The sequence below is a fragment of the Ursus americanus genome, chromosome 12 (genome assembly GCF_024610735.1).
Source record: "Ursus americanus isolate L20-20 chromosome 12, mUrsAme1.1.p, whole genome shotgun sequence".
Lineage (NCBI taxonomy): Eukaryota > Metazoa > Chordata > Mammalia > Carnivora > Ursidae > Ursus > Ursus americanus.
This window is the reverse complement of record NC_142138.1, coordinates 5,638,973-5,709,623: the sequence shown is the minus strand read 5'-3', so window position 1 is coordinate 5,709,623 and position 70,651 is coordinate 5,638,973. Positions and strand designations below refer to the sequence as shown.

General features: G+C 53.2%; 2 protein-coding genes across 2 annotated transcripts; both read right to left on the bottom strand.

Moving 5' to 3' along the window:
* Window positions 1-45,960: 45,960 nt before the first annotated feature.
* FOXD2 (forkhead box D2) lies at window positions 45,961-47,719 on the bottom strand. The gene has a single exon (XM_045799457.2). It carries the CDS (start codon window positions 47,597-47,599, stop codon window positions 46,100-46,102), a length of 1,500 nt encoding a protein of 499 aa, XP_045655413.1. The 5' UTR covers window positions 47,600-47,719; the 3' UTR covers window positions 45,961-46,099.
* Window positions 47,720-67,094: 19,375 nt separating this feature from the next.
* On the bottom strand, window positions 67,095-68,036 carry FOXE3 (forkhead box E3). Its single transcript, XM_045799458.1, has one exon. The coding sequence runs from the start codon at window positions 68,034-68,036 to the stop codon at window positions 67,095-67,097; it is 942 nt and encodes a 313-aa protein (XP_045655414.1).
* Window positions 68,037-70,651: the final 2,615 nt, after the last annotated feature.

The following is a 70,651-nucleotide window of genomic DNA, read 5'->3' as shown; positions in this document are numbered from 1 at the left end:
TGGTGGCCTTTCCTCGATTCGCAGGGGAGCCAGGCCTGAGTCAGCTCCTCCAGGCCCTGAACCTGTCTGAGCCTTCAGACCCATGGCTTAGGCTGCTAAGCCCCAGCTCGTGCTGACAAATCCCTTCTAATGGGGAGATCAACCTTTCAATACGACTGCTGCTGCTCAAGGGACACGTCCCCGGGCAGCGGGAGAGTGGGCATCCCAGCGCCAGCCACCTCTCACAGCCTCTGGGCTTGTCACCACCCACTCCAGTAGCTGCGGGGGGCTCCAGTGCCCTGGCTTATCAGAGCCACAGGCTGGGAGCCCTGTGGGGAGAGAGCAGATGAGCCAAGGATCTTGTCCCTGCAGGACTGAGAAGAACAGACTCACATCAAAAGGAGCTCTAGAGCCCTTGAGCAAGGGGGCCCTCACCCCAGGGCCTTCGTGCTTCCCTCTGCCAGGACTGTTCTTCCTCCAGATACCTGCAAGCCTTGCTCCATCACCTCCTTCCAGCCTTCATTCAAAAGTGACGATCTCAGGGCCCCTGGGTGGCTCAGTCGGTTAAGCGTCTGCCTTTGGGTCAGGTCATGATCCCGGGGTCCTGGGATGGAGCCCCACATTGGGCTCCCTGCTTAACAGGCAGTCTGTTTCTCCCTCTGCCTCTGACCCTCCCACTGCTCGTGTGTGCTTTATCTCTCAAATAAATAAGATCTTTTAAGAAAAAACTGTGATATACTCAGGAAAGCGGTCCCTAACTACTCCAACTTAAAATTGCAAACACCACCCCCCAGCGCTCCCTAACCCCCTTCCCGGCTTCATTTTTACCCATAGGATCATCAGCTGCATACAGTATTTTACGTCAGATTTGGAATTTTCTGTGTCCCCCCACTAAGGAGAAAGTCCACAAGGGCAGAGGTTCTGTCTCTGTTGTTCACCGAGGAGTCCCCCAAAGCCTAGAACAGTGTCTGGTGCACAGTGGACAGTCAATAAATATTTGTTCATTGATTGACTAATTGATGGATTAAAAGGTTGTCTCTCTGACTCCGAATCAGAGTCCGCAGTTTAAGTTCTAATTCTCCGTTATATCCTTTGTCAAATACTCCCTCTCTCAAAAAGCCTCAGTCTTCACATTTATAAAGTTGGGGTTATGTCAGCTGCTCAGTTCTCAAAGCCAACGGAAGCTTTGTACGCCTCTTTAATATAGTAAATTATTGCTATATTATTATTTAAATAATGTTATTAGATATAAAGGGGGAGTGGAGAGAGAGAGAGAGAGAGAAGGCAGTAGGAGACTAAGCTGGGGAGGGCTTGCTGGGAGCTCCCGGAGGGCTGGCTGATTCATCTCTGAGGCCCCAGAGGCTGACACCAGGGAGGTCCCTTACTAGGCCTGAACCCGCTCTGAATACAGTACACTCAAGCAGGCTTGAGTCATCTTCCTGGAGGGGCCCCTCCGTCTCCTGAAGGGGGGACTTCCTAGGGAGCTGGGAAAACCCAGATGCCACACCCACACGGCCCAGGTACGTTGGAGAAGAGGAGACCCTCCAGGGAGTGGCCACATTCTGAATCCGGGACAGAACTGCCAGCCCCCTGCACCAAAACAGCGGCAGGGGTAAGCAGGAGCCTCTGCCCCAGACCTGCCCACGCCCCTCGTCATGCCTGGCAAACACCCACTGACCTTCTAGACCTGGATCCAACCTCACGGCCTTTGAGAGGCCTTCCCTGACAACTCCTCCCCTCCTCTCTGCACCCTGGGTAGAACCCATCTCTCCCTCATTTGCGCCCACTGTGTCCTGTTCAGTCATTCATCCCCCCCACACACAAAAATTTCTGGAATGTCCACTATGCAGCAGGACATCCACTGCCCAAGGACTGCCCTACGACGTCCACTGCCCTACGACAGCAGAGGGGGCAGATGAAGGCAACGGCCTGCCCTCACAGAGTTTATAAACACTACCCCAATGTTCTACCAGCTTTATGGATTCATGTGTGCTCTCCCACTGCACTGTGAGCCCATCAAGGCCAGAAGCCCGCCTGATACTTCCCTTGCTCTCTAATAGCCCGGGGCTCTTATATAACTGGTAGTGAATATTGAGAGGCTTCTGAGCCCCCCTGAAAGCCCCTGAGCTCCTTGGCTACCCACACTCGTCCCTGAGACCCTCTGGACCTGCCTCCATCCCTCACGAAAGCATAAAAGGCCAGTGCCGTCGCTGGTGAGCTGCTGATCGGAGGGGGCAGGGCCTGTGGCATTGCTCGGTGTTTTTACCGCCACTCCGTCCTGCACCTAGAACCACAGTGAGTGCAAAGTAAGCATTTGGTTGCTATTTGTTGAAAGAAGAAAGAGAAATAGGAAGGAAGAAGAAAGGCATCAATTCGGGCTCTCTCATCATTGATCTGTTTGAGCTACTCCTTCTCGTGACTCAAGTGCGGCCCATGCAACTACAGCGGCAGCAGCGCCTGGGACCTCGTTAGACATGCAGAACCCCAGGCCCACCCCAGGCCTACTGCCTCGGGCTCTGCCATGGGACAAGGTCCCCAGGTGATCCGCAGGCACAGTCATGTTTGAGAAACGCAGTTCAAAGCTACAAGGAAGACGAGGCTGGCCCTACCGTCATCCCAGGAGAGTGAAGGCTGTCGAAGGGGATGACTAATGTGAAAATGTCTGGATTCTTGGAACATGCTGGGAAAATGAGCAGGACGGCTAGGATGAGTCCTATGATTAATAATAGTCCTTGAAGAAAAGCCACTTTAGAGTTCGATCTTCAAACCTCCCTAAATGCTGTTCAAATGTGCTATTAAAAGTTAGGTTCTAGTCCACTTAATTTTGTAAACCCCAAGTCTTTTAAACAGAATGGAGTCTGGGCTCCAGGACAGGAACATAGGCCCTGCTTATGATGGTTGCCATGGGCATGATTGAATGCAAATTTCTTTCCCACAGCACCCCGCCAACTGATTGATGCTGGGGAAGGAGATGTTGGGAACCCAGTTCCTCAGAGAAAGGAAAAACTAAGTAGAGGCAGAGCGTGGAAAAAGACAACCATGGGGTTTCACGCTGGTTTGTGGGGTTGTACTGCATGCCTATAATCTTCTGCCTTTCAGCCTCTGCCAAACCACGTGGAAGGAAAAGAAGGGCCCCGGAGAGAAGGGAGCAGACTCGGGTGGAGAATGACCTCAGCCACAGGCCCGGGCGGTGGGCGCGCGGAGCCAGTGCTCCCGCTGCAGCGGCCACGGTTGCAGCTGCAAGGGACGGCCAGGACCTTCGATGCAAGACTGGCCCGAAGCCAGGTCCGGCCAACAGCCCCTGCAGCTTTTGGTCCCAAGATAAAGGCGAAGAGGGAGTTAGGAAGATGCATCTTGGACTACGGGACTACCGTTTGGGCAAGGGGCAAGAGAAAGTAAGAACTGTAATGAGATTGGGTAGGAACGATCAGCGGTCAGGACTGGTGAGAAAGGCAATAAAGAGCAGGTGTGAGAGGCACCAGTCCTCCCCCTGCCCCCCCCCCGTTACGTCAGCACGTTCAGTCTAGCCTGCCCCCCCAGGGTTGGCCTCTCCAACGAGAGACAGCAAATGAACACCCCAAAGTTGGGGAAATTTCCAGCTGGGTCTCAAGCCTATGGCTCGGCCAAAAAAGTCTAAACCTAGCTTTATAATCTCCTCTGCTTCTCCCTCCTCTTTCCAGCTATAAATGTCCCAGCCCTCTGCCTGTGTCCCACTGCCCCCGCCCAGCATGACCTCTCGACCCTTCAAAACCACAGCACGGACTCCCTTGGTTGGTCAGTCAGTCATCAAGCACTCCCCAGCACTTTCTCTGGACCAGGCCCCAGGCCAGATGCCAGAGACATGGAGGTGACTTAAGCCTGGATGCCACCCACGAGGCCTCTACAGTCAGCGGGGCCAGCGGGTATAGGAGGGACGCTCCACCTCGCCCGTAATCAGAGACATGCGAATCAAAACTATGAGACGCCATTTTCCCCCCATCAGACTGTGAGTGTAAAAGTTGAATAATACCAAATGCTGGCAAAGACTCAGGGGAACCTGAATGCTTGTGCCCTCCCGAGTACAATCAGGCCAGACTAGGGAAATTGCATCCAGATATGAGCCCTCCCAGCAATGCTCCTCCCAGGTGTTCGCCGCAAAGAAACTCCTGCCCTGTCCCTGAGGGAGAAGCTATGAGAATGTTCAGTGGGGCACTCCTCAGGGGCCAGGGGTCACGGGAGAGTGGGTCCAAAAACTGCAGCATGGGCATACAGCACACGCACCGTTAGAAGCAACGGACGGACTCCAGAGGGACACATAGTGATATGGACAGATCTTAAAAACATGTGTTAAGTGGAAAAAAACAAGAAACAGAAGGTGCTCTAAAGCAAAATACCATTTATATAAATTAAAAACATACACAAAGAAAACAACACCATATATTTTTTCAAAGAAACGTGCGTTTCCAAGGTCATACAGCAAACCCATTAGAGTGGGGATGTGTAGGGAAGAGGGAAATGGAAGGAAGGATCGGCCATGAAGAGGAAGGCAAAGCAGCAGGCCAACAAAACTAGAGCCGGGCCTTGCAGGGAAGACAAGAGCGATGGTCCGCCCCATAGAGAAGGATTGTTAACTAAATGCACTGCCCCTACCTGAGATTTAAGAAGGAAAAAGAAAGAAGAAAGGAACTGGAGTCTAGGCAGAGGGAAGCAGAGGTGCAGAGGCCCAGAGGGAGCAAGGCCTGTGGGAAGAGCCACAGGAGAGCCTGCGGGTCAGCGAGCAAGGAGAGGGGAGGCAGCTGTGCTCTGCCAGCCAGAGGGGAACTTGGAACTGTGTCTCCGGTCACCTGGGCATCCCTGGGGACGTGGAAGCTGCAGAGGGACTTGCTGAGATCTGAGTCTGAGATCCTCTCACAGAACCACAGGTTTGTGGAATGTCATGGGCAGAAGGGAATGCAGAGATCACCTGTCTGCCCTCCTTCCCCCTCACTCCCTCATCTCCAAGGACAGGGGGCCCTCGAGGCTTTCTTGTCCACAAAGCCCTTCCACACTCATAACCCACCAACCCCCACCACACTCACAAGAGAGGCAAGGCCAATACTAACATTTCCCCTAACACGGGAGTTCACGGAGGCTTAGGGGAGTTAAGAGAATCTTCATTCCTCAATTTGTAGCACCTCAGCCTTCTTTTCCAGAGGTTACGAGATCCAAAAAAGGTCTGGTCAAGTTGAGGTGAATTAAAGTACATTGAATTAAATATGCCAATTAGGGTTAAATCCACTTGCATTATGCTCGGTTGAATCCATTCATTCAAAAAAATTGTTTCTAAGTGCTTACTATGTGTCAGCATGAGCCAGAAGCAGGGAATGCGGCATGTGCAAGACAGTCCCGACCCACTCAAAGCAAACAGATTAGCAGGAGAGACCAACTTTAAACAAGTCTCTTGGATCTCACACTGTTCTAGCCACACTGGCCTTCCTGGCCCATGAATATACCCAGTTTATTCCTGCTCAGGACCTTTGCACTTGCTGTATCCAGTTTCTGAAAAACACTTGCCCCAGATAACCAAAGGTCTGGTTCCTTTGTTCAGGTCTCTGCTCACATATCATCTCCTAGAGAGGCTTTCTTTGACCACCAGCACCCTGCTGGATTTATCATCAGTACTTTTATGTATTTGGAATACGTCGGTGACTAAAACATATAAAAATCTCTGCCCTCATAGAGTTCATATTCTAAGGAAAGGTACTGAGGGACTGAGATAAATTAAATCATATCTAGAAAATTTTAGTGGAGCCTAATTGAGTCAAATTGGGTTGACTCTAGATGGACTGACTTGTTTTGGACTGGGTTGGGGTAACCTGGGTTGGTCTTGGCCCAGGTAACTTGGACTGGGCTTAAAACTGAACCGAGCTGAGCTAAGGTAAACTGAGGTAGGTTGGGCTGAGTTAGGTTGGGTTGCGTTGATTTAAATCAGGTTGGGCCGAGGGAGGATGGAGTGAGTTGAGTCCAGTTGAAAACATATTGTGTGTTGAAAAAACTGTTTTGTGCTGAACCAAGTCAAGATGCTAGTTGAATAGACATGGGTAGGTTGAGCCAAGAGTTAAGTCTGGAGGTTGGGATGGACTGTCCGGAGGAACATTGGTTTCAACAGGGCTCACAGAGCTGGGTAGAAGGGGGTTCATGCTGAGTGTCTGAGCCGTGTCAAGTTGGGTCATATTGAGGCAAGTTGCCTTGAGCAGAGCTGGGTGGAGTTCAGGTTAGAGGAGGTAGGACAGCTGGGCTGAGCTGGCTGAGCTGCTGAGTTGAATGGATCAGGGCTGAGGCGGGCTACCCAGACCTGCAAGGTCCTGAAATAATGCCACCACCGTCAGACCACAGACTCAGGCAGCCTGGGGGAAGAGTCACTCATCCTCTCCACAGTGGGCTCCGGAACAGGCCACAGCCCTTGGAGGGCTGCCTCCCACCAGGCTGGTAGTGGCCAAGTCCTCCAGCTCCTCAACCTCATACCATTCTGACAACTTTTGCAGACATTCATTTCAGACAAGTCCCTTGGAGGTCCTCAAGCCCAGATCTGTACAGCACCCCTACCTGGATCCTCTTTCCACAGACCTTGGCAGATAGTAACAGGCTATGTGTTACAAAGCCTCCTCTCTGCTCACCAGCCTCGCCACGAGCTCCCTATCTGTTGTCTGCTCGCAGCCCCAGGCTCAGGGAGACGCAGCTGCAGAGTGCACTCGGCCTTCCTGAGTACATACGCCCCACAGTGGGGCTTCAGGCAGCAGCCCGCACTCTCTCAAGTGCTGTCAGGGGCTGCTTGAGCAATCTGCCCTCGGAGTCTGACTCTGGGACACCAGCAGCAGCACCCAAGACAATGCCCAGTGCCCCTCCCAGCTGAGCCCTGAACGAAATCACAGCCAAAGGGGGACTTCAAGGACAGAGAGCCTCTTCTCACCCCCTTCTCCTGCCATCCACGTGCTAGCCCCATAGCTGGGCGTTCCCACCCCCAGTCCCGACTGTGACCACCACCACCCAGACTTGTCACTACCTCCCAGCCTTTGCTGGGTCCCCCCATCAACTCTCAAAACTGGATAAGATTTCCCTGGGACTTTGTGGAGGCCATGACTCCGTGAAACACACACACACACACACACACACACGAATGCCTCATTTGGGTCACCTGCACTGGAAATGAGTCCGTTTACACAGATAACAAAACAATCAGACAAATAAAAAACTCTAAGCTTTTCTCCTCCCAACAGACATTGATAGGAAGCAGGGAGAAAGAGCCAAAGGGAGAGGAGAAAAAACAAGAAATAAGAAAATCCCAACTATCATCTATCATTATGGGAGTGAGGAAATGCAAAAGACTGCCCAAGATACAAGAAATGTTTTGGAGAGGGTTGAGGTGCAACTTCCCTTCTCCTCCTTCCTTCCTAGCCCCTCCACTCTTTGCAGCCACAGAAAACAGAGGAAAGGAAGGTGAGGGCTGAGCATCCTATCTACTGTGAGAGCCATTTCTTATGAATCAAATAAGATGGAGAGGGTATGTGTCAAGCACTCTCAGGTGGCAAAACTGAAACAGTCCTTGTAGATCATTTGTGCTCTTTCTGCCCCAGGACCTTTGTACATACTATTTCCCCTACCTGGAGCTCTCTAATGATTTTACCAGCACACCGCTTCCTTCCCTTTGCATAACCAACTCCCATAGATCCTCCAGGCCCCACATAGACGTCACTTCCTCAGGAATGGCTTCCCTTAGAGCACTCTGCGCCTCTCCTGTGCAGGATTCATCACAGTCCCAGTTACAGTTGATCCTTGAACAACGTAGAGGTTAGGGTGCTGACACCCCTTCCTCGTCTGTAGTCAAAAATCTCAGGGTCACTATTGACTCCCCCAGAATTTAACTAACAGCCTACTGTTGGCCGGAAGTCTTACCAATAACATAAACAGTTGATAAACACATATTTTGTATGTTACATGTGTTATGTACTGTATTCTTACAATAAAGCTAGAGGAAAAAATGTTATTAAGAAAATCATAAGAAAGGGGCACCTGGGTGGCGCAGTCATTAAGTGTCTGCTCAGGGCGTGATCCCGGCGTTCTGGGATCGAGCCCCACATCAGGCTCCTTCGCTGGTAGCCTGCTTCTTCCTCTCCCACTCCCCCTGCTTGTGTTCCCTCTCTCACTGGCTGTCTCTCTCTGTGTCAAATAAATAAATAAGATCTTTAAAAAAAAAAAAAAAAGAAAATCATAAGAAAGATAAGATACATTTACATTACTGTACTGTGCTTATGGCAAAAAATCCACATGTAAGTGGACCCGTGCAGGTCACACCTGTGTTGTTCAAGGGTCACCTGTATTTATTTTTCTATCTTTCTCATTAGAACGTAAGTTCTGGGGGCGCCCGGATGACTCAGTTGGTTAAATGTCTGACTCTTGATTTTGGCTCAGGTCATGATCTCAGGCTCCTGAGATCAAGCCCTGTGCTGGGCTCCACACTCACCGGGGAGTCTGCTTGAGATTCTCTCTCTCCCTCTGCCCCCCCCATCCCCACCCCCACCATGATCACTCTCTCTCAAAAAAACACATAACTCTTTAAAAAAAAAAAAAAAGGAAAGGAAAAGAATGTAAGTTCTGTAAGGGCTGGGACCTTGTCTCTATTGTTCATTTCCAGCACCCAGTACATAGTAGGTGCTCAACTAATATTGACGAATGAATAAATGAATTCAGTATACACACACACATACAGATGAGAGAAATATTCTGGGAGCCAGACAGTGACACCCGGGTTCACACAGAGTTGGGGGCTGAGCCAGGACTAGAACTCAGACTCCCCGAGCTGCTGAGGCATGGGACCGATTCCTCTCCCACATCTGGACAAGCTGGTGTGGTCTCAAGCCCAGGGTGGGCAAGGTCCAAGGCAGAGGCTGATGTGAATTAGGGCTCCCTGTCTCCCTCTGCCCTCCCTCAGCACTAACAGTCTCTCCTGCCAAAGTCACTGCCAAGGGCTGGGCCTGGAAACTCCCCCAGCCCTAATCCACTGCGTCTACCATCAAAGCCCCACTTGATTACCCACCACAGAATGACAGGCTTCGAAGGGAAAGCAATGAGCCTTCTGTGTATCAGAAACAACTGTTCTGACAGTAAGTTCCTCAACCTGCCAGGGGGTTGGGGGGCTCTGCATCCCAGCCCAAGGAACCCCTTCCTGCTCTCTTCACTCCATTCAGAGGCCTCCACCTACTATGTGCCAGGCCTGCAAGGGCATTTCTGCATTTCATCTTCACAAGGAATGTCCCGAGATAGATACTTAGTATGATGCCCATTGGACAGATTAGGAAGCCAAGGCTTAGAGACGTTGAGTAACTTGCCCAGGACCACACAGCCAGCAGGAAACAGGCAGGGATTTGGAGAGCGGATCTACAGGACTCCAAAGCCAGTGTGCTTATACCACTTTTAATCCCTCTTCCCTGGGGCCCAGCACCAGGCTCAACACACAGTAAATCTCACGGATGTCTGTAGGACTCAGTTTCCTTGGATCGGTGGGGCCCAAAGGCTCTATGAAAATCTCCAGGGGCCATTCTGGAGCACAGAGGGAACCTGAGTGGCTGGGGCTTCAGAACTCAAGCCCAAGAAGCTGTATATGTACACACATGCACACACATACACACGTGTGCACACACATGCACACACATGTGCACACACACACGCCTCTTTGGTAACAGCAGGACCAGTCTTCATTGCTTTTCCACGTGTCTGAACAGAAGGTTCTGCTGCTAAAACCTGTCTGAGGAGCAAACCATCACTTCCCGAGCCTCTCCAAGGAAAGTGTCCCCAGTTCCCTCATCTTCGGGGTAAACAGGGCAGGGCAGCCTCTCCACTCCTCCCACGCAATTCCTTGGGACTGGAGCAGAACTTCTTGCTGATCTGGTAGGTGGGGCTGGGGATGGGGCTGGAGATGGGTGGAGAAGCACTGGCAGGATTTGGTGAGGTCAAGGGCAAAGGCTAGGGCAGCCGTGTGGGTGGGATGATCCAGAAAGAGAGAGGCAGAGGCTGGGGGCAGGGATGGGAGTACCCCGGCCAAAAATAGTTAACCTGATTCAGATCATGAGGAAAGACTCAGACAAATCCACAGCAGGGGACATAGCACTAAAGAATTGATCTAGGCTCCTTAAAAAATGTCAATGTCGTGAAAGATGACAAAAAAGAAGGCTGGGAAACTATTCTAGATTAAAGAAGGCTGAAGAGACATGACAACTACAATAAAATGTTCTAGGGGACATCATTTAGCAAATTGGGAAAATGTGAATGTGGGCTAAGTATTAGATAATAGTATAGTATCAAGGTTAAAATTCCAGGGCAACAATTATATTGCGGTCACGTAAGAGAATGTCCTTTTTTTAAGAGTTACATACTGAAGTCTGAGAGACAAGAGCTGGTATTTACTCACAGATGCAGGGGGAGAGGGGATGAGGAAAGGGGGAAGGAGGGAGGGGAGGAGAGAGAATACCTTGATGGCGGTGGGTGAATCCACAGGAAGGGTAGAAGGAGGTTGGCTGATGATTCTTACAACTTTTCTGCTATTCAAAATTTTTCAAAATAAAATAGGGGTAGGAGGTTGGCTAGGCTGAGAAAATAGAAGAAGGCATCTCAAAAGCAGAGGCGAATGCCATAAGGATTGGCAGGGGAAATGAGGAGGATAGGCCTTCATTGATGGAGGAGGGGAGTAAGTGGCGTGGGTTTCCTGAGCCAGATGAGGCGGGGCCAGGAGAGAGGTTAGCTATGATCCATGATCCGGGAGCTCTGACCAAAGGAGAGGAGGGAGATGAGGTCTAAGGGCAACTCCCAGGGCAGCAGGATGGGAGCAGTTCTTCTGGGAGAGACAGTGAGACAGAGACACAGACACAGACAGAGAGAGAGAGAGAGACATAGAGACAGAGAGAGGGGGGCTGGAAGTAGGGAGGAGCTAAAGAGGAAAGGGGGCCTGGCCAAATGCCATGGGATGAAAGGGCCCAAGCAGGGTCTGCCAGTTGGTGCACAGGTGAGTCCTGGTGACAGGTGGAGAGACCAGGTGGGGAGGGGGTGGTGAAGTTTCATGGGCTTGGACACCAGCTCACCCCCCACCCCCGGCCCACGTTGGGGCCCACGAAAGCACTCCGTTTGGCCGCAGCGTAGCGAGGTGGAGAGAGAGACTTTGGGGGGCAGTGCAGCCAGGATGGACCCTACACCACTTGATGCCTCAGTTTCTTCCATCTATGAAAGAGGGACAGGAACTGTGCCCACTTCATGCATGGTCGCTGCGAGCATTCGCGAGTGAATGGACGTGGCGTGCTCAGAGAGCACGGAACGCACATTAGCTCTCAGGCTAACAACCCCGCTGGCTCACGCCTGCAAAGCGGGGATGTGCGGGTTCCCGTGGGGCCCTTTGCCATGCGCCAGCGCTGCTCTTGGTTCCAGTGATGCCGCTGCAAGTAAATCAGACAGAAGGCCCTGCCCTCGGGAGAGACGGACACCATACAAAATACGCGTGAAAATCGATGGACGACGGGCTAGATGGGGTAGATGGCCGGTAGGGGGCGCAATGGAGAAGGTGAAGTCGGAGCTGGGAAGTGTAACTGAGGCTGTCCAGGAAATGGAACTGGGGCTGTCCAGGAAAGGGCTCACTGAAAAGGTAACCTTTGGCAGAAACAATAAAAAGATGTGGGAGGAGGTCTGCCAGAAGGAAACTGTTCCAGGCAGAAGGAACAGTAGGTGCTAGGTTTCGGGGCTGAGGCACAACCAGGAAGCCAGAGCATCCAGTGAGTGAATGAGGAGGGGAGGTCAGGGCGGGAGGGCAAGGGACGGAGGACTTTTCAGGCCCTGTAAGAATCTTACTTTGACTCTGAGTGTCTGGGAGGCCGCTGGAGGGCTGGGGGCACAGGAAGGGCATGATCCCACAGCCATTTTAACTGATCATTCCAGCTCCAGCACAGAGGCCAGAGTGAGGGAACAGGAGCAGGAGCAGGGACCAGTTAGGAGGGTCATTGAAGAAACCAAGAGCAAGATGATGGTGTGATGGACCCAGATGGTAGCAATGGAGGCTGAGAAGTGAGTGGACTATGAATTTTTGAAGGCAGAGTCCACAGGGCTCCTGACAGAGGATCACACCGCTCTCCTTCCTGGTTGTTGTGAAGTCTGGAGAAAGGTGGATGCAGGGGGTCACTGTTTCTGCCACGCCGCCACGGGCCTGCCCCACTGTAGGGGACACAGTAGACATTCGATAACTGGGGCTGTTGGGACAGATGGAAGGCACCTGACCGGTACCAGCATTCCCCTAAAAGCCTCTCTCTGCAGCCAGGCAAAAGAGGGGTGTCCCTGGGGCCGGTGAGCCCCTCCCCACCACTCCCTGCCCAGACAGGACCTCAGAGGCCACAGGTTACGGAGAGGGAGCTCACACCCCGGCAAAGATTGATGCCTTTTAAACAGACCCAGAGTGAGAAGGACAGAGAAAGTCAATATTTGTCCGAGCAAGCCAAACAGGCAGGCTCGCCCAGGAATGTGAGGGAGGGAGGCCCAGCACCCGGAGAACATTATTTCAACAGACAGATATTTGGAAACCGTCGCTGTCCTAGATGTGGGGGGAGGGGCGGTTCATCCAGCCCTCAATTCTGCCCAGGGATGGATGGGACCAGGCCGAGCAGGGAGGGGGCAGGGGGCCAGGGGGCAAGGGGAGGGTGGGAGGTGAAGGCAGACTCACAGTCACAGCAGAAGAGCTGGCACACCACTTCTCTTGCCTGGAAATCGAGGTTCAGAGAAGGGAGGGGATTTGAGCCTGGACATCTAGGTCACCCCACCGGGTTCTTCCTGTCTTGCAGACCGAATTGCAGATGTCTTAGCCTGGGCATTCCATGCTCCAGACCCTGCTGACCTGTCCCCTCTTGCCCCCCTCACTCTAGTCAATCGGAGCAGTGTATGGCCCCAAACACACCGGTGCCTCGTTTATTTTCGCCCCGCTGCTCAGGCACACACCATTCCTCTACCTGACACACCTTTTCACTGTGATGCGTTCTTCTTCGAAACCTGGTTCAAGGTTCACCACCACCGGGCAACTTCTTGTTTTGAGATTAAGAGCTTGAGGCCTGACACAAGGGAGCGCTGGCTTTGCCAGTTACTGGCTCAGTGATGGAGGCAAATCCCTTAACCTTCATAAACCCAGGTTTTCTCATCTGTGACACCAGCCCGGTGGGCTGAAGAGCGCGCCCCACGAAGCCGTCCGTGTCCACATCCTAATCCCGGGAACCTGTGAATATGTCACCTTACGTGGTTAAAAGGGACTTTGGGGGTGTGACTGACTTAAGGATTTTGAGGTGGGGAGATGATCCTGCATCATCTGGGTGGACCCAACACGGTCCCAAGGATCCCTAGAAGAGGGAAGCCCAAGGCTCCGAGGGGGAGATGTGGTGGCAGAAGCGGAGACTGGAGTGAGGCCAGCGCCAGGAGCGGTGACATGCAGGCAGCCTCTCTCTACAAGCTCAAGAGGCAGGGAGCTGGATTCTGCCCTCATCGCCTCTAGCAAGCCCCAGCCCTGCCAACACTTTGACCTCAGTCCAGCAAAACTGGTTTTGGACTTCTGATTCCAGAACTGTAAGATAATAATTTGGTGTTGTTTTAAGCCACTAAGTTTGTGGATTACAAAACGAATCCGTTTGTTGTTACAGCAGCAACAGGAAATGAATTCAAATGAGTCTACCACTCACACCTACCCGCAGGGCTCTTGTAAGTAGGGAACAGCATTCCACATGGAGACCCCTTAGCTTGGCTTCTGACACAGAGAAAGGGCTGGGGCTATCAGGTATCTGACCTGTTCACAATCCCTGCCACCTTCCTCTTTACTTTCCCGCTCACATCTCTGTCTGCCCCTGCAGACGGTGAGCAGCTCGAGGGCCGGCTCCCAGCATCGCTCAGGCTGAGAATCGCCAGCTCCAGCAGGTGCCCCGCACACGGAGAGCGAATGAATGAATGAATTCCAGCACTTGTCTGTACGCAAGGTGGCTTTAACCACACAGTGGAATCCTAGAGAGAGGAAGACAAAATTCTCGAAGCCATGGGACCATGCCTCAGAATCCAAATGCCAGAAGAGATCTCTGGAAATGGCTGGGTCATTCTTATAGGGCGGACAGCGAGATGTCTGATCACCCAGTGGGTCCGGTCTCCACTATACATTTCCAGGTGGCTTCTCCTCACAGACAGTGTGAGAGGCAGTGCCCAGCGATGACGTTCTGTCTGTGGAAGCAGTCTGAGCATCTGGCTGCTGGCTCCAGGCCGGAGGTGGTGGGCGTATGGGCAGCACGTGCGGTGGGCAGCTGCAGGCACAGATCGTGGTGGTGGTGAAGTAGACGGTCACCGTGCAGTGGCCTTTACTCTGCACCAGACGTGGTATAAAGCACTTTATGTCATTACGCAGTTCCTTGCTCAAGTGTCTATTATTATTCCTATTTACCAAGGAAGAAATTCAAGTTTTGGCAGGCTACACAATTTGCCCCTGGTCACACAGCACTCAAGTAGTTGGGCCAAGATTCTAACCCCCATCTGTTGGCCTTATGACCACCACTCTACACCGCCGATGCAACTTCCATGTTCTCAGACTGTGTTGGCTCTTCTGTAGACGTTCACGGGACCTCGGGACAGAGAGCTTGGCGTAATTGTCTGTGTCCCCATCTAGAGCCACTCAACAAATACTATGTGATACGCGTCCTCTGGGTCGGGACCTGCTCCGTACACTGGGTACGGAGAGGTGACCCAGCCCAGCGGGGACCACAACTCCTGAACTATCATCACAGGGTGCTAAGGGCTGGGACAGTGGGACACAGGAGGCCACGAGGACGAAGGTGTGGACATCAAAATCTGGTGGGCATCAGAAATGAAGTTTCCTTGGTAACAGCCAAACATATGGTGGAAGGGGCAGGGTCCACCCTTTGGGAAGGGCAATTCCGAGCCAAGAAAACCACATATGCAAAGGCCCAGAGGTAAGAGTCTGATACATTCAGGAAAACACAGGTCATCTGGGTGACCAAAGGGTAGTGGATGAAGAGGTGACAAAGCCAGAGAGCGAGCAGGGGCCAGATGTAGAGCACAGCACGGAGGATGCTCTTGGGCCTGAGGGCAATGGGACACTATGGAAAGAGTTTAAGCAAGGGAAGGACTTGGTGAAATTCTATTACCTTTAAGAAATAATAATAATATGATAAACATACAACAACAGCATCTATCACTTATCCAGTACTTGTTATGTCTCAGCTGCTCTTAGAAGCACCCAACGTGGATTAATTTACTTAATCCCTACTGCAACATCATCACTAACGTGTAACATCCCCAGTTTACAGATGAGGAAAACTGTAGCACAGAGAGGTTGAGTTACTTGCCCAAGATCACACAGCAAGTAAGTGGCAGAAATTGGATTTGAATCCAGGCAATCTGGCTCCAGAGCCCAGGTGCTCCCATACAGAACTCTTCTCCTAGGAGAAGGTGGTACCAGGACACATCAGGGCAAAGCAAAGTAGAGGTGTTCAGGAATTCTGTGCTAGGCTGCCTAGCAAGTGCGCCCGGCTCAGAAAGCGGGATCCTGCTCTCCACACGGCTCCAGGCCCAAAGCAGCCAGTTAACTACACGATCTGCCTTGGATCACTCTGCCCCGCGCCCCCACACACAGCGCTGCAAGTTCTCAGGCAGCGCCTTATCATCGTCCCAGATTTTTCTAGGGCTTCTCCCAGCTCCGCTTTTCAGGAAGGCCTTTCCGCTTTGCCGCAGATCCTATCTTCCTGCGTGTTTCCTATTAGTAAAGCGATTAGCACTCATCCATTTGCATAAGCAAGAGGCCCCCCAGAGCGAAGTGAGCCTAGCCTCTGCTTGGCTGGAGAGGGTCTCTGCAGAACGTACCCCGTGCCTTATCTCCAGGTGGTTGGGGTTCCTCGCCTTTAAAGTCAGAGTCCTGAGGTCACGTACTTCGCAATCTGCCCTCGTACATGATGGTAGACAGGTGATGATGTGTGGGAACGGGGTGCCATCAATATGCTACCAGACATGGGGGTACGACTATTATTGCTGTGATTATCACTGCCATCCAAACGGCCGGTGCAGTCAAAGAAAAACCAGTGGAGTGAAAATTCTATTTTGTCGTGGCCATTCTGAACAGCAAAAAGGAGCGAAACCATATTAACCCCGAGAGCCTGCGGCTTTGCAGCTACTAAGCCAGGAGCTCCCATATGTTCTCTCATCCAATTCCCACAATCTCTCCATGAGATAAGATTCGTCCCCGTTTTACGGATGGGAAAATTGAGGTGCAGAGCTGTGAGGTCATTTCACCAAGGTCGCATGCCTTGTAGGTGGCTTTGAACGCAGGTCTGCCTGACTGCATAAGCCTGGCCTTGCTCTGCCGGACCACGCTGCCCCCAGAGCCAGGCCCCTCTGAAATGCAGGGAAAGCAGTGAATTTTTGTGGAGCTGCGGCTTCTTCGGGCCTACGACAAAGATCGAGTACCAGGACGTATTGTACGATAAAGGAAGTGAGAGCGAGCATTTATTAGACTCTTACTAGATGCCAGTGCTCTTGTGAATTCAGTCCTCACAACAACCCTGTAAGGTAGGTCATCCCCATTTCACTGATGAGGAAACTGAGCCACAGAGAAGTGGAGTGACTTGCCCAAGATTATACAACTAGTAAGTGGCAGAGTCAGAATTTCAAACTGGGTCATCTAGCGCCAGATCTAACGCCCTTAACCTTAATTCTACATACAATCCTGGAGAGGCTGAGAGGTGAGACATGTCCCCCTATCTCACACGCGCGCGCGCGCACACACACACACACACACACACACACACACACACACACGGCATTCCCAACAATCCAGGCCACTAGGCCTGCTCTGACCCAGACCCACCTTCTACCATTCAGTCTCCAGGATGTCCCTGGATGAGAAGACCTGGGAGGAGGTACATGGCCAGGTTCCAAGGTGCCAGGTTGCCCAGGCTGTGGAAGGAGCCATCCCTGAGGCACGGGAGGTTAGGCAGCCTCGGGGTCCCACCTTCCCGGCGGGCCTTACTGCTACTCAAATCCCATGGGCCTCAGATTGTGCTCATGATATGGGGCCGTGTCGCTGCTTTCTGGAGCCCTCACCATAGTCCATCTGTTACCCTTTAGAAGGGACTCAGGTCTTGGCTTAGTTGCAGGAAAGCAGATATTTGGGGCCACAAGCCTCCCTGTGCCCAGTAGGCCCACGTCCCCCGCATTCAGCTCCCTTTGAGGAGTGAGAGGGAGGAGAATCAGCACCTTGAGGAGTGCTCCAGGCCCCTCAGCCTTCCCCTTTCCCCACGGATCCTGGGTGTTGGGGCCCTGCTCCTCTTTTCCAGGGACAATTTGGGGGCCAGCAGCCCCAGGAAATGCCCAGCCCTCCCTCCATCCAGTGCCCAGACCTCACAGCCATCACTCAGCCTCAGCATCCCTCCCAGACTTGGGGGTCCCCGGGAACCCCAACACAGCAGCTCCAATACCAGCAGCCTTTGTGGGTGACAAAGGCTTTCTAGGACTCTGCTTCCAGAGAGCAGAATAACTAGCTGTACTGACCCACAGATGGAGGCTCGGTCCATACAAGCAGCCCAGTATGGAAAAAGGAGGAAAAAAACTCCTGTAGGGGTGACCACAACGGCGGGGAGGTCGCGGGCTACACACCGAGCCTGGAGGCCCAGGCCTGCTTCTTCTCATCACCCATTTGTTCCTCAGATGGATGCCCACTGGACAAAGAAGCCAGTGAACTAAACACAAGATCAGAATTCTAGCATCTGAGTTCCGTCACTGGCTTTCAATGTCACCTTAAAAAGAGCCGTCCTTCCCTGGGCCCCTGTAAATTGAGGGCTTGGCCCATGCACCTTTTTAGAACTGAAAGATACAGATGTCAAGGGCTCGGGTGCAGCATGGCTCTGCTGTTGCCAGCCCCAGATTCATAGAGAAACACTCACTCGCGGCCAGACGTGATCGTAGAAGGCAGTTCCTCCCCCGTCTCTCATTCCAGTTTGCCTACATCTTGTCCCTCCTGGTAAGAAAAGGAAAGAGGCCTCACTGAGCCAGGCTGAGAAAAGACTCACAGGACATCGTGGATGTGCCAGGGGGTGGACCTGTTGGCTGGAAACCCCAAGACCCTGAGCCAAAGCAATTGTCCCCTTAATTAAAGACATGCCCTGGGTTATGGAGGGAGCCAGTGCGGACTGACTCACTTACTCTCGGACCGTGAGCCAGCCTGTGCCAAGGAGCCTGCACTCCAGCTCAGGGGAGGAGGTGGACCTTTTTATGGAAATGACTTGAGCTTTTCTCCCCTCAGGAAAAACAATCATTTTCTTTTCTTTTCTTCTTGTTTGCGTGTGCATGTGTGTGTGTGCACGTGTGGAATAAACAAAACAGGATTCTGCTATAAACTCCAAACGAAGAAGTTCAAGATTCATTCTGCCTCCTTGCCTGGGTTTCTCTCCTCTCTGGGAGTATGAGCTGCGGGGACAGTGGGGCATAAAGGGACAGGATTCCGCAGGTGACACTGCAGCTCCCATAACCAGAAGCCCCTGAGATGTTCCAGCCGACAGTGGGGCAAGATGAATAAGACTCATCCCATCCCCAAGGCCCACTGCTTCAGACACCCCCAGTGCTTCCGTTCCGTGGTGTCCTGCCCCCTTCTGAATCTCCCTCTCTAGCCTCGAGAGGCCCAGATGAGGCCCAGATGAGAGGCCTCCCCTCTGGATATTCCATAACACCTCAAGCTCAGCACATCAGCGCTGAACATATCATGTGCCTCCTCAGGTTCCCTGCTGTCCCGCCAATCACCTCAGCTGGAAAGCAGCTTTCTCCCAGCTCCTCCCTCTCCCTTACACCACACACCCAGTGGGTCCCCGAGTCCTGGCAATTCAAACTCCGGCAAGCTCACAGATCCACCCATTCCTTCCCCCACACACACATAGTGCCACCCCAGCCTGGGCAACTTGCCAGGGGCACTGCGGGGGCTTCTAAATGCACTCCCTCTCATGGCAAGGGGGCTGGGCTGAAACCCAAATCTGACCAGACCCTCCCCCTGCCTAATGTGCCAGTGCCTCCCCCACGGCCTTGAAGAAGGAGCTAAAGCCCCTTCCGTGGCCTGACAGGAGCCGTGGCCCTCTCTGCACCCCCTGACGACGCCATCACACTTCTTGTCCTAATAACACTCCACTGTTTCGTGGCTCCCCCATTCCTCACTGCCACCTTTCTGCCTTTCCACGTGCTGTTCCCTCAGTCAGGAATGTCTTTCTCACTTCTCCTCACATGGATAAGCCCCATATACCTTTAGAGATACAGCTCAGGGCCATCACCTCATTCAGGAGACCTCCCATGCCTGGGTTGGGACAGTCCTCCCCCACTACCTGTCCCAGCAGAGCCCATGGTGGCCTCTATCTGAGCACATTGTCCGTCCCTTTTCTCCCTTTTCTGATGGTGCATCTTACCCTGGGTCTGGTCAGTGTCCCCCCAGCGTTCAGTAGGGAAAGTTTGGCCAAACTGAGCTAAACATTTTAGAGCAAAATAAGGAAAATATGAAGTGAGTTCAGTGAGGTCATATGTTGAGTCAAGAAGTGCCCCATGAGGGGCACCTGGGTGGCTCAGTTGGTTGGGCGACTGCCTTAGGCTCAGGTCATGATCCTGGAGACCCAGGATCAAGTCCCACATTGGGCTCCCTGCTCAGCGGGGAGCCTGCTTCTTCCTCTGACCCTCCCACCCTCATGCTCTCTCTCTTTCATTCTCCCTCTCTCTCAAATAAATAAATAAAATCTCAAAAAATTTAAATAAATAAATGCCCCATGAGCTCCATGTGCCAGGCTTTGTGCCATGTGTATAGGAAGTGGTCGCTTTAATAAAATTATAGAGTAGAGTCAAGATTGATAAAGTGATATTAGCACCTAGCAAATGCCAGACCCAGTATTCAGTAAAACCTTGAATGAATGAATGAATGAATGAATGAATGAATGAATGATGAGTGGAGTACTAGAGGCAAATTCCAGCTGCCCTCACCCCAGTGAACCACTGACCATCCAGGAGTGGCAAATTTTTAATCTCTTTATTAAAAAGTCATGATTGGAGGGGTGCCTGGGTGACTCAGTCGCTTGAGCGTCTGCCTTCGGCTCAGGTCATGATCCCAGGGTCTTGGGATCGAGCCCCGCATTGGGCTCCCTGCTTAGAGGGGAGTCCGCTTCTCCCTCTCCCACTCACCCTGCTTATGCTCTCTCTATCTCTGTCAAATAAATTAAAAAAATCTAATTTTTTTAAAAAAGTCATGATTGGAAACTCCACTTCTCTCCATTCTTCTTTACTATAATATATTCTCCAAACCTTAAAAACAGATTTTCTGTGTGACCAGAATCACTTCTGCTCTCTTACTCAGTTCATCTTGCTCTTTCTAGGGATAGGGACCCTCCTCCTTCTCCTGCTCCCTGCCCCTCACCTTCCTGCTTCACACAGCTAGCCCTATTTGACCTCACTGAAAAGATCAAGATCCTTCCCTGGCCTGAAACTGGTGCTTACTGAGACGGCCATGGAGAAGGATTTCTTCCCACATGCGTCCTCACAGGCATTAGCTATGAGCCAGTTGGTAAGTCAATGTCAGCATTCCTGCCCAGGTTTTCCCTCAGGGAGCCCCCAGTCCGACAGGGGAAACATGAGCCAGCCCACCTCTAAGGAGAGGGTGATAGGAAACCCTATCCTCACACACTCACTATAGAAGCAGCGGCTGTAGCTGTAGTCACGGATAGATGTAGCCTTGCAGGGGGGAGAACGGGGAAGGACCCCTGCTCACCCTGTTCCCAGTGACCCAGGCGAAAGGCTTGCCAAGGGCCTCCTCCCACTGAAAGAAGCAATCAGGAGAATCACATATGTATTTGCATAATATTTGCATTCAATTTGCTTCTGATTTACATAAGTCCCTTAGCCTGGGCCTTCTCTGGGACAGTTCTCTAGGTCCATCCTGTCCTGGAGGATACCAGCCTTGTCTCAGCCCCTCTGAAGGCCCCTCTCTTCACCTGCCCAGGTCGCCTGGGGAATGGGTTGGCGGGCTGGCTTCCCAAGGATCAAGCATGCCATGCTGGCCAGGGTCCTGTATGAGGACACAGAGCTATGACAGTGCCCGAGGAGAGGAGGGAGGGCCGGGGAGGTGCCTGCCAGTCTCCACATGCATCCTTTTCCCACACCGCTCTTCATCGCCCTTTCAGCAAATCACCAGCAATTAGACAAGGGAGTGGGAATTCCAGCTGGGACAGCCAACTCAAGGAAGATTCCATTCATGGAATCTTCGAGCAAGTACTCGAGCAGAGCTTTCAAGGAAGCGTAGGATGGGAACAGGTAAATGGAGACTGTGGCGAGGGACAAAGGTGGCCCTCCCATAGCAGGGTTTAGTTTCTCATTCCACGAATGAGAGAGATGGATAGACAGATGGTGATGGTGGTGAAGACAGACACACAGACAGGAGAGAGAGAGATGCTAAATGATTGCTAAGTAGAAAATGACAGATAAGAGATACACAGATGACCGAGGATGGCTAGGTGGTGATGATGACAGGCAGACTGACAGATGCTTTCTGCCAGGTGCCAGGAATGCAGTGACGGGCTAAGCAAGCTCCCTCCAGCCAGCGAGACAGACAAGCAAGCAATTAATTAAAATTCAGAGTGGTGAGCGCTGTGTTAGGGAGACATACAAATTGTTGCAGGAACACAGAGGAGGGGACTATTAATTCAGCGGGAAAGGTGATGTGGAGAGCCGTGGAAGAGACAGCGTCATGAAAGAGTGACATTTGAACTGAGTGTCCTGGAGGACACCCAGAAGGTCACCAGCAGCAGAGGGCGCAGGGAAGAACACTCCAGCCAGAGGAAATGATCTGAGAGGCGGCAGGACAGTGTGGATAAAATACAAAAAGCCCACGTGGAGGAAGAACTCAAGAAACAAACAGTAAGACTGAACCTCAGGAAAGCAAACCAGGCCAAGAAGGTGCCCAGTGAAAGGACAACCTGCAGAGGCCAGAAAAATCCTCTGAGCTAGAAAAGGTTACGGATGCTTTGTAGAAGCTACCTACAGTTTCAAAGGGACACTTCGAAATTGGAAGGCTGGGGAGACTGGGGTGGCTGAGGTGAAGAAATGATAGGGAAATGAACTGGTAAAGGATGAGTGGATGGATGGATAGATGGATGGATGGATAGATGGATGGAAAGTCCAATCTATCATCTAGCATATCATCTTTATAAATATTGGGTGAATTAAATTGCTGAATGGCTGGTTACTGGTGGAGAGATCAGCATAGATGGTGGAAGAAAGGATGGAAGCAAGGGAGGGAGGAAAGCAGGCTGCCTGAGAAGCTGAAGGTGGGTGAATGCATGGCCTGGGCACAGGAGAGAAGACTACTCATCTATAAGGAGACTTAGGAAGAGTGGAGATTGATGGGGATGACAATTTCTCACCCTGAGGGAGATACAGAGACCCTATTAATGACAGTGGTGATGACAAAAGTTCATCTTTTTTTAATAAAGATTTTATTTATTTATTTGTCAGAGAGAGAGAGAGAGAGCACAAGCAGGGGGAGCTGCAGAGGCAGAGGGAGAAGCAGGCTCGCTGCTCAGCAAGGAGCCCGACACAGGGCTTGATCCCAGGACCCGGGGATCATGACCTGAACTGAAGGCAGATGCTTAACCAACTGAGCCACCCAGGTGCCCCACAAAAGTTCATCTTTAAAGATAACTCTTGCATTTGCAAAGAAGACCTACCTCTTTGCTATGTTTCACTGGACTTTCTCGAAGATGTGAAGCTCAGGTTGACACCTGTGACTGCCTCGGCTGGAAGCCGTCCAGCAGGAGGGACAGGATTTCCCGAAGTGAAACCCAGCACACTCGGCCAGCTCCAGCTCTAGCAACAGCGTGACCACAGAACAGAATCCATGTCAGAGGTATTGTCCCGGAGAACCCGGGAGTGGTTGTCAGAGGCCACAGCCAGCCAGTGACGGTGCAGGGCTGACACACGGGCACCTTTTGGGTCAGGCAGAGGTGAGGAGGAGGACAGAGTGAGTGAGTGATGAGGGTACGTGAAAGGACAAGTGAGGGCGCGCGCACGCCTTAGACAGAGGCCACACAGAGATGCCAGTCCAGGTGAGTCTGATGCAAACAGAGCTCGGCAGAGTGCACTGGGCAGGGGGTGGGGGCTTCCTGGAGGAGGTTACACCTACACTTAGGTGAAGAAGGGTGCCTTTTGCTGAGACAAGCACATCAGAGGACAAGCAGTTTGGGGAGTGAGGTAGAGAAGGCTGGGGGCACATGGAGATGGGACATTATCAATTCAGTTAGGAGCCCACTGATTTCGAGGTCACCCTGTCTGTACTTCTTTTGTGCCGTTCTTACCAGCTGAAGGACCTCCCCCTGTCCCCTTCCTTCCATCTACTCCATCTACTGAAAATCTTCCCACCCTGGGAGCTTTCCAGGGGTGAGGAGGAGCTGGGAAGGGGTGACCGGGGTCCATGCTCAGGAAAGGCACACCCTCAGCTGGTGGGAGGAGGCTTCACCCACACGATGGCTCCCGCTGCAGCTCGCGTGTCTTTCTGCACGTCTTGGGCTAGCTTGGCCGCCTTCCCCTCTGCCTCTTTCCCAGGCTTCCCAGTCAGCATGCCCCGCTGCCCACACTCCCCAGCTCTCCCAGCCTCATTGGAAGGGAGACAGGTCTCCTCCATCCAGAAGAAACATAGTTAGCTGTGTGACCTCAGTCAAGTCAGGAACCTCTCTGGGCCTTGATTTCTTTGCATATAAAACAAATTTAATCACCCCAGTCCTGTGTACCCCAGGGTGCTCTAATGAGAATGAAATGAAACGCAAATCGGCACCTGCTATACATCTGTTAAAGGTAAAGTTATACAACGTAATTACATTAAGCTGATTTTTCATTCTCTTCTCTTTGCTCATGGTAGTTTTTAATGTTTTTACAGTAAATGAGAATTACTTATTTAATAAGGTCAGAACACTAACGTTTGAGAAAAAGTTATTCTCAGGAATTGAGAGAAGTTTAATATTTCAAAATTTGACAGGGGCATTTTCTGTTGCGCTAGTCTGTGTGAACCATCGTTCCTGTCCCCGTCATCCCTGGCTGCGGACCCTCAGCCTCGCCTCACAGGTGAGGAAAGGAGACCCACGAACACAGGTAACTGGGCCTGACACAGCTAGCCAGCCACCCGCCGAGCCAGCACCCGCTGGTCTCCAAGTTACAGAACAAACACACTCTTGTGTGACATCTTCCCAGTGTGGACGGTGCCGACGTTCAATTTTTAATTAGCATGTGTCCCACTGCCACATATCCGAGTAGATATACAGTGAAACCTCAGCCATCCCGGACCATCGACAAACACATTCCTCCAGACACCCGAGCTTCTGAATAGCTACAAATTTAAGGATCAACTTTTTAAAACATTTTTAGGTCATTCTTAGAAATTGTTCTCTAGAAAGATGCCACTCCTCTCTGACCTCTTCATCAGAATATATGGAAAGTGATTTAGCCTTTCTTAATGCCTAACGGCAGCCATTCTGATCCCAGATGTGCCTGAGTGTGTGAGGAAGCTCATCACATCCCTTTCTTCTCTTGACTTCCATTTATCTCAATAAGAACAGTCATTAAAAAATAATAATCATAATCCAAAAGAACAGTGGTAATAACATTTATGGAGCACTTGCCACAGGCTTTGTTCCCAGTGTGAACTCGTGTCATTGTCCCATCCCTGCGAGGTGGGCGTTGTGACTCCTGCTTTATAGACCAAGAAAGGGAGACACCAGAGTCTCGATAACTCGCTCAAGGTCCTGGGGCTGGCCGGCCGTGGGCTGTGACCGTGTGGCTTCCAGCCCCGGCACGCAGGGCCTTGTCTTCCCAAGCCCCAGGAGGACTTTGACGGGCAGAGATGCGTACCCCCCGCATAGCCCCGGCCTTGGAGAGAGCACACCCTCCTCCAGAGACTCCACACGGCCTTCCACAGGCCATCGGACGCTTCATGGAAACTCTCTTTTCTTCCCAGCTCTCAGCTCTTGCCACAGCTTAGGAAACTTAAAGATCCTCATTCCTTCTCCTGTCGGCCCTCCGGCCCTGCCAGTTCTGAACTTTATACCTTCAGCCCTTTTCTGGCTCTTGACAAGTGGAAAACAAAATCATTCTTAGGATCTTAGGACTGATGTGTGTGTGTGTGTGTGTGTGTGTGTGTGTGTGTGTGTCTTCCCATAGAAAAAAAATGACATTTTTGGCCCTTTCTTCAACTCTGGTTGCATAACACCGGAAGAGACAAGGGGCTGGACAGAAACTCACGGAGGTGGCCACAGCCTCCTGCCCACGCACCCCATCCTTCCGTGCACCACACAGCAAACCCCTCTGCTGCCCAGTCCTTTCCCCTGCCCTTCTGCAGGGAATTACTGTCGCGGCCTCAAACCCAACCTGGAAAATACAGCATTCCTGCCCACCTTCCAACCTCATCGCCCACAACTCCCTGGCACAAACCCTTTTTTCCAGACAAACCAGGCTCCTCATTGATCTCCACACATGCTTCATGCTTTCCTACCTCCGTGCCTTTGCCCACACCACTTCCCCTCCAGGACTGCCCTCCCTTCTCCTCTCTCTGCATCCAAGTCCACCATCCTTCAAGGCCCTGCTGGAGACAAGTACTCGTCAAGCCTGACTACTACCGACTCTGGGCTGCAGGGCTCGGGATACCGTGATGAAGAAGACAGGTGGGTTAGCTGCCCTCAAAAGAGTCATTAAAAAGCAATGGCACAGGAGCGCCTGGGTGGCTCAGTCTGTTAAGCATCCGTCTCCTGATCTCAGCCCAGGTTATGCTCTCAGGGTCATGAGATGGAGCCCCGTATGGGGCTCTGTGCTCAGTGTGAAAGTCTGCTTGAGATATTCTTGCCTTCTCCTTCTGCTCCTCCCCCTACTTGCTCCCTCTCTCTCTCTAATAGATAAAAAAAATCTTAAAAAAAAAAAAAAAGCACTTGCACAACTACAAATGGCGAGAAGCTTCCCTGTTCCACTTCTGCTCATACCCCCTCTGTCTGGGGCACCACTACCATTGCCTGGCGGCTCTCAGTAATAACGTCGGTCTCTCCCTTCCACCACCATCTCCATTTATGAGAGTCTCTCAGATCTTTAGGGTTTTCAGCCAATGCCCACCTCTGCTGGGGAACCTTCTAGAATCCCCTGTCAGATGCAATTACTCTCCCTGAGCTTCCCCTCACCTTGCTGGTTCATGTGGATCTTCTCCACGGGCAGCCCCGTTCTGAATCTCATCACTGTACTCACCCAGTGGCTGAATCCCTGACCCCCACAGCCCTGGGGCCTCTGACCACAATCCCTTTCCACTTACCCCAGTGCGCCATACAGAGACCACGATGCTCTATGCACGACATGTCATAGCAAGGGTGGAAGCACCAGTGAAGCCATGATGCTTATAGGGCCCGTCTGATGTTGCAACGTGCTGCTGGTCAAGCCTTAAATGTCTCAGTGTTAACTGCACAGATCTAGAAGTCTGTGCTGAGCCGTGTCATTCTTACGGTTAAAGTGGGATCGTTTTTAATGTTTTAAATTTTGCTGAAAATTATCATCTTAGTTTTTTGATATCTTTTTAATAATGTGTACGTGGGTCGCTTAACAGACAAAACACCGTGTGGTGAACAGTCACAGCTTCAGCCAGCAAAAGTCGTCCTGCATTTCCTTCCCCCGAAAGGGTTCGGGATTGGAACAATGAAAATGTCTTCATTAATGACTGTTGTTCAAAGATAACTTGATAGGACAAAAGGCAAAGTCAGGAAAAGGCCACATCATGGTAAGGCAGTGTTCATTCTAAAGGAAGAGGAGGAGAAAGCTAAATCCAATTCTGTCATTATGACAAGCACTGAGGAGGGGACAATATCTCACAAAGATACTGAAAATTGAGTCCAAGATGCAATCCTGGTGCCTCAAAATTCTTGAAGAAACTGTTCGACTGTCTTGGGGGTTAACGCCTCAGGGGAGGTTACCACCCAGCCCTGTCTGAAGCTGAGGGGACAGGCCTATGAGCTGGTGGCAAGGAGAGAGGCCTTTGCTGCTGGCGAAGGGGCGGTGTAGGGCTGCTGCCAGCCCACCCTTCTCTCCTGTGACCATCCCACGAGACGACCACCCCGGCAGCCGTCTGCCACGCCCAGAATCACCTGCTCTACTCAGCTCCTTGCTTTGCAGCCACTGTTCCAGGTGGCCAGGCACTGGGTTCTCACATCAGAAGGGCAGGTCTCGGGGTCCGAGGACTCACCTCCCTCAGTAGACTTGTGTTGGGAAACCCTCCACAGCCCTATCTACAGGCAGAGAGCGCTCAAGAATCATCCAACAGACCCGCGACCAAAGGTCCAGATGTCGCCGAGGAGCAAGACAGAGCCGGAAGCCAAGGCTTCCTCTAGGATGGAAGGACTCCCTCCTGCTGCTGTCAGCTGGGCACCTGCCCAGGGCACTGTCGCCACAGGCAGGACTTCTCATGGGCGAATCAAAATACAAAAGCCAGTAATTGGAAGAGAAATAGGACCACTCGCAGAGCATTCAGAAAGAGGTCCTTCTAGAGAATGGGAAGATCTAGAAGGTAGTGATTATTAGCAGGAATTACTATCCGCTTATCGAGAGAGATCGCTGCCTCCTCACAAAAGAAAGGAAACAGTCTGGTGACCATCCAGTGTCTTGAGTCATGAAAAATGGGCTGCCAGGGAACTTGGTCCCTTCCATGCTGCTGGGAGCCTCCTTCCTCCATGGGTTAGCCAGGAAACACTGAACGTGGGCAGGAGGGTGCCCACAACAAAAGCAATGCAATCGCAAGACCTAAAAGGATCTTGTGATGACTTTCCATAGAAATGCAGGGGAATTGCTTACAGTATATGATAATATATCCAGTTCTTCTGAATAAAAACAAATACCTGTGAGGGTATATGTAGTTCAGGGGGTGATCAGAATAAAAGTGCAGATAATGCATCAATCCCTCTCTCCCAGAGTTAAAACAGGATCTCAAAAAAAGTAGAGGCTAGATGAAGTCAGTCTTGATAGCCGCTAAATTTGAAGGTGAGTGTGGGGGGTTGGTTGGACTGTTCTCTCTACTTCTGCATACGTTTGAAAAAGCTCATAAGAAAAAGCTCTTAGCAAGTGTTTCCCCAGATTCAGATGTTTGTTACAGCTACTGCTTCTACTTTTTAAATACTGTTGAAGTCTTTGTGGTTCAGGACGACTGATTACATCAGGCTCAGAACTACCCTCTTTGTAGTATATGCAAAATAAAGGCTCCTGTGTGGCTGCAGGAAAAAAAGGGAAGGGAGGGAGGGAAGGAGAGGGGAAGAGGAGAAGGGGGAAGGCGAGGGCACAGGCAGAAGGTGCAGGAGCTTTCACAGGAGTTGGACCAAGTTCCCATCCCAGCTCCTCCGCGCTCTAGCTGTGTGACTCTGGGTAAGTGTGTGGTACTCTCTGGGCATATAGATTTCTTCTTTTGGAAAATTAGGATATGGTCCCCCCACAGGCTTGTTGTAAAACTATGATTAAATAATAGATGTTGAGTACTCGGCACATAGTAGGCACTCAAGAAATCCTGACTTGACTACTTTATAAAGATAAGTACTTTACAAAAGAGATACATTCAGGAAATTCTGTGCTTTACAAAAGGATTCACCACAGGGTCCCTTTAAGCCCCCAGCCCTGCTAGTGCATTTTAAACGGGATTGAGTTTGCAGAAACCCATTTACACATGACTTTTCAAGAACACAGCAGCCAAGGCTAATGGAGGCATCGGACCTTGGAGAGAGCTCCCGGGGCAGACTCTCTCAGATCCTGTCCAGCAGGATTCTCTGAAAGACTGGAGACTAAAAACATCTCTGAAAACCCACAAAGACCCACTGGCTGCCCTCTGGGAAGCCTTTTTTCCATGCATATTTGGAAGGGCTGTGGTATCTGCAGCTATGGGTCCAGGCTTACAAAGATAATAGCAATAGGCTAACAACGTTCGCTAACATTTATTGAGAGCTTCCTACGTGAGAGACACTGTGTTAATTCCCTTGCATTATCCTGCACAGGGCAATAGAAGCTCATGCCTGTATAACCACAGCAAGCGCTTCCAGGTGAAAGAAGTTCCTATAATTCTCAAAGATCTTACAGGGTATTATGGTCTCTATTGGTTAGGGTTTTTTTTCAGATAGAGAAACTGAGACACAAAGTAGGTAGGTCATTATGCCTAAGGTTACCCAGCTGTAAATGCTGGATTATGAGAACCGGCCTCGCTTCGAAGCCCACCCCATCACAGAGACCCTGCTGCATGCCCCACGCCCCCTCCCCACCAGCACTCGATCCAGCAGAGACAGGACTGCGGGGGGCGAGGGTCCCTCGGGAGGCACTACCCCTCCTTCCGCCCCCTCCCCATCTCACTTAGCCCTCCACAAGCTGTTGTCAATTGCAGTGAAGTATTTACAGCAACCAGCGACCGCCGCCACCTCTGGCCACGTGGGCTATAATTTGATGTTCAAGCTGTTAACCAGCCGCTTTTGAGCACTGAGCTCTTCATACATGAGTGTCTCTCCCAAGAGCCAGGCTGGCTGCCTCTCGGCTGCTCCTGACGCTTGCACACCTCTCCTGCTGGCCTCAGGCGTGCACACATGTGCACACATGCCAAATACGCCATCACACACAGACAACTCCTTACGTGCAATTTTCACCACAAAATGATCCGAGTTCACTGTTCAGAACGCACCACCCCAACACGCACCATGTGCAGCAGACGCCCAGCCCAGCCCGTTCCCACACCTCCTGCCACCCACGCCCCAGACACTACAGAGATAGCTGAGAACGTTCCGTGTAAAGCAGAATGCACAAGGGACCAGCCACTAGTCCCGCCTATCCAGTATATAACCCCACAAAATATGTTCTCCCCGCGTAATTATTTATGGGGAAACTATCCCCACACTCAACTCTGCATTACTGTGATCAGAAAAATACTGAACATATATCTTCACTTGCTTGTGCTAAATGCAACTGTCACCAGGATGGACGTGTATCTAATCATCGCCTCACCTAAGTGGTGGGTATATAGGGAAATCCGTTGTTCTCTCCGCTTCTGCTCTGTTTGAGAGTGTTCATCCGGCGCATGAACCTGAATCCTTGACTCTGTCTGTGGGCTGGGGCCTGTGTGTGCCGTGCAGGAGGGTAGGAGTTGAGTCTCACGCTAGCAGGTCTACCTCTGTGGTCTGTTTGTACAAAGCAGACCCAGCACTTTGGCTCCATTGCTGGCCCTCTCCCCAGGGAGTCTTTGCAGCGTGGGGCTGCCCTCCCCCGCCCTTAACTAGCCAAGAGCAAACACATCATGGAAACCAGATCCCCATGCCACCCTCCGTGAATGTAGCCATGGAGAGGGGGCGGTTGTGAAAGTGGCAAGGGAGCAGGGGATAAGGCAGGGAAATGAGAGGGGATGAAGGCCCTGAAGGCAGAGGAAGAAACTGGGCCCATCAGCCCAAGGACAATACATTCCGGATCTGATCATGTGCTCATCCGTAATCACCAAGGAGATGGCCCAGAGCAGCAGAAGCTGACAGATCAGGGTGTGAGGAGGACACAGGTCTCCAGCCCCTCTGAGGCCCAGTGGGTCCTCGTGTCCATGAGGACAGGGATCAGCCTTAGCCCCCTCCAGGGAGGTTCTGAGGGCCTCCAAGGAGACCCCATGGGTAGAGACGACAGAGGGAACCTGAGCCGAGGGGGCACAGGAGAGCTGCCTCCTCCCAGATTTCAGACTGGGCACAGAGACAGGCCAAAAGGCTCAGTGGGGAAGGAAAGACAGGGAAGAACGAGGGAGGGTAGAAAGGATGTCTGAGTCCGAGGCATGAGAGAGCTGAGCCCGCAGGAGACCCATGCTATGCTGAGAGCTTCAGCGACAGGAACTCTTGCAGCTGGAGCCAGGGAAGGACCCCCGTCCAGGGTCACTCCCGCAGCTTTCACAAGCCACCGACTAAGAGCACGTCCTGCCCTACGTGCCTCTAAGCTGCTGCGGGTCCTCAAGGACACCTTCCCCGGGGGCCTGGGCTGTGCCGGGCAGGGGGACAGGTGAGCATACCTCCCTCAGCAGACCCTGCAGCAGGACCAACTACAGGCCCAGCAAGAAGCAGGAAGCTGGTGGGAGAGAAGGAAAAGAACACCTGAGTGGGGGCAAGGTCGCGGAGGGCCCCATGGTGTCAGAAGATCGGAGTTCAAGTCATCCTGCTATGTACAGGGCAGACCCGCAACAGCCATGAGATTCTCTGAGTCTCCTCTGGAAAACAGAGGCTGCAAATGCCCATCTCAAGGCCCTGTGAGGACTAAATAAGACGATGGGGGTGGACAGGCTTTCCAGGGAGGTCTCTGAGCCTCCTCACTCATCAAGATTGCCAGGAGGGGAGACGCCACGGGACCTGGGACGGAGATGACGGTGAGTGGTTATCTGCCACCATGAAGATTTTATTATTAACACATATGCCTCTGTATCCTGCTTCATCCTGCAAAGGATTTGAGGTGGCTGAGGGGAAAAAGTCCTGACAGACCGACTGCAGGACAGAGGGGTGGATAGAGGAATGAAGACAGAAGCAGGAAGAGGGCAAGAGACCTCCAGGGAAAGAAAAGTCTTCCATTCAGCTGCTCGACTCATTTACCTACTAAGCATCTGCTGCGTTTGGTTTCAGGTGACTTTACCCAGGGATAGAAGTATGGCAAATGTGGGGGCGCCTGGGTAGCACAGTCATTAAGCGTCTGCCTTCAGCTCAGGGCGTGATCCTGGCGTTATGGAATCGAGCCCCACATCAGGCTCCTCCGCTGGAAGCCTGCTTCTTCCTCTCCCACTCCCCCTGCTTGTGTTCCCTCTCTGGCTGGCTGTCTCTCTGTCAAATAAATAAATAAAATCTTTAAAAAAAAGTATGGCAAATGTGAGTTTATCGTTTTCCTTCTCCCTTTCCTCCCGCACACACAGCTGGAGACTATTTCCCAGTGTCCCTTGCAGTTGGGTGGAGCCATATGGCTGGGTTCTGGCCAAGGAAAGTGGTCAGAAGTGATATCTGCCACCTGCAGACCTGGCCCTTAAAAAAAAAAATCTCCCCCAGAATTTTCTGATCTCTCTGCTCCTCTGCACTTAGAAGATCCACGGAGGATGCCAAGGACCTAGAACTGGGGTCCACAACCCACCAAGGGGTCAATAGTAGAATCTGGTATGTAGAAGTTCTATAAGTTTGGCTGGGAAAAATTTTATCTTCATTTTGACACAGCTCTGAACTGAAATTCAGCATTTTACTCAATTTTGAAGGGAGGCCATAAACCACAGCAGTATTCCCCGTACCTGTAATTTTGCCACCCACAGAAATTGCAGGTATTTTTCTACATCATGTTAAGTTGTTGCCGAAATATCAAAAGGTCCTTTATACTAAGAACATTTTGAAATTGTACTGTTAATCCCATTGTTATTTTTTTTTAAGATTTTATTTATTTGACAGAGAGAGAGACAGCCAGCGAGAGAGGGAACACAGGAGGGGAAGCGGGAGAGGAAGAAGCAGGCTCCCAGCAGAGGAGCCTGATGCCGGACTCGATCCCAGAACGCTGGGATCACGCCCTCAGCTGAAGGCAGATGCTTAATGACTGTGCCACCCAGGTGCCCCCCATTGTTATTTTATTTAACTTGTTACGTTAATATGTCAAAAATATATTCTATTGTTTTATCACACGTACTATTATCACAAAACTTATAAATATTTTGATACTTGAACTTCAATATAATTAGTTTCTTTTGTAGTCCTAGGAACTGGATTTTATGCATTGGCAAATCCTTAATCTTAGGGGTACATAGGCTTCACTGGTCTGCCCAAGGAGATCCATGGCACAAAAATGATGGGAACCCTTCCCCTAGAAAATGATGGAGCCCCAAGAAAGAAGGCCCTGGGTCTCTGAATGACTGTGTGGAACAAAGCATCCCCCACCCACTACCAGCACCAGCATTTGGGTTATGAGATGGGTTAAAGAAATCTTTATTTGTTAAACTCCTAAGACTACTAAGACTTTGAGAACTTATAATACATTAGGGGGAGTCCGTGTGACCACAGCAGGAGTACAGGATAGACCTCTCAGCCTAAGTTCACTGTGGACTCACTCTTAGCTCTCCTAAATGCCCTTGTTCACAAAGGACGGAATTCCCAGGACACCCTTCCCTCACACCCAACCTTCTGCTTCAGCAATTCTCCCAAACTTTTAAGGCCCAGCTCACATGCCACTTCCTCCAGGAGGTGTTGTGGGCCTCCTCTCCCCTCACAGAACTTATTGGACCTGACCTGAAGTACCAAGAGCCAGCGACATCCGACTGTGAGCTTCCCCAAGGCTAGGCAGTTGCATAAATTCCCTCCCTGTTCCCCAACCTACACCCCCCCTACGGTGAGCCCAGTCCAGAGATGCCCAGCCACAGTGCGGCCAGTAAACATTGCGGCATGGGAGGCATGGGAGGAGGTCAGAGAACGGTGTGTCTGATTCACCTCTAGTCCCTCAGCCTGGTCCAGGTACGCACAGAGTCAGCGTGTTCAAGGAAAATGTGTGATGGAGGGGGAGGGGAGGTGGTGAGCCAGTGCTTTCCCACACTGAAGCTTCAAGTCCCTTCTCAGAGAGTATTTCTGCCCAATCTGCGTTTTACACCAAAATATCTTACCCTCTAGGTCTCTGTCGTTTGGGTAGCCAGATGAGACAAGAAGTCAGGAAGGAGTTAAAAACAAAATGCGTCCTCTCCAACCCCACTGAAAGATACCTCTGGTGGGTCCCAGCTGAGTCAGCTCTTTGTCTACACCCTTGAAAGCCACTCCCTCTGCCCACCCCCTTTCCTCTCCCCGCCTGTCCCACCCCCAATAAGCAATCGGAGCCTCTGCCCTTGGGCTGGGAGCACTCATCCTCTCTGGGCAGCTCTGGAAGCCCAGCCCTGCCTCCTGGACAGATGCGGCTCTGGGGGAGGGTGGGGATGGCGGGAGAGGGTGCTGCACAGCCCAAGATCCTTTTGGAATGGGGATGAACTGACCTTGAGTAAAGGCCCCTCCCCCACTCCCTTCAGGGTATCTTACTACACTGGGGCTCAGGGCCCCCAGATCCTGCCCTGGGTACTACTGCGCCCACTCCCTCTCCCCGCCACCCTGGGCACCAGAGACCATTACCGCTCTATTAAGGATCAAACTTCTGAGTACTATTAACTCTCCTTGTCTCTGGGAACGGGACGCCCTTTAGGAGCACTTCCAGACCCATGGTGGATTCATTTACTCACGTGCCAGGCTTGTGCTAAGAGCTGGGAACAGTGTGACACATCTGATTCAACTTCTGCCCTCAAGGAGCTCCCAGTCTGGAGAGGGAAGTGGGGCAGTAAGCAGAAAATAATACGCTACAACAGTAAGTTCTTTAAAAGCTCCAGGGGTGGTAGGAGCCCGGAGGACAGGATCTAAGCCCAGGCTTGCGGAATAGGGGGCAGAGGAGAGGGAAGGCTTCCTGAAGGAGGTGACACCTGAGTCAGGAGTGAACCAAGTAGAAAGGGGGAGAAGGCACGATCAGATGCATGAAACCGAATCATTGGCTCTTGGGCTTATCAAAGGGTAGACAAAGAGACTCCTAGAATCTTTCTTCTAATGAACAGCTATTTATTGTCCCAGAAGCCATGCTAGGTAAAGAGATCTCAGAATTGAAGGGATCTCCTATCCCAAGGCCAGCCTGGCTTTCATATCCTACTCTTAAGAGGCAGACCTCGTCTTCCAACTCCAAGGGCCTAGGGAGAAGAAAAGTCTAAAGATGCCCAGGGTGTCAAAATGCAGGGTGAACCCCTCCCAGCAGCGTTCAAGAAACTCTCTGGGATGGATGATGGCCAGAATGGTCGGAGCTCTGTTGCCTGGAGTCTGAGTTGAACAGGGTGGAGCTTTGGGTGATGGCTACTGTCCCAACAGGTTCCAGCCTAGCAGAGCTGAGGAGCGCTTCACCTCCAGATTACATTCTTCGGCTCTTCCCAATCAAAGCCCTAGCTGCTCTTCCCTCAGAGCCCATAGCACCCTTTTACTTAGATACACATCTGTGTGTTTCTTCCCCTCCTGCACTAGATCACCACCACCCCGAGGCCAGGAACAACATCTGTGTCATTCAACAGGGTATCCTCGGTGCAGGGCAGAGCCCAGGCACAAAGCGGTCATAAAAGACTCCTGAATGAACTGAGACTGACGGGTGGATGTGGAAGGACATTCCAGCAGATGAGGGCAGCCTGATGATGAGCTCATTTCATTCCCCCGACAGGGACACTGGGCCCAAGAGAGGGTGGAGTTGCCCCAAGACAGAGTTGCCAGTGTATATGGGGGGGGGGGGGGGAGTGCAGCCAGGGCTGTTACCGGCTGGGAACACAGACACAGAAAGGCATGGCCCTGGTCCCCAAGATGCCCAGTCTCCTCAGAATCAGTTCTCTTTAGAAACACTCCTTCCCCACCCTCAGCCACCTTCTCGGCCTCGTCCCAGAGCTGCAAAACACACGCAGCTTTCTCTTCAAACGGAAGTCCCAGAACTGGCCTAAAGGGCCAAGGGCGGGGGGGAGGGGTGGGGGGGAGCCGCGACCAGTGAGGGGGGGACCCCTGCTTTGGCGCCAGATCTAGGGGACCTCCAACAAGGACCGGACAGCCTTAGCATCTAACCTCTGCAGGCAAACCTTAAGATCAAGAGCGCAGAGCCAGCCGGGTTAGCCCAAACACATCCACTAGCACGAGATCGACCCCGGCGGTTTAGGATCGGCGGTTTAGGATCGTGCCTGGAGCGCGGAGTCAGGCCCGCTCAGAGGTAAGCCACCCCGGTGAGCGCGGGTCACCCCTTTTAGCCAAAGCCAGCGGGCTCTGGAGCGAGAGCGTCCGGGTTTGCAGAAGCAGCCCCTAAGGGAGGGTCAGGGCGGGGCGGGGCGGGGTCACAGCGGTTAGCGCCCCGGAGGCTCCGGGTACTTTGGGGCCAGCGGCGCCCCCAGGTGGCAGGGCCCCGCCGGCGCTCGGGATCCCGGTCGGGGAGCGTCTCTGGAACCTCGCTCCTCTCGCCCTCGTCGGGGACCCTCACGGACTTGGTCCCGGGCTTCGCCTTTCAGGTGTGTCTTCTGCTTCTGAATATTCTTTGTAATATTCGTTGGGGCTCTCTCTGCTCACAGAAAGCAAGCAAGATGCGCGAGCGCATCTGAGAGCAAGAATCCTAAATGCAAGCGCAGAGGAGACAAGCCCCCCGAAAGTCTGGCCCCAGCTCCAGGAGAAGCGACCACAGAGTCTGGCCCTTCCCCTTGGCCCTGCCGCTCCAGCCCTGCCCATTCCTCTAGGTCTCTGCCCACACCCACTCTGCGGATGTGTCTCTGGGAGCGGCCATCCGATCCCCCAGACACTTCTACTACAACCCCACAAAATCTGCAGTTCTCGGGTTTGGGCCTTGGACAGGGACACTGAGGAGGGGGCTTTCCACGGCCCCTTTCCCAGCCCGGCTTTCGGATGGCTCTCCCTACACCACCACCTGCACAGGCTCCTGTTCTCCCACGCCTGTGCAGTGCCCTGCCTCTCCCGCCTCCCCCTAAACACTCAAACACTCCCCCAGAGATTCCCAGGAGAAGGGGGGCCAGGGTGAACAGGGACAAAGTAAAAGGAGGTGAGGCAGAGGTTCCCTTTCACGTTCTGGGCCAGCCTTCTACTCCATGCCACCCTATGCCCGTGCCAGACACACATCGGGCAGGGCTGAGAGCTCAGGGGGCTGCCAGGTGAGAAGTCACCTTCACATTCACCCATACTCCCTATCATCCACTAAGGAGGCGGGGTCATGCAGAACAGAGGAACCAAGGTATCCAAGGACCCTTGGCCACCTCTCTCTGGCCCTGCCAGAGGAGGAGAAATCCCAGGGTCTTGGGTGGGAGCCCCTCGGGTCCAGAAAGGAAGGAGCCAAGTCCTTCCCCTGCCCCCTGTAGTGGAAGCCCCAAGGCAGCCACCTGCTCTGTGTCTCCGGAGTCCCTGCAGAACCCGTGGAAGGTGGGCACTGTCCCATCCTGTGCCCTCGCTGCAGACAGAGCTGAAGGAATGAGAACTCCAGCAAACTAGAGGGAGGAGCAGGGAGGAACTACTGATCCTGGACTCAGAAGGTAAGTCCAGACTAATGTAGTCCAGCTCCATTTCTCAGACAGAGAAACTGAGGCTCAGTGAGGGTGAGAACTGCTGGCCCAATATCACAAGAGAGTCAGCACCCTGGCTTGAATCACGACTCCTCTCACCTCCTCCCCTTCTCAGCTGCCATTATTAGGTAACTAATCGTGTGCAGGGTAGGTACTAAAATGAAGACTAAGAAGGAAGGGGGAAGAGGCATCAGATCTCTAGTACCTTCCAGGCTAAGTATAACTCAGAATCCTTATTGCTGCACGCTCTCGCGCGCGTGCACACACACTCTTGCACTCTCCCCCTCCAATTACCCCCCGCCACACACACACACCCAGGCCAACACTCCCCCAGATCCCTACCTCTCAAAGCCCAGAAGCTCAGCCAGCACCTCCCACCCGGAAGGAATGGCTCCAGCCAGGGCTGCCTCAGGCCCAGATGGCCCCGATTTTCTTGATTTTGTCCGTTTATTTGCCACTGCCTAAAAGGTTTAGAGTCTGATGCGGCACAGGAAGCAAGGCTCGGAATAGCCAGGTGGGCCGACTGATCCAGCAACAACAGACTCACAGGAGTAGGGAAAGAGAGAGGTTGCTGCCTGGGAAAACTGAAGGAAAGAGGTGATTGACTCGAAAACTCTGCCCAACCCCCCCCCCCCCCCCCCCCCGCCAATTCCTTCCCCGCAGCCAAGCTGATGCCCAACCTTCTGCACAGCCTGGGGCTGGGGGAAGGACTCAGCTGCCTTCCCTGGCCCAGGAACCCAGAATATGGAGGAGCGCACGATGCAGTTGCTCACCCACAATCCTCTTGACTGCTGCCAGCACCTCGTTCACTTTAGAGCCACCTATTTCAAGCCCTGATTTATCTGGATAATTGACTGCTCTCCCACACCTTGATCTCGACCATGCTCACATCCTGCCTCTGGGAAGGAAGGATGATTCAGAAGCAATCCATAGCCCAGACAACACTTGAGGTTTCCCTAGAGTATAAGGCGAGAGGCTAGATTTTTAGTTTCCTCAAAATATCTAGCCTAATGTTCAATTATCAGTGCTAGTGCAGAGAGGCGGCAGGCTTCAGCTTTACACGGGCATCCTGCTGAGCAACCTTGGGCAAATCCCACCCTTAGCCCTCCTCCAGACCTGTCTGCCCATCCGCTCCATGTTAGCCTTGGAAACCTTGCAAACTCCGGTGTTCCTGGCTCCACAAACTGCACCCACCCCCTGGCTGCAGGAGGATAGTTTCCTGGGAATGGAAGGGTAGGCTCCAAAGTCCCCCAGGACCACAGACCTCGTCCCTAGTTGCAGGCTGGAGGGATGGAGGCTCATAGCCCCTGGCCGGAGGCCAGACAGTGGAGCCTCTTGGCTATTCTAGAACAACCTGGAGCCCTCCCGAACCGAAGGCAGGCTAAGAGGGTTAGACACCAGCAGGAGAGGGAAGAAACAGGAGCGTGGAGAGGAGACCTGCTCCACTGTTGGTCAAGGCACTGAGCCTCTCTGCACCCTCACTGGGTGCTCTGCTTCCCAGCCTTGTTGTCAGTGGGGGAGGAAGTAGCAAGAAGATGGATGGCCCGTCTTTGCTCAAAGAATAGGGAAAGAGGCTTAAAACTGAGGCCTCCTCCTCTACACCCCTGTAGAGACCCATTCCTAACCCTTTCACCCCAGTCCTCCACACCCCTCCAGCCTCTGCCTCAGCCACCCAAGGAGGGACGACCATACGCTTGGACTCACACTGGTACAGTCACAAACATACATGTTAGCACACACAGAGTCACTCATAAATATTCCTCCCCAAGCAGTGTCACCCACGCACACTGCTATGTTCAGGTCCTCTCTCACACACAAACATACAGTCACAGACCCCAAATATCCAAAAATACACAACCCTGTGCTATGATACCTGGAACCGTCATCATAAAGTAGAAATCTACCATCCTTAACTCTTAAAACACCAAACTTTTTTTTACCTCAAATATGGGGATAACCACTTGTTTTGCCTCTCTTGGTTCTCAACTACGTCAGTCAGATTGAGTGGAATGATGCTAGGCAGATGTGAGTTGCTTGTGTCTCTGGCACAATGCAGAGCACACAGCAGGTGCTCAATAAATGTCTGTGGAAAGGAGGAAGCCAAAGAGGAAAGAGATCTCCAGGACTGGAGGCAAATTAACTTGCCTGTTTGATCCTTACATGGTAAGGTACTTACCATGTAACTCAGGCAGGGAAACTGTTCTTGGACACAGACTAAGCCCTAACGCTGGCCCCGCAATCTTCAGGTGATCAACAGAGAAACGGAGGGACGGAGGTGCAGGGTATGCAGATCCGAAGCCAGTGCTGCTGCCCGGAGCGGATCAGAACCCGGAAGCGGCCTAGCAGTCCATCTGCCCTCTCAGCGCTTTATCAAAGACCCATGAGTTTGCGAAAGAACACTCAGAATGGTCCTCGATCCTCCCGCTTGCGTGGGGCTCCACAAAGCGTGACTGGCCAGAGCGGCCAGGACTTTGGGAACTGGGCGAAAAGCCAGCCCTCCAAGCCCCGGAATCCGACTCCTCGTACGGGGAGTCCAGCTCTTTGGATCCACTCCCGGATTCCGCAACTGAACCGCTGTGCGATCGCGGCCTGGTCCCTCCCGCGGCAGCGCAGAAAGTGGCTCCTGCCGTCTGGCTCTGAGGCTAATTTAAGCGATAACCTCACCAGCGGCCCTCTTTGACTGGGGTGACTCTTGGGAAAGCCAGAACTGGCCCATAAATATGGAAACATTTACAAAGAACTCTGCACTTGACGTGAACCCACAGGGCCCAGGAGAAGAGGCAACCCCGAGGTTCAGGGAAGGACCTAGGTAGGCTGCAGGGGTGGAGGATCTCCCAACACCCAGCAGGGACCCGACACATCTGCGTCCGAATGGGCTGGGGCATCTAAGTCAAGAAGTCCTAGCAGCACCGACACCTGCCGAGGATATGGGCGCAAAGCGACGGCACTCTTGTAAGCGGCAGGAATTAACGTGGACAATAAGCCCGACTCCTGTATCCTCAGCGCCCCCGACCTCTCCACATACACGCTATTTGGCAGTGTCTACACAGATCATTTCAAATATGCTTTTCAAGGCAGTGTGATTTTTAGGAAGGGACAGAATCAAAGAGACGGATTTAAATATAGTGTCCCCCCAATAGTTTGTCTTTTCCAGTCCTAGAATCAGTCCAACCACGATTCCACGATACTTCCGCCTGCGTAGACAGAAATGCTCCGGAGGTGAGACCAGTCTAAGGAGATTTTCCAGCATCGAGGAAACAGCCCAGACCTCCAGGGCCCCGGGCTCCTAAGGCGAAATGCGCGAGACCCTTGCAGCTACAACTATGCGCATCTACCCTGCGGCTCCTGCGGAGTTCGCTGCGCACCCCCACGCCAGCCGCGCATCTCCCAAGAGCTGGAGGGCGGGAGTGAGGACCGGGACCCTGTCGACCCCCTCCAGGAGTACGAAATTGCGGCGAGGAGGCCGTCAGTGGCCGGCAGGAGGGCACCCGGCGTAGGCTCCCGCCGCAAGGAGCAAAGCGAAGACGCAGACAGCGAGAGACTTCCGCTCGGAGTCCGCGTGGAGCGAAAAGAGAGCGCTCGGCAGAGACCGGGGACTCAGAGCTAGGAACCCAGCGCGGGTGGGAAACAACCCCAAGGATGTCGGCGCCCGGGGCAAACCCGGGGTGCAGACACCGGAGGAAACCTCCCGGCTTCGCAGCAGTCCGAAGCGTCTCGGCCTCCGGCGCGGCCGCAGCGTCCGGCCGCTCGGCGCTCTCCGCTAGGAAAGGAGGCGGTGCCCGCTCCGCCCCGCGCTGCGCCGCGCCCACCAGCTCGCGGAAAAATTCGTTGCGGAAACGAGAGCTAGGAACCTCTATCCTCCCTACAGCTTTCTATGTTGGTACGTGTCTATCCGACCTTAAAGAACAGAATTATCACGCTCCGAAACTTCAATTAACATTTGTTCTGCTCTCAAATACCCCGACAGACGAAAAGCTTAGGAGGCTGAATCATCCTGTACGACCTCTGCCCACCTCAAGTTCTCTTTTGCCGTTTCTCCATAAATCTCAGAGGGCCAGCCCCGAGGACAAATGGGAGCTGGGTCTCATCATCCCGGTTGATCCTCCTGGACACATCTCCAGTCCTTAACCTAGACAACCTTTGGAACCACGTATCGGAATAATTTAGGCACAAACCCAAACTCGCCTCTCTTCTCTTTGGCGGGATGCGCGGGGTATGAATTAAATTCCGAATCCGGTCGGTAAAGACCCTAAGCGAGCTGCCTGCTCCAACCGCTCGAAATCCTACGAGGCACGCTCCACACTCAATCTTTTCTCCCTTTCTCTTGCAGGGTCCCTCGTTTAAACAGCGTCGGCGCCTTTATTCGCCTGACCCTAAGCGAAGGAAAACCCGCCTGATCGGTCATTGTCTGGTCCGCGACCGCCCCCACCCCCGCCCCAATCAGTGTCACAAAAACGCCCCTTTCAACGGATTCCAAACCCTCTTCACCCGGGCTCACCGAGCCTTCAACTTCATTAAGTGCGCGCTACGGCGGCTCTGGAGGAGGCGAAGTTTAAATAAACCCTAGCGGAGAGGGAGGAGGGGTGCGCCTGGGGAGGGTTGCTAGTTGAAGGGGAGAGAGAGAAGTGTTTTTGAAAAGGGGAAAAAAGTCATCAGGGGAAAAGCGCTTTGTAACCACGAAGACGCGCCCGCTGTGGCGAGAACAAATTGGATATGGAGGGGAAGTGTCCGCCCCCACCTCAACTCCCGCTCCTGGGTGGTCCGGGGAGCCCCAGGAGAAAAGAAAGATGGGGAGGAATCGGCGGTGAAAAGAATTAACCACTTTAATTGGGCTGCAAGAGAGAAGTAGGGAGAGGTTCACCGAAGTGCCTCGATCACCCTAACCAAATGCCCTTCAATAAAGTAAAATAAAATCCCTGCCCCTAGCCTTAGCTGAGAGACGTATGTCAACGTTTGAGAATCAAGGCTGTTCTCAGCCATAGAAAGTAAATCTGCAAGATGGGGTAAATTCTGTCCGGAAAGACCCCTCCCCCTCCTTGTGGCCTCGGGCCTCCCGGCGCCGGATGAAAAGGAATGAAATTGAACGAAATTGAACGAAATGAAGTGAAATTGACCAGTGAAATTCGCCAATTTTCTTCCCCTTTAAACTGCCCGCTCTTAACAGCACTCTCTGAACCCCAGGCCGATTTCTTAGCATTTTTTTTTTTCTCACCTCGAGAGATGAAGGTATGCCCTGGATATTTTCTTATTGTCACCGATTGTTGGGGCCTGCGGGGGTTGAAGCTCAGCTGTCTCCACCCAGACAGGAAGGGAACCCACAGTAGCTGCTCAAGATGGGATGGCCTATTTCTCCTCTTAGAGAGCTGGTCTCCTAAGTTAGCCGCCTTACACTGAACACCCACCCTTTGCACCCACAGGGTGGAAAGGAGCCATTTACAGAGTCCCTCTGGTCTGGGGGTGGGTGTGGACAAACACAGGCCTCTACCATACAAGTCTGCAATCCCCTCATCCTTTGTGCTCTTCCCTACAGTCCAGGTCCCAGGTGGGTCCTTGCCAGTTCCTAATTTACCGGTTCTGGGCCCACACAACCTAAAAGAATCTCACATTCTAAACGCTCTCCCTTCTCCCCTGCCTTCAGTAGTGCGGATCTCTCAGCAATTCTTTTTCTGTATTTTCCAAGGCCAGTTGGGCATCTGTGGCTTCTTTCTGGCTCCCAGTCCTCAGCCATAATCGGAGCCGGATCTGGCCTTCTTGACCCATGGGGAAACTGGGATCTGTGTCATGGGTCTGGGGCCTCAAGCTTCTTAGAAGCCCCTGGGAAGGTGCATCTCACTCTTCCCCAATCCTCTCATTTCTTCCTCTTCCTGATTTGGACCCTCTGACACACATATAGATACAAGCAACATGCTCAGATGAATTTACACACACACATTTACTTTCACAAACACACACTGAGGAGTCCAGAAGGGTCTGCTGCTTCTCCTGGACATAGCAAATGAGGCAATATCTCATCTGTCTATCCACCATCAGATATGAATTCTGACTGACTTTATTTTCTCTCTTCTAAAGAGGAAAAACGAACTGATAAATCTTTTACTTGAAGCTCCAGCCTAATATCTGGGAGTGACATTCATGGTAAATGAGATCATGTAAGCTACAAAATGCTTTATTGAGGGCAAACACACAGACAGGGTCATGTTCAACCTTCCTCAAATAAAAGAAATGAAATCAAACTCAGCAACGGAAGTCAACCAAGCAGCCCCCGCCAGAGCCATTATCCTAGTATCGGCAGGCATTTCCCTTTCTACCACTAACTTTAACCTTACTTCTCGTGCACTGTTTGATAAAATCATGGGAAGGTGGCCCACTGCATTAGACCTCCCCACCCTTCCACAGTCCCTCAAGGAGATGGAGGAGAGGGCACCTCACCTCTGGCAGAGGGGCTGCATTTAATTCCTGCACCTCCAACCTTGTCTCTCCTCTGTTGGGGAATCACCTGAGAGAGAGCTCCAACCACTGTTCCTCACCCCTGGTGCGTTCTTCCTACCCTGATCCTGATTGGGACCGTCCTCCCTTCGGGCACTCTGTCCTCTACCTCCTCCTCCTTTCCTGCTGTGGCTAATGCCTGGGAATCTGGCTAAAGAGGTCTGTGGGACTTCTCCCTGCCTGCCCCTCCCAAGTTCTCCAGAGCTGGTTCCCTGACCCTGTCTTCCTCATTCTCGCTCTGTCACTCTAGCCCAACACTCGCCCTCAGCATGTGTCTATTTTCCCGTGATGGCTGCACTGCCTCGTTCTGCACCTCCACATTTCTCCTTCTTTCCTATGTCCTCAGTTGAATGTACAGAGAAAAGAGCTGAGTAACCATCTTTGTTCCACTCAAAGCATCCCCTCCTACCCAACGTGCTTGCGAGTCCAGCCAGCTGGAGTCCCAGGCACTGGCAGCAAGCTGGGAGACTCAGTGGGCTTACGAAGGCTCCAGCCATAACTCCTGATGGTTTTGCACTCCGGCAGTAGGTTCTGGCTGTGAGCATGGCTCAAGGGTTGGGAAGGTTTGCGTTAACAGAGTAGGACAGCACTGCCTCTCTCCTTTGGCTCAGAGTGTACTTCTAACCCTCTCACGCTGGAGGAGAGAGGGGTTTCAGTCCCCCATTCAAGCTTTTCGTTCTGACCTGTCCACAGCAGCAGGAGGGAAGGGGGACCCAAAAAAGCCTCTACAGTGGCTAAAGGGAGAGCTCTCTCCTCTTAAAGGACCCAGAAAAAGACAGTGACAGAGAATCGCAAACATAGAGACACATTCATGAACACACAAAGAAATAAAAATACAGATTCCTAAAATACAACTCACTCCCCCCACCAAAGAGGGACAAAAAGCAAGGATGCGTGATGACCCTCAGAAACACAAACAGGAACCACAAGCTCCAGGAAAGCCCCCACACAGAGAGGCATACAGAATATGCATCAAGAGACACATTCACTCAAACTGTACTTAGCGGGCAGAGTGTCCATGAGCACTGGGTACCCAGATGAGCCGAAGCCATGCTAAAGTCTAAACCAGAAGATGAGAATCCCCAGGTGCATCTGAAACAAAACCTCTCCGTAGAACCCCAGGCAGACATTTAGGACCAGAGCGAAAATGAAAGTGCTACAGGGGTCACAGGCTTCCCAGAGTCCTGGCCCCATCAACAGCCAAAGGCCAAGGCCACAATATTCCCTGTATCCAATAAGTCCCAGCCCTCCTTTACCTGTCTGGCTTGCCCTGGGCCCTTCCCCACTCTCTCTCTAGCCGGTAGCCTGGTGTCTGGGAGAGCCCCAACTGGGAAAGGGGAGTGCAGGCAAGCAGACAGAGCTGGTGACTGCTGGAGTTCACATACATTTATTCAACTGACACCAATGGGAATGGGGGGGGGACAGATTTTTCTTTTCTTCCACACAAACCATTAGACGATTTCACAGAGTCTCCTCGCGGTGGAGAAGTCTAAATCAATGCACACCCAGTGGACAGAGAACGCAGATAGCAGCCCGCTGTACAGATATTTACACATAATTACAGGACCCCCTGCCATAGGATGTGCCCTCGCCCACCCCACCCCCACCTCTCCAGTCCTTGACCCAGACCCTCCTCTCCCACCCCAACCTCATTGCCTTTAGCTACAATAAATATCCCAGAGCCTGGGACAGAGCAGAGCGCTGAGAGGGCCGCTGGCCCTGGATGGCTGGACCCAGCCGGCCATGGGAAAGGGGAAAAGTTCCTTCAAAAGCACCCCAACACAAAAGAGGGAGGATGTTCCTCAGTGTAGTGGGATCCAGGGTTTCTGCGGGGATTGTGGAGACCCCTCGCTTAACCTCTCCGTTCAACTTCGCCTGTGTAGACACTGCTTTAGGCTTCAGAGAAAACGAACTTCCATGGAGAACGGCAAGAAAAAAAAAGTTGAAATTTTCTTTTAAGCACAAAGCGGATAATAGGTATCTTTAAATTATAATATTGGACAAGCAGGGCCTCAAAGTTGGGGAAGGAGTGAGGGAGAGGCAGAAAGGGAGATCTCTCTGCGAAGTTGGTGTTTTTGGCGGAATCCGCAGGGCCTGGGCAGACATCTCTCAGGGAAAGCATTCCTCCCGGGCCTCTGAAAGGCGCAGAGGCTGGGAAAAAGTGAAGGCTCCCCCACCCCTTTTACTGCTCCTATTGGAGTGGGATCGTGGCTTGCGACTTCATCGCGTAGACCTGGGCCTCTCCCTGAGCGGTGGAGCCCGCTTCGTCCCAACTGTCGGCAAAATTCTGAGCACCGAGCCTGAAGTGCCAAGTCACGAGCGCCCGGCCCAAGGTCTGGAGACTCTTCATAAATAGACTCCCTGAGTTCCGCTGGGACCGCAGGAGCTCCCGGGAGAGGCTGAGTTGTGCGGGCCTTACCGGCCCTGAGCTCGACGCGGTCAGAAGTGGCAGCCACTGAGGCCGGCGACTTTGCTGGCAAACGGGGGCCCTGAGGACAGGAGCGCGTCCCCGGGGTGCGAGAGGCGGATGTGGCCGGCCACTGGAGCCAGGGCTGGGGCAGTCAGCATGGCCAAAACCTGGGCTTGACCCCCAGGACCCCCCGCCGCCGCGAAAGGCGATCCCGGGGAGCCCTCGCCTCCGCCCGGGGGTGCTGCCCCGCCGCCACCGTGGCCCATGATGTGGTCTATAGAAAAGGAAGGCCTCTGCCCGGCCCCGGCGCCCCCGCCGCCCGCACCACCGCCCGCGTCCGTCTTGAGGCCCTGGCGCAGGAGTGCGGTAGACAGACCAGCCGCTGTGCCGGCTGCGGGAGGGCTCAGCGACGCGGGGTAGAAAGCTTTGGCGCAGCCCAGCTCCGCGCCCAGGAAGGCGGGCAGGCCTGCGGGGCCGGGGCCCGGGCCGGGGCCCGACCCTGTGCCCGGGGCAGGCGCAGGGGCCGGAGCTGAGGCTGCGCCCGCGAACACCGAGGCCGTCGGAGGTCCGGGTGGAGGAGCAGCGGCGCGGCCTGGGGGTACCGACAGCTGGCAAGGCGCGGCAGCGGCGGCGAAAGCGAAGGCGTGCGGGTGCGGATGCGGGTGCGGGGCCGGGCCCGGTGGGGGTGCGCCGTAGGCCGGGAGCGCCAAGCCGTAGCCGTAACCGTAGGCGCCATAAGCGGCGAAGCCCGGCAGGAAGGCGCCGGGGTCCCCCGCCGCCGCAGCCCCGCCACGCAACAGCAGCTCCGGATGAGGGTGCGTGTGTGGATGCGGCGGCGGTAGCGGCTGCCGCTTGAAGCGCTTGCGGCGCCGCAGGAAGCTGCCGTTGTCGAACATGTCGGCCGACTCCGGGTCCAGCGTCCAGTAGTTGCCCTTGCCCGGGTTGCCCGGCTCGCGGGGAATCTTGACGAAGCAGTCGTTGAGCGAGAGGTTGTGGCGGATGCTGTTCTGCCAAGCAGGGAACTTCTCCCGATAGTAGGGGAAGCGGCCGCTGATGAACTCGCAGATCTCGCTCAGAGTCAGGCGCTTCTTGGGGCTCTGCAGGATGGCCATGGTGATAAGCGCGATGTACGAGTAGGGCGGCTTCACCAGCGGGCTCCGCGTCGCCGCGCCCCCCGACGGCGGTCCCGGCCCGGGCCCCGCCGCGCCCCGGGCCGCCGCCGCGCCTTGCCCGGGGCTTCCCGCTGCGGCCGCCGCCCCCCGGGGCGCTAGAGCGCGGGGCTCGCCGTCCGAGCAGCCGCCGGACTCCTCCTCGTCCTCGGCTGCGTCCGCCTCGGCTTCCTCCGGAGGAGGCTCGGGGCCGTGGGGGAGCACGTCCCGGGGGGCGCGGGGCCCGGAGCGGGCAGGGAGCTCCCCCCCACCGCTGCCGCCGCCGCCGCCCACCACGTCTATGTCTGCGTCGGCCTCGGACAGCGCGGCCGGGGAGCTCTCGGAGGACATGATCTCGCAGCAGCAGCTGCCCAGGGTCATGGTGCCGCCGCCGCCACCGCCGTTCTCCGGCTCCGCTCCGGCCGCGGCTCGGGCTCCGCCGCGCTGCCTCTGGGGCGAGTGTGTTTTGCGCGCGGGCGGGGAGGGGGCGGGGGACTGAGGCCGGTAGGGAGGGGTGTCCCCCAGCTCCGCAGCGCCCCCTCGTGGCCCAACTCTCCGCTCTCACCTCTCCGGGAGCACCCGACTGGCTGCTGCCTCCGCCGCCCCGGGAGTCGGAGCTGGGCGCCTGCACCCGGGGCGTGGGCGGAAGGAGCTGAGGCTTCCCCTGACCCTGGCGGGTCTCGGCCCCCAGTGCCCCCGGAATGGGGGGGTAGGGGAATTAGTCCCTCCCGCCTCGCGGCTGCCTAAGGCGGAAGAGCGCGAACCCGGGGCGGAGCTCCCCGAGCGGGGTGGGGCGGGGCGGGAGGGGGCGGGCGGACTGCCTCGGCGGAGGGGCCCGGAGGGAACAAACAGCCGCCGCGGCGGGAGCTGGCTCTGGTGGCCGGAGGCGGGTCCTCCTCTGCCCGCGGATCCCGCAAACGCTCCGCTCCCCGGAGCCGCCGCCTGGAGCCAGTGCGCTCAGCCCCTGGAGGTTCACGCGGGCGCCAGCCGGCGCCGGGAGAAGTAGCAACAGCCCCCACCCTTCATCTACCCAAGGCAGCGCCCGGGGCCACCAAGGCCAAAGCGCAGTTGGAGCGCGAGCGGGAGCCTGAGACTGCCTGACCTAAGCCTCCGGAGCGGGGCCCGCCGGATCCTGAGCGGCTTCCGGCCCAAAAGGAGACGCACTTGAGTGATCGCGAGGAGCAAACTTGGGGCTTTCAGCCTCGGGCCTCGAAGAGGTGAGAGATTCCGGGTGCGCCCCTCTCCTCCCTTCCAAAGCCGAGACCCCGCCACACATTCTCTTGCCGCGTCGCGCGCGGGACTCCAGACGCAGGAGTGTGTGCGGAGAGACCCGGGTAGCGCGTCGTCTGCCCGTCGCCCTCTCCCCGAAGCTTCTGTGCGGCGCTTCGGCCGCATTCCTGGAGCGCGGACCCATCCAGCGCTCTGAGTTTGCCTGCGCTCCGCCCTTTTCGGTCCGGGTATTCGTTTGTCTTGGGCTCTGTGACTGTGTCTCTCGCCTTCGGTGAATCTCTCCCTCCGTTTCCTGTGGAAACCCTGCATTTGTCTGCGTGTCTCTTCGTGGGTCCGACAATCCCTCGCTCCATTTCCCTAGCCCCAGTCGCACTGCAGGGCTAACCTCCCCCCCTCCTTTCTGGCCGGACTTGTAGGCTCTACGGACCGGCCTCAGGACCCCTACAGACACTTTCCTCAGTGAACCCTGACCTCAGCCCCAGGCCAGCTGTTGCCTCGTCTCTCAGGAGCCCGTGCACACAAGGCTGGTCCTGTGCCCTTCTTCTTATCAGCCGGGTTTCTGCCCAGCCCATTAGGCTCCTTTCTCCCCTGGCCAGGAACCCAGCAACCAGTAGACTGGGCCCATCTCAACCCTGAGGGGTGACAGGGGTGATGGGCACTGGTCGTGGGCAAGAACTGAGCTGATGGACGGTCTGCTGCCCCGCCAGCGCCGCGCAGTGGTCAAAGCTCGGGCATGCGAGGCCCGAGAACCAGCTGCCCTCAGCTCTCCCAAGGCTATGTGACAGTCAGCAAGCTACTTCCCCTACCCAGCCTCAGTTTCCTGCTTTGCCCGTAGTTAAGAGCAGGAACCCTGAAATTAGTCTGCTGGGATTCTGGTCCTGGCTCTCTTATTTACGAGCTCTGTCATCTTGGATACATTTCTTAAACTCTGTGCTTGTTTCGTCCTGTATAAAAATGAGATTTAAAAGCACCTATCTCATGACTAATACCTAAAAGTAGCTGTATCACGCTAGGCTACTTTTGAGGAGGGTATTGAGAGCACTTTGCAGACCCTTGGGGAGAGAGAAAGCAGGTGGGGATGTAGTCTCCCACCTGGATCTCAAGCCCTGGTCTAGCCCTCCACTGGGTTACCGGTACTGGGGTGACTGACTTATCTAACCATCTTCTGGTCACTGTGCTGAATCAGATCCCCTGTAGCTAAGTGCTGGGAGCAGGGTGGGAGGGATCCCTGGCCGCTGCAAGCTGTAATTCTGCAGGGTTGATGTGAGGATGGATACATTCTTTCATCTAACAGTTTCCAGTCTATGGAATAATCTAGTGTAAATCTAACTTTCCCATTCTACTGGTGGGGCAGCAGAGGCCGAGAGTGGGGAAGGCACTCACCTAGGCTCCTACAAGATAGAGCAGGGCCAGGTGCTTGTCACTTAATCTTCATGATGGAGGTTTCCATCCTCTCAAGCCATCTGCTAAGAGCAGAGGGGAGTGGAAGCAGGTCTCCCTGCCCTATCCTGGGAGACAAAGTCCTCCATTCCCCCTATACACACTCCTCAGACCAAGGGGATCCACCTGAAATGCGGGGTCTGCATGAACAGACTGTCCTCGGGAGGAAGAGAAGAGGTCCAGTCCTCAAACCATGGACAGGCAATTGGGCAGGGGTAGTGGCCCTGGGGGATTGGAATTTTCTAGGTAATAAGGCCCTCCAGAGGAAAAAAATGTGGGGGGGGCCTTTGGAAAGAAGTTTTTTGCATGAGTCCAAATAAACTCATATACCTAGAGTTGCTACTTTAGCAGTTTTATTTTATCTGGCAACCCTACACATACCCCAGGCTTGTGTATTACTTCATGGAGATCTCTCTCACACTCGCAGATACCCCACACTGTCTACCACACATCAACTCCAGCCCGGCTCTGCTCTGCTCGTATCTAAGAAAATGGAGAGGAAAATCAACATTGGCCTCATCTTACTGCACCTAACCTTCTGAATGTCTTCATTTCTAAAATGGCAGGCATGAACCAGTCACTTCCTTCCTTGACAGCACTCTCAGGTTCCCCACGCTACAGCCTCCTGCCCAGCTTCAGGGTCAGACTGGCTGGGGCATTTGCTGCCCAGATATCCTGGGTTCTAAAAGTCCAGGCAAGACTACAGAGCCGCTGCAGCCACCAGCTCTTGCCTCTGCCTGGCTCTGCTGCGCACTCCCTGCTGCCGAGACCCAGGTTGGGGAAAAGGGATACAGGCCCCAAGCCCCTGTTCTGCAATGTGGGGGTGGAACATGATCTTAAGGAATCATCCAGACCCTTCAAACACACATACACTTTTACAGGAGTGCAAACAGGCACAGGAGATCATGTGACATGGCCAGGCTTTTGAAGCCCTGAGCGCTACTCCCAGGGTTGGGTTGGACCCAGGTGTCAAGACTCAGCGGCCAGAACTCCTTTACTTATCCAAATAATTCTGCTTAGCCCCTGACCAAGCTCAGGGGAGGTGTTTCTGGGACCATCTCACCCCTCCCAAGGTTTTAGTGTAAATCTAGAAGGGCCAATTTCTCTTGAACCATGCCAGAAGTAGGTGGACTGGGGGCTGGGAGAGGGTCGACCGGGACATTTGGAATGCATATAGTTTTCTGCACTTCGCTGGCACCAGCCTTTCCCACCTATGGGCTCAGCCTCTTCCAAGCCTTAAGGTCACATTTGCTATCTGGGTGATTCTGTCACTTCCCTCCAGGGAAAACCTATGCTTCAGCCCCCACGCCTGAAGCCTCCAAGAAGCAGGAGGCAACAGGCTCTGTGGGTCTTAGTTACAGTGTCCCTAGTAGGGTCTGGCCTCCTCCTTCCTCTGCCTTACTATTTCGCCACCTCCTTCGCCCAGCCAAGAAACAACTGGAAGGAGCCTTTTGGGGGTGCCTTTTGGGAGGGGGTCCACCCCAAAATGCCCGGACAACCGGGGAGTTGTTGCCTGTTTATTGTGATGTGGTGGCCCTCCGTTTATGGTTCCTCCCTTGCCTGCTAATGGTCGCTGTAGACGTACTGTTCTCGACTAGGCGAAAACGACAGCTATCAGATGGTCTTGAGAATATAATGAAGTCACTCGCGAAAGTGGCGAAGAGTGGTGCGGAGCTAGCAGGAAGGGGGACGCCGAGCGGACCGACCTCCCGCGCGGCCTTCCCACGGTGTGAATTCAGCGAGCACAGCACGGCCTCTGTCGGTCAGGGGACACCAAGCCCGCACACTTCTCTAATTTTTTTCACAAATCTTACCAGCCTCAGGGAAAGCTTTGAGACCCGCGCAGCCGCCCCCTCTTCTCGTTCCGCCACCGGCTGCAGCTCTGGGCGGGGAGATAGTTGTTCGGCTGAAGCCGGGATATCTCCTGACCGTTTTCTTCTCCGCCTGTTGCAGAGCGATCTGCTCCCTTGGCCCGGGCGGGAGACGGGAGACGGGAGACTCCAGATCGGGAGACCTGTGGGGACGAACCTCAGGCGGCGGAGCTCCGCACACAACAGGAGCGGGGCCCCGGGTCAGAGTTCAGAGAGAGGCCGGACCCACAGCAAGCAGAGAAATGACAGGGCTCCCCGCGTGTGCGCCTTCACCCCAGCCAACCACCCGCGCGCCCCCAAGCGCCTCTGAACTGCTCCCCACACCTCCACTACCCTCCACTTCTCCGAGGAAAGGTCTGTCTTTCTCTCCTTTCACCATGCCTGGCCACAGCCCCCTCCCGGCACCCCTATTCTGGGACTACGCCGTGGGGGGCTCGCTTGAGCCCCGTATGGCCCCAGCACAGCGCAGCGGTTGAGACCCGGACGAGCTGCGGAGCCTGTCGACTCTGGTTCGCGGGAAGAGGGTTGCAGGCCCAGGCGAGGGTGCAAGCAGCGCAGCTCCGCAGCCGCCCACCCTCGGGGCTCTGGCTTCGCAGCGACCGCGGTGCGACAGGCTCCCCTCGCTGGGGAGACGCACAGCTGGGGACAAAGGGCAAGGGGACGCCGCAGGTCTGAGTGCCCCTACTGTCTAAGTGCGTCCTGGGTTTCTGCGAACGAGGGTCTGTTTCTCCATCCCTGGAAGGACGGAGGTGTTTCTCTTCCCTGGCGCGCGTGTGCCCCTCCGGACGGCGGTGGCTTTGCGTGTCGGACCCGCGCCTGCCCCGAGTGCTCCCCTGCCAACCGCAAGATCTCTGCGGGGACTGCTCTGGAAGCCTCGCCATCCAGACCCACCGCTCTGCCCCAGCGCGGGAAGCGGCGCGACGTGGCTGGGACTGCGAACCCACTCCAGGCCCGCAGCGCGACCCTGGCGGGGAAGGAGGATGTGTGAGGGTGCAAGCCTGGGTGTGGGTTTGGGGCTAGAGCGGGGAGAGAGAGAAGAGGGTACAGGCGCGGCGAAGAGCCAGGAAGAGGGTAGCGGCGGTCTCCTGCCCACCAGTTGCACGCCTCCCGCTGGTGCCGCAAGACCTCGGGACCCGGACGCCCTTCCGCAGCCTTGAAGTGGGAGAAGACCCGAGCGAAGGGAGGAGGGGGCCCAGCCGTCCGAACCGGTAACCGACCACACACACACACACACACACACACACACACACACACGCCGTCGCGGTTAGCCTTTCGGAGCCCCAGGCAGGGTTGCTGGTGAAACCGTCCCTGCGTGGTTGGGGAAATAATGCCAGGTGCCTGACCCCTCTGGAGCCCGTGCGGAGCCGCGTGAGCCCCACGGAAGCAGAGCGAGGGGACCAGAGGGAGTCTCGGCCTTGCCATGCAGACGCTGGTGACGGATTCCTGGGGAACAGCGACCTCTGGAGGAGCGGCGCGTCCACTCAGAGAGTCAGGAACTGGACGACCAGGTCTAGGACCAGAGGGCCCTTTCTCCACCCCACCCCTTTGGCAAAGTCATCCAGACACTCGTAACCTCCGGACTCCTCTTTGCGCATGCTTGCTTCCTTTCCCAACCTGGACTCATGCTTCAAATCCTTGCTCAAATCCCGCCTCCTCCAGAAAGAAGCCTTCTCGAGAGCCGAAAGCATCTTGCCCTCTTCCTGCTCTGAGCTCCTCAGAACTGAAAGCCTGAACCCTTGACAACAAGGCTCACACACCGCATGGCACAGCCGACCGGCTTCCTGCCTCGCCCTTCTCCAAAAGACCGTTAATCCATACACTCCACCCACCCTTTGCATTGCATGCTGGGTGTGCTGTTTTTCTTTCCCTCCAGTAAATAAAAGACTGAAATCATTTATCCCAAAATTGGACTGTAGGTTTTCAAAGTCCGTTTCCCAGAGGGGGAAACCCAGAGGGAGAAACCCAGAGGGAAGGCTGACTTGCCCAAGGTCACACAGCAAATTGGTAGCAGAGGTGGAACTAGATCCCTAACCTCTCATTTCCCAAGCCTGGAGCCCTCTCCGTGTCACCTGGATATGGGGAAGGGCTCATTTTGACGGGTGAGGCCTGGTTGGGGGAGCCTGGACATAAGGAGAGGGGAAATACTGGAGAGAATGGGGTAGAAGGGGTCACCGCTACAGGGTGGGGCAGGAAGGAAGGAAGAGAGGTCAAAGCTGCCCTGGAAAGTCAGACTCTTTCTTTCCTCAACCCCAGCCCAGATCAAGCTACTTTGAAGGATTCTATGTTTCAGGGATTGGCTAAGTGTCTTACATCAGGAGGTGGGTGGGCGGGAGGCTGGACACAGCCTCAATTCCGGCAAATACCTCCCTCCCCTCTGCCCTGGGAAGGGGGAGAGGGACTAAGAAAGCTCTGCTAATACACACCCCGGGGGTTGCTGCTGAGACCTCAGAGCAGAGGAGGAGGTCTCCTGGTGCTTGCAATTATAAACTTAAGGAAGAAGCTAGGAGGATGATTCTCACGCGGTTTTGCATGAGGCCCCAGTGGTAGCCACCGCCAGCTGCTCTGCTTTCAGGGAATCTTGTGCTTGTCTACGCAGGTTACTAGGCAGCCTGGCCCTTGCCTGCGCGTCCAGCCACACCCCCAACCCCAACTTAAAACTTTCTCTTACCTCTAGACCATTGCCCGCAGCTCACTGCTGCCTGGCCCTGTCCTCCTAATCCTCTGCCCATTTCAAATGTCAAACTTTATGAGATGCTTTCCCCGACAACACCTCCCATTGGCCGGGCTGGAGGGGCTCCTGCCTGTGTGCCCCCAAAACACTTAACTCTGTCCATTGTCATCATTTATCTTCCAGTCTGCCACCCTCTGTAGACTGTCTGTTCCTTGAGAACACTCATTATGTTGCCTCCATCCTCATTTTTCCTCCTCTACAGCGTGGGGATAATAACTGTACCTACCTCACTGAGTTCTCGTGAGGATTAAATTAGTTAATGCATATAAAGCACTCAGGCTAGTGCCTGAAACTTTGGAAGAGCTCACTAAACATTTCTCATCATTATCAGTCACTCTGCCTCCTGCCAGGCACAGAACCCAACACATAGTAGGTATTCAGTGAATGTTAGACACGTGGATTCAGGAATGATGAGTGAATGAATGAACAGTGTGACGTATTTCTCCCTCTTGTCTGGGACTCCCTAGACAGATAGCTTCCATCACCAGTGGAAATATGTGTTCTTTGAAAACAGACATTGTTTCTCCCCCATCAGTCCCCGTCCCCGAAGGGAGGAGAACATGTCCCCCTATGAGAGAGACTTTCCACGTTCCCTGACTGCAGCATTCATTGGATTTCTCTCATGTTTTCTGCCTCAGTTTCCTTCTTTTTAAAAGGTTGTGACCAATCAAACCAGCCAAATCCTCACAAAATCTTCCAGGGGCTCCCCATTGCTTATAAAACAAAATTCACTCTCCTTAGCGCGATGAACTGACACGTTTACAGTTTGGGGTTATCCCATCTCTCGGGTAACACTTCCCCTCCCATAGTCCACATGGTCCTGATGGGGCTGTCCAATCTCTGTGTCCTTCACACTTACTTCCAAGAGTAGACAGGCAGCCCAGCACGATCAACCACAGCAATGCAAACCCAAGGCCCGGTGACGGGTCGAGGCGGGAGTAAGTGACCTGAGCCAAGCCAGGCACTCCTTCGACAAGATTTGTTATATGGACTCCGGGAACTCAGGAGGGTGCTTCTGCTTTTGGATCAGAAGATCACATGGAGAATGCAGTTTGACACTGAAGCCCATACACAGACGGAAACAGCCTAAAGAGAGAGACAGCTTAACAAGAGTGCTATGTCCACTGGCTCTGCCCAAAACTAGAACCCTAAGACTTTCCAGACATTCTAAAGATATTCTCCCTTTTCTTAAGCTAGGTGTAATGACCTTCTGCTAGTTTGAGTTGAATTTCACAAATAGCAGAGCCACAAGAGAGAAGGATCCTGGGTCCCTGAAATCTTAGAGGTGCCATTCTACCCTGAACTGCCTGCACAGACTTTTGGGGAAAGGAACTACATTTCAATATTGGTTAAGCCACTGTTGTGGAATTTTCTTGGCCGGGGGGAGTGTGGCGGTGGTGGTGGAGTCTGTTACTCCCAACTGAACTTAACCCTAATTAATACAGAAGGGGATGGAAAGATGCCCTGTAGACACAAAGGACCAGTCTATGGTCATTAGCCCGGAGAATAAAGAGCTCAGTGTTGACACAGCCCCCATCTTCAAATCTCTACAGGGCTGACCTGGAGCACAGAGACCAAGGCAAATGGGAGCCTAAAGGTTGTCAGGTGACTCAATATCTGTGACTCCGTGGAAGGAGAGCCTTCCAATAGGGCTGCCGCTCAGAGAGGTGATAGGCTACATTGATGGGCGTGAGTGCGCCATCGCTGGAAATGTGTGAGCTGCTGGGTCATCACTGGATAGGAATCTCAGAGGCATCTAGGTACAGCAGACAGACTCCAAGTCTTAGAGATGGGTTCAGATTATGCCTCCACCATGTATTAGTCTCAAACAAATAACCTTTCTAAGCCCCAGTTTCCTTGTTTGTGAAGGATCCAGGTAGCTGGGTGGGAGACAGAAACCAAGGACATTTCCTAGCCCGTCACCTCAAGAGACTCCCGACGCCTCATATTCTAGTTGGAGCCAACTGTGGGTCAGGATGCCTCAGTGAGGATCCTTGCTGGCCTTGACATGTTTGAGGATGCCTGCTCCAAGCTGCCTGCTGAATGCACCTCCCCCTGGTTTGTTCCTGCGACTGAAGAGGAGCAGTGGAGCCTGAGTCGAGGGGCTGGAGATCTCCTCCCATCCCTGCCTCTGCCCCTCCCAGGTCCTCCCCTCCTTATCTGACATGTAAGAAGTGCATCTCCCGTTTTGAACAGTCTGTCTCAAGAACCAGGGCTCTTAACTCCTGTGCCCTACCTACAATTCCAATGGTGAGTGACTGCCATTGATAGCAATAATAATAACCATGTTTCCACATGGTCTTGACCTGCCCAGGCTCCTGCTGCTCCTGGTCTCGGTCAGCCAGGATGGTGCCATCTGCTACATGAGCTGACACCACAGGTCTGGGCTAATCCAGACACTCCCAGGCTACTGAGGGCCTTGTTTGACAAAGTGGATTCCCCCCCCCCCCGCCCCATCACATGCTTGCCTCTCACAGGGGGCCTGCTGCTGGATCTTCCTTCATCCACTTCCTCCCATGAAGCTGGGACCCCTCCCAATGAAATGGGAAATCCAAGGCCAGAGAGGAGCAGATCTTAGAACATGACCCGATGATCAGAAGGAAGTCACAACTGGGGATGAGGGATGGCAGAGAAGGGGAGGAGATGGCGGCATTTGGCAGGCGGCCTGGAGGCCTGAACAGTGGAGGTCTGAAGAATGAGCTTCCGACACCTGCCACAGATACCCAGGTTTGGAGACTGGAAGGGACAAGGAGCCATCACTCTGGACAGACTGATGGCCAGGGCACAGACCCCACCCAGGGTGGAGGTGGTAAGTGCCCAGGCTTCCCAGATCCAGAGGCCAAACCATCTGGTGAGGGGCCCTAGTGAGAGGTTCTGATGGGAAGATCACGGGGTGGGGGAGGGCAGCGAGGTTTGAGAAAGTGGAATTCTGACCACGGTCACCAAGGGTTCCTTTGAGAAATAAAAGTGGACAGCTGCCAAAAGAGCCAGTGTGGTCACAGGGAGCTTAGTGTCCTGACAAGGACTGCGTGGAAATGCACTTCCAGGAACTTCTCCTGCAGAGAGACCTGCACACATGGGACACGCATGGGCTCTCATTGCAGCTGGTTCTGGAATGCAGGTGGGAAACAATGTAAGTGTCCATTGACAGGGGGTTGATTACGCCAATAATGGCCCATCTATACAAGGAAGTAGTATGCTGTGTAAAACAGAATAAAGGAGTTCTTTATCTATTGATCTCGAAAGAGCCTGAGATGTATTATTGAGTGAAAAAATTCAAGATACTTAACAGCGTAAACATTACGCTTCCAATTGTGTTTTTTTAAAGGAGAAAATAATGTATATTTGTTTTGTTTTGCATATGCAACAAAAATATCTAGGAGGATGAATTAAAAACTAATAAACATTATCTGTTGGGGCAAATTAATGGGGAACAAAAGTGGAAGAGAGACCTTTCACTGAATGCTTTTTTATAATTTTAAAACCAAGTAAGTGTATAGCCAATTCAACCACTGAATAAATACTTTAAAGAACAATGGAATCATCCGAATGAATAAGGCTGAGTATGTAGAACATATGAGTAATAAAAACTGTAACTGTGGGCTAAACACCTTCTGTGGGCTCCAACCTGAAAATATGGCTGGTGGCTAATGTGGAAGGTAGGGACATTTAAGCCCGATCTGGTGGATGCCTGTGGGCGCTGACCTGTCGCCCATTAGGCAGGGAAGTAGGTGAGTCTGCTAGCTAGGACCCCAAACTTTCTACCTTACCATTTTGCTCTTCTCTTCCCACCCTTCTCTGTCTCTGTCTCTGTCTCTTGTCTTGGTCCCACCTAAATGGCTTTGGAAGTAGTCAGACTTTTTTAGCCTGCCAGGCTGGACAGGGATTAGGATGGAGGAAAGGGGGTTTCATAGAAACTGGAATAGCAGGCCTTCCCCTTTCCTTCAAAACCCCAAACCAGAGCTCACCTCCTCCAGGAAGACTTCCTTGTGAAACCCACCAGCCCACGGTCCCTACACAATTCAGGAAGCCAGTCTGATGCTTAAGGTGGGGCCTGAGAACCCCTCCAGCAGGGTCCAAGCCTCTTGTTTCTAATTCTCCTCCACCCCGAAACCTCAAGCCCAGCCTCCAGACAAGAGCCTAGATGCTCTCAGGCCAAAGTCCAGTGTGCCCAGCACTAGTGAAGCTGCCCAGTGAGGGAGACAGGGTAGAGTATCCTCGCCCACCATCACAATGGCTTCAGCAGTACAAAAGCCATATCACCCTGGCAGAGAGGGCAAGGCACATCCTCCCTCTTTCAGAAGAGACTGAGGCTGAGCTCAAGGCAGAGGCTCCAACTGGTGAGTGACCAAGGTGACCTACACACCCCTTCATCTTGTCAGCACTCCGCATGCTATATTTTCACCCACCTATATTTGACTCCTCTGAGCAGGGCAGTGTCTGATTCCTCTGAGTCCTCAGCTGGGGAGGAGCACACAATCACGGAGCTTGGAGAGAGTTGGGAATGGCTGTGAAAGACAGAGAAAGGAAAGGGGTTGCCTCAGTGCTTGACCAGACCTCTGACTTCCTGACCTCAACCCAGCACGCTTTCGTCTATTTCCCTCTCACAGAGTAGACCAATTCTTGGCAGCTGGGACTGCCTACCCCATTCCAAGCCCCTCTGCAATGGGGTAGCTACCAAAAGCTGCCAAGAAGAATGGAGGAGGACAGGAGATCTGGGAGCGCTGCCCAGGCAAGGTGGTAGTTGCAGCCAGTTTTCCTCTTCCGCACCAAGCAACTGGGTTCCAAGTGACTTTCAGCACCAGAAGCCACTCCCAGCCCCAAATAGCATGCAAATGAATCCTGGTCAAGTGCATACAAGGTGGCCAATAGGTGGCGCTTTTGTCTCCACAAAATTGATGAGGGGCCAGGGCTGGAGGAGGGGAGTACAGGGAAAGGGGTCTGAGTGGGGGAGCCCAGAAGGGGAGGAGGTAAAAAACTGAAAGAAAAAGGAACCCAAAACTTGTCACTTGGCTTGGAAGGTATCTTTCAAGATCAGGACTGGGGCTGTGGGGGTGGCGCAGAGGGGGTGGATATCAGGGTGAATGGAGGAATTTTAGGGGGCTTTTGAGCCAAGCTTCCACTTCCACTTGCCTCTTCTTCAGAGGCAGAGAACGACTTTGGAGTCACGTGTACCTACAGTCAAGTTCTGAGTCAGTAACTTCGCAGCTTGACCTGGGTGAGTCACTTAACTTTTATGAGCCCCAATTTCATATCCTGTAAATCGGAGCTGATAATTCTAATAATGCCACCCTGCATTCCAGGAATAAACTGTACTTGATCATGCATTTTTTTTTTTTTGTAAGCTGATATTTCATTGAGGACCTTTGAATCTGCTTTCGTATGTGAGAATGGCTATATTTTGCGTTCTCACCCCTTCTTTATCAGGCTTTGAAAATGTCATTAAATAGAATTGGAATGATTTCCATTTCTTCTGTGTTCTAGAACAATTTATATAACTAGAAAAATAGGTTCCTTGATAGTTTGACAGAATTCATGGGCAAAACCAGCTAGCCTACGTGCTTGCAGGTGGGCACAATGGAGGGCCAGTTTCTGACAGTGTTTTCTGTTTCTTCTGTACTAGTGGGTCTATTGAGATTAATCACTCCTTAAATCAGTCAAGCCCGACCAGGTTGTCTACCAGTCAAATGACCATCCCAAGCTTTCAGGGTTAGCATGAGGCTATGATTATAAGGGAAAGTTTGTAACCTTTGTGGAATAGGAAGATTTTAGCCAATTGTTGATTTTTTCTATACCTTTTTAAAAAAATATTTTATTTATTTATTTGACAGAGAGAGAGAGAACACAAGTAGGGGGAGTGACAGGCAGAGGGAGAGGGAGAAGCAAGCTCCCTGCTGAGTGGGGAGTGCAAACCCAGGACCCTGGGATCATGACCCAAGCCGAAGGCAGATGCTTAACCGACTGAGGCACCCAGGCGCCCCTTCTCTATACCTTTGTATATTGATTTTCCTCCATCACCACTGCCATCTCCACCAAGCTACCATCCTTCTCTGCCTGGATACTACCATAGCCTTCTCATTGGTCTCCCCACCCCACCCCATCCCAGATCCCCTCTAATAGCATATTTAGGGCTATGAAATTTCCTCTGAGCACAGGTTTGACTACATCCTACAGATTTTTAAAAAAAGATTTTATGTATTTATTTGAGAGAGAGAGAGTGCACAAGCAGGGAGAGGGGCAGAGGGAGAAGCAGGCTCCCCACTAGAAAGGGCAGCCTGATGTGCGGCTCGATCCCAGGACCCCAGGATCGTGACCTGAGCCAAAGGCAGCCACTTAACCAACTGATCCACCCAGGCACCCCTATTCTCAGATTCCAATATGTACTATTCTCACCTTTATTAACTTATGGATAGTCTGTAGTTTCAATTTTTCTCTAACCTGAGAGTTATTTAAATAATAATACTTATAATATAATATTAATTATAATATATTATAATTATAATCATAAATAATAATTTTAGTTATTTTTAAATTTTCAAGGGCTTCATTCAAAATGTGGTCTAAGAACATATTCTTATACATGTAGGAATTTATGAACATTTTTTAATGTTGTGTTTTCATTTCAATAGTGATCTTAAATACATTCATATAAGCATATAGTGAAGCACTTACGTGACCTCCTGATACAAATATCAGAGATCTGATATTTAGAGTCTTCATTTACATTTATTGTCAACTAGTACTACTTTAATCTTGAGATAAGGCAAAAAACAACGTAGACTTTATAAGTAAATGCTGCATTTGGGCCAGTTGGTGGTATGGCCTGCTATATGCAGGAATGCTTGTACTTCATTCAAAAGAAAACAATGGGAGGGGCGCCTGGGTGACTCAGTAGGTTAAGCATCTGACTCTTGATCTCAGCTCAGGTCTTGATCTTAGGGTCATGAGTTCGAGCCCTGTGTTGGGAAAAGAAAGAAAAAAGAAAGAAAAGAGAAAAGAGAAAAGAGAAAAGAGAAAAGAGAAAAGAGAAAAGGAAAGGAAAGGAAAGGAAAGGAAAGGAAAGGAAAGGAAAGGAAAGGAAGGAGGGAGGGAGGGAGGGAGGAAGGAAGGAAGGAAGGAAGGAAGGAAGGAAGGAAGGAAGGAAGAAAGGGGGGTCAGGGAGGGAGGAAGAAAGATAGAAAACAGTGGTCGATGAGTTTAGTCATCACGGCTTTAGGCACACCAAACCCAAAAGACCTGTGATGGAGCAGTCAAGGCCACATTTATGGTGCATGTGATTTATTTAGTTTCAGCAAAATGGTATCTTCTTTTACATTTGATTAATGTTATGAATATGAATTTTTATTTTGTAGCTCTGTTTCAATTTAATTTGTGAAAAACATTTTGTTTTCCAGTTGTGTAAGAGACACAAGTCTAAGGATTTGATACCTGCACATACTAAATGACATTATAATAAAAAGTTAAGGTCAATACTGGGGGGTCTACAGAATTTTTTTTGTTTAAAAGAAGACCACTGTAGCCTCCTGTATCTTGCAAAATCCTCCCCGACCTCCCCTCTCAGAGAGGTACTTCACACGGGCTGAAAACCAGTAGTAGTAGAGGGTTTTCTACTACTAATAGTAGAGGGTTTTCCAGGTTGTGCATTTTTCCCTCTGCCTTCCCAAGTGAAGCCCACAGGCATGAAATATTGCCCAAAAGAGACTCTGTTGATCTGCTTACCTATGTCCCTTCCAAGGATGTCACTCTCCTATGTACTCAATTTTCCCTGTGCCCGGGTGATGTTGGCCACTTTCTTGAACTCCAACAGACCTTCTAACCAGCTCAGCACCATCCTGGGCCCAAAGCCATCCTTCCAGTGTTCCAAGTCCTCCTAAGTTGGGAGGCAGCCCCCTCAACTCACATGTATATTCCTGTAAGGAACTCAGAACTGTTCTGTGCCTTAATCCTCCTGCCAAAACATGCACCACTCATTTCCATAACACTGAGCTACTTTCCCAGCTTCCCCATAACACAGTGTATACTGAACCCACATAACAACTCCCATTCCCCTCTTCCTCAACCCCCCAAAATAAGTCTACAAAGATACAGCTTTGACCCAACCATTTCATTGTCAAAGTGCACACTTAGCTTCTCATACTACAATGATCACCTTAATTTCAGATGTGCAAAGTTTGCTCCCAAATTTACCTCAACTGAAATAAAGAAATAAACCAAGAAAAAGGAAGATGTGGAATCCAGGAAGCAGAGGATCCAACACTGGATAGAGGTGGAGGGAATTCCAAGGAATCCCAAGGGTAACAGTGAAGGGAAAACTCAGGTCCACATCTGTGCAGCAGACATGGAGAGCAATCAGCCCAGACTGGATGTGGAGGACAGAGAACTCTGGGAGAGATGTCCCCAGGAAAGGAAATCTACAACCACCAAAAGCAATGACAGATTTCCTGATAAGTCTGACCTTGTGAAGAAGTGTACCACAATGCTTTTGGAAGACACCAGAAGATTTAGCCATAGGTACAAAGAAAGCTAAGCAAGTGGGGGCGCCTGGGTGGCTCAGTCTTTAAGCATCTGCCTTCAGCTCAGGTCATGATCCCAGAGTCCTGGGATTGACCCCCCCCCCACCACCGCATTGGGCTCCCTGCTCAGCGGGAAGCCTGCTTCTCCCTCTCCCACTCCCCCTGCTTGTGTTCCCTCTCTCACTGTCTCTCTCTGTCAAATAAATAAATAAAATCTTTTTTTAAAAAATGAAAGAAAGAAAGAAAGCTAAGCAAATGAAAAAAATAAGGCATTGACTCCAGGAAAAATTAAAAGTTGCAAAGGAGAAGGAAGAGAAGGAGGAGGAGAAGGAGAAGGAGGAGAAGAAGAAGGAGGAGAAGAAGAAGAAGGAGAAGAAATTGTAGTCAGGGTACATTAGCGACTTATCAGAGAACAGTATTTACATGGTAATAAGATGTAAATGCTAAAAGTAGGTAGTTTGACAGGGATGGAAAGAAATCACGATTTTAGAGGTGAATGATTATTATAATAGGAAGGTAATCATCACTGTTTCAAGAGAAAGGAGTATGAACATGGACATGTGGGGGCACCTGGGTGGCTCAGATGCTTAAGGGTCTGTTTTCAGCTCAGGTCATGATCAAAGGGTTCTGAGATTGAGCCCAACGTCAGGATCTCTACTCAGCAGGGAGCCTGCTTCTCCCTCTGCCTGTCTCTCTCTCTCATTGTCAAATAAATAAATAAATAAAATCTTTTTTAAAAAAATAAGCATTGGGGGCGCCTGGGTGGCACAGTCGTTAAGCGTCTGCCTTCGGCTCAGGGCGTGATCCCGGAGTTCTGAGATCCAGCCCCACGTCAGGCTCCTCCACTGAGAGCCTGCTTCTTCCTCTCCCACTCCCCCTGCTTGTGTTCCCTCTCTCGCTGGCTGTCTCTGTCAAATAAATAAATAAAATCTTTAAAAAAATAAAAAAATAAGCATGGAAATGTGGAAGTATATTCCAAAGGAGACCAATAGGAATTGAAAGTAGATGCTTCTAGGGAACAAAGCAGGGATCCTGAGAGTAAGCGAGGCACTATCATAGGCCTTTGCTATTTGATTATATGCTTGTTTCAGTTAAATAAAAACAAAAATTAAGTGTCAAAAATGTGTCTTCAGATTAAAGATGACTTCTAGTTTCCTAAAGAATGAAGGGGGAAATATTTACTTAAGGTGTCTGAAGGCTCAGGCACCTGGGTGGCTCTGTCAGATAAGCGTCCTGGGATAAGAGTCCCACATGGAGTCCCACACCAGCTCCCCGCTGAGCGGGGAATCTGCTTTTCCCTCTACCCCTCCCCTCCTGCTCCTGAGCTCTCCCTCTCTCTCAAATAAATAAAATCTTTAAAACAAAAAACAAAAAAACAAAACAAAATGATGTCTGAAGGCTGTACTCAGATTATTTTCTCCAAAAAGGGGGCAGAGAGTATAATTTTGAAATCTTACTTCTAGATAAGTGTTTGGGGCTTTTGATTTTTTTAAAAAGATTTTATTTATTTATTGAATAAAGGAAAATTAAAGAGGCATTAAAAAAAATAAAATCTCTCTGATTTTCCAGTTCAGCAGTGACCTTTCTAGTATTTCTGTACAGACATTTCCCACCTAGCCCTCAGAGTTCCCAGTTCTCGGCATGGAGACCTGCAGGGCAGTGGCAAGAATGGAAATCAGAGCTCACAAGGCACTTCCTGGCTTCAACAGACTGAGAAGGGTTCTCCCCTTCCCGCAACAGTTCTTGGATTTGGAAGGATTTTATCAAGAGGTTCTCTGAGGCAGGAGGAGGGGCGGTAACACCATTTGGAACAGAAGAAAGTTTACATTTTGATGTTTGTGGAGCTCTACTCCTTAGAGAACAGGCAGCCTGTTGGGCTCCAGAGAGGGGCAATTCTCATCCGACAAATGGGGAGATAGCCTTCACTTCCACCTCTTTGGCAGGTCATTGCAAGGACTGCAAGTGGGAATGGATAAAAAGGTGCCAAAGTACTGTCAACCTAGTCATTATTCAGGAAGTCAGGCACAACATTAGACACCAGGGAGTCAGTCAGTCAACATATTAAGTGAAGAGCTGCTATGCTTCAGGCAAATTAGCTGACTCGCGCTGAAAGGGGTTAATAGCTGAAGGAGGGTGTCTACTCAGGGCATTTCATACCACACAGTCTGTACCCAGCGTCCTACCACCAAAAGGGCCTTCCCTGTCTTCTCAGATTTCCTGCCCTTTCTCCCCTAGAAGCTGCTGAGTCTCCACCTTCACCCTCCAACACTAGAGAACTTTAAATCCTTGTAACTAAGAGAGGTGCACCAGGCATGTCCAACATCCAACATGCAAATCACATTCACCCTGGATTCAAGACCCATCAGCCCACTCCCCGACGCCCAATCCAGGCCCCACTAGACTGGCAGTGCTGCGGCAGGAGAGCTTGGAAAAGCCTGATGCTTAGCATTTGGGCCAGCACCAGGGAGCAGGACAGGGTCAAAGCCGACTCCCTCAAACTGCAATCTCAGAGTCTCCCCTTGGTGCTGCCCTGACCCTGGTGCTGGGGACAGTCAGTAACCGGCTCAGGTTTGGGTCGCTCAGCTCAAATCTAGCAAGGCAGGTAGAACAGGAGGCACAGATGATGATGCGGGATCCAGCTCCAGAAGCTCATCGGGGGAACCTGTGGTTCATGGTCCCCCTTCCTTAAAGTAGGGAGCTTTAGACTTTTCAGTCGAGCCCCCAGCCTTTCCTTCAGAATACTGTGCATACTCATCACCTGGGGGTTTTGTTCAAATGCAGAATCTGATGCTTTGGTGGGTCTGAGGAGGAGGCTGAGATTCTGTGCTTCTAACAAGCTCCCGGGTGATGAAGGTCTATGGACCACAGTTTGAGTGCAAGGCTCTAGAGCACTTCCCTTATTTCTCTGAGGACTGATTGGCAATGTCTCTTCCCCACAGGTCCATAAGCCCCATAAGGCAGGATCTTGCCCATTTGCTTAGTGATATATTGCCAGCGCCTAGATAATGCTTGGCACCTTCTACAAGTACTTATTAGAGGAGTGGCCAATGCTCCCTTATCCATGGGAGCTGGGAGTAATCTCCCACAGCAGACGAACCCCCTAGCCAAATACAATAATGTGCATACCCTCTCTCATCTCTACCAGCCTCTGGGATGCAGCAGGTGGTGGCATGTTATTAGGCCCACTATGTGCACAGCTATGGCTTAATCACATCCTAATCCTACTTCATGAACCTTCGTCTGGTAACTGAGGAGGAGCTCACCCGTGGCTACCCAAGATCCCGCACAAAGCTCACTCCCTATCTCCCCAGATCACTCCCCCAAGTCACCAGCCAGCACACCAAGCCCAGAGGAAGATTTCTTTTTTCTTTTTAATCAAACCAGCTTTAATTAAAAAAATAATAACCCAGTAAGTCCTACGTTTTCCAGATGGTGGGGCAGCCCACCAGCCCCCCTTTCAGTCAGGAGCCCCTGGTCCTGCTCCATCTCAGAGATCTCGAAGAACTGTCCTCCGGGACTGGAACAGCGCAGCCAGGTGTGTCTGTGTGGAAGGGACGCTCTCTCCCAGTAAGAAAGGTGCAGACAGGTAAGTGGGGGTGGGGACAAACTTGTGGGGAAATGGAGGGAAGACAGCAGGGGAGTCAGGAACCCAGGGGTCTGACCTCTAATACGCTGTGAAAACACGAGGGAAGGCGGAAGAAGTCTGGAGCCAGTCGAGGAGGCGGCTTGAGAGCGAAGGTCTGGCTTCCGAAGGCTCGGGGCGCACCAGAAGCTGGGGAGGGAGCTCGCTGGTGGCGATCCAGCTCCGGGATTTGGGACCCGTTACGGCGCCGGGGGGAGCGTCCCGAGGGGGGCTCGCAGGTGAGAGTGGGGGGGGGCGAGGAGGCGGTCCCGTGGAGACAAGGCGGCAGTGTGCCCGGGATGGGGGCCCTCAGCTGTCGCAGGTGCGCTCGCTCCCTGACGCGCGCTCCGAGCCGGGCCGAGCCGGACGGGGCCGAGCCGAGCCGAGCCGGGCCGGGCCGAGCCGAGCCGGGCCGAGACGGGCCGAGCCGGGCCGAGACGGGGCGCGCGGGGCGGGCGGCTGCGGCGGCTCACAAGTAGCGCTCGAGCCCGGGCGCGTAGCCCGGCTGCCTCAGGTAGGCCTCCCCGGGGCCGAGCGGCCCGAGCGCGGCGGCGGGCCCGGCCAGCGCCAGCAGGGGCTCGGCGGGGAGAGGGCCGGGGCCGGGGCGCGGCGCGGCCAGCCCCAGGCGCTCGGGGCCCGGCGAGTAGAGAGGCGGGGAGGCGGCGGCCGGGCAGGGCGGGAAGGCGGCGTCGGGCGCGGCGCAGCAGGGCGGCTCGGGGGCGCCCAGCCCCGCCAGCTCGGGCTGCAGGCTCACCAGGCTGTCGACGCTGAAGAGGCGCGCGGGCGGCGAGGGCCCGGGCGCGGCGGGGGGCGGCGGCGCGAGCAGCGCGGGGCCCGGCGCGGGCGCGTAGGGCGCGTACGGGAAGGGCGGCGGGCCGGCGGCGGGCAGCGCGGGCAGTTCGGCGCGCTTGAAGCGCTTGCGGCGCCGCAGGAAGCTGCCGTTGTCGAACATGTCGGCGGCCGCGGGGTCGAGCGTCCAGTAGTTGCCCTTGCCCGGGTTGCCCGGCTCGCGCGGCACCTTGACGAAGCAGTCGTTGAGCGTCAGGTTGTGGCGGATGCTGTTCTGCCACTTGCGCGGGCTGTCGCGGTAGAAGGCGAAGCGCTCGGTGATGAAGCGGTAGATGGCGGCCAGCGTGAGGCGGCGGCCCGGCGCGTGCGCCAGCGCCATGGCGATGAGCGCGATGTACGAGTAGGGCGGCTTCCCGCGCTGCAGGGGCCGCCGCCGCCGCCGCCCCGGGCCCGGCGCGGGGGCGGGCTCCGGTTCCACGCGGCCCGCGGCCGCCTCCTCGGGCTCCGGCCCCGGCTCGGCCCCGGCGAGCGGCGACGGCGGCGGCCCCGACGGCGCGACCGAGGGCAGGGCCGGGAAGCCCGAGAAAGCGGCGGGAGGCTCCATGTCGCTGCGCCCGGTCATTGGGATGCGGCCGCCCCTGCCCGCGCAGCTCGGAGAGAGCAGGGGCCGCCGATCCGCCTTATATGGACACGGCAACCCCCCCTCCCCCGTCCCCCCAGCCAGGGGAGAGGGCTCCGGTCTTCCCCCACCGGCCAGCGCCTCCTCCCGGATTTGCTTCCCCAATCCCCTAGTACTAGGCTCACGGTCTCCCGCCACCTACATGTCGCCCCTCCCTTGGTCTCTTCCCTTTGGGTTAGTCCTTCCAGACCCGGCCTCATTCCTTCCCCATCTCCATTGGGTCAGTCCGGTCCTGGCCCCTTCCCTCTTTCCGCCTCTTCCTCAACCCCCTCCTCTTTGGGTCAATGCTAATCACAAATCCACCCACTTGGTGTACTCTTTGGGGCCCCCTCCCCATTAGGCTCCTCCAGGTCCTGCCTGTCCCCTCCATCATTCTCTCCTAGTGTCCTCCAGGTCCTTCCTACCCCAACTAGGGTAGAGATGAGAGCCCCCCAGGACCACCTTGCCAGCCTTGGGGGTCCTGACACCATGCTGGTCTTGGACATTAAAAGGGTAGGGTAGGGGGAATGGCAGAGGGATAAGGCCAGTTTCGCCTCAGGAGAGGATGTTTGGTGGCTCCAGGGTCACCATCTCCTCTCTTTGCTACCTCCCACACAACTCTGTCCTGTCCAAGACATTTGTAAACATGCTTTTGAAAAAACAAAATCCTGAAAAGTGATCCAACTAGCATATATGGAGACCAGGTGACAGGCTGCTTTAAAATCAAGGGCCCCCAGAAAGTCCGTAACTTGGAGTTGCCTTTCTGGCTGCCTCTTCTTCATGCCCCTTCTGTTCTAGAGAAAGGGCTCCCTCTCTCTCTCTCTCTCCCTCTCTCTCTCTCTCTCTTTCACACACACACACACACACACACACACACACACACACACACACACAGCATACACACTGTGGAGATGCACAAAACACAGGCCTACACAACCCAGACTTCCAAGGACCAGTTGCTAGGTCAGAGAGAGACCGCCAAGGGCTTCCATAGCTTGGAGGTCTGAGAATACTGCTTACTGACCCAGAAATGCCACACTCACATTTCATTGGGGGTGGGGGGCCTGTCTTAGCGGTTTTCATTAAAAACTCACTCTGGGAAACATCACCTACTACCACCATCCAGAGGTAATGTCTCCCTGAGCTTATTTCAGGAATCTCTCCAAGGTGACAGGAGAGCCAGCCCTAGCTTGAAGGGAACCAAAGGTGAAGAAGACTTGCCTTGAAGAGGCTTATCTTAGGGGACAGGCAAGATCAAGGGAGCAGGGCTGGGGGTAGGTGAGGCAGTGAGGTGCCCCAGCCCGAAATTTAAGGGGGCACTGACTCTCGGGGTGGTGTGAGTGCAGGACTGGCACTTGAGAGCCAGAGCCTCCTTAAATTGGGGGCCCTACCTACCTCATCCCGGTTCTGGCCCTGATGTGGAGAGCCCTGGGGTACAAATGGCCAAAGGTAACTACTGCAGGCCTGTGGCCTAGGGCTTCCGAAGCTGAACTGGAAGCTCAAGGCCCCCACTCTCCCGCTCCATAATGTAGCAGCCACCATTACTGAGTATTTCATTGGCGGCAAACTCATCACACGCATTACCTCACTTCAGTGCAAACACCTTGTGAGGTCAGCACTGTTACAATCTCTGTTTTGCAGAGAAGGAAACTAAGGCTCAGAGAAGTTAAGGGACCATCCTAATGTCACACAGCTAGTAGGTAGCAGGGCCAGAATTAACCCCTGAATTCAGAGCACCAGCTCCATGACTCTCCTAAGAACACCATATTTTAAAGGTGAGACTGTAGAGATGACTTCGTCTGGAGTTCCAGCTCTCAACAACTTCAGCTGCAGAGTTGATGTCTAGCCTCTCTCCTGACCCCCAGGTCAGCGTATCCAGTGTCCACTGGACATCAGCCTCAACCCCATGCACCCCCAACTGTATCACAGCAAATGGGCCCTTGCCCCTCACCGCCCACAGCAGAAATAATGAACATCATTTGGGCATCTCTTCCGCCATCACTCCCTCCATCCCAGCAATCTGCAGGTCCTGTCAGTGCCATGTGGACCCCAAATCCACCCCTCCTACAGGTGTCCTGGCCTCGGTTGAGCCCACATCACTCGCTGAGCACTTCCGTACCAGGCCCTTCGCCAGCGCTCAGGGGAGACCAAGATGAAGAGACTGTTGATCTGATGGGGAGATGGACACAGACAATTACTGCTGTGGGAGACGGGCAGAGAGGGCTGTAGAAGCAGAGGGGAAGGAGGAGGTGACGCTCAGCGACCAAGAGCCGACCCCCGACCCTACAGCCGTGAGGGTCAGCATGGTTTGTAGGCACGCGTTTTCTGCCCCTGTGCCCTCTCCACATTGCGTTCTACTGCCTGAGCGCGGGCCCAACGGAATGCAAGGCAGTGCCGGCGCCGTGAACAGCTCACCAAAAACAAGACAAGCGACTGCGGCAGTAGGGAATCTAGCCGCAAGAGCCATGTGACCTGGGGCCAGTTGCTCATTGGAGCCTCAGTTTCCTCAGCTGCCAAATGGGGGCAATAATGAGCCCTGTCCTCATTGTTAGGAGATTCAGATGGAGATCATGTATGAA

Excerpts from the sequence above, each read along its gene's own strand:
- FOXD2 (XM_045799457.2), bottom strand. The coding sequence starts at position 47,599 with ATGACCCTGGGCAGCTGCTGCTGCGAGATCATGTCCTCCGAGAGCTCC.
- FOXE3 (XM_045799458.1), bottom strand. The coding sequence starts at position 68,036 with ATGACCGGGCGCAGCGACATGGAGCCTCCCGCCGCTTTCTCGGGCTTC.